The following is a 72,089-nucleotide window of genomic DNA, read 5'->3' as shown; positions in this document are numbered from 1 at the left end:
AAAACTGGCAACCAAGTATCCTGTTGCATGCATCATGGAGGCATTTCATGGATGGAGCATGGGTGTATTTTGACACAAACCCTGATATACCAAATCTGTAAACAGGGTTTTTTGCCAAAAGTGGTGTGTCTACACGAGGCTGGCAATAGGAGATGAAATATCCTTGTTTATCATCATTACTTCCTCTTAGCATGCAACCTGCATTTTGCAGCATGCATGTGAAGAGGACTAAGCCTCTAAGAGTAGGTTTTGTTCAGGAAGGTATCCCGTTCTTCAAAAAATACTCACTATACTGACATATTCACTTTACAACTGTGGTATGAATTAATTAAAAGCTGTGCCTATTAACTTTGTCAAGACTTTCAAATACAGGTAGAATACAGGCCCTTAAATATGAAAACATGTCGGTAATATCATGCCTTTTAATATATATATCCAAATTATCAATTTGGTTTTCAATATTAACATGTCATTTATATGGACCTTGCAAAGTCCTACAAAAGTATAGAGTACACAACAGTGAGCATTTCATTGACATTCTTATGATGACAGGTGTGAAATTGATCAGTCCAGTACATACAGCGACTTGTCTGTGATTAGTTGTAAAATTGCTCTCATTTCTCCATTAATCGCACAATCGTGAGTCATAATGAATGATTACAACAGCCTATGCTCTTGCTTTACCTCTGAGTCTTGATACACTCCTCATGAAGCTTACCTTCTGTCCTTCTCCTTGACTCTACAATATTGTTTCTGTTTTACAATCGACAGGCCTTCTCTTATCCTGAACTAAAGCCGAAAGCTCCATAACACCCCTGCTTACCTAACTGGACCACGACAGCCAGGCACCCAAAACAGGCATTCCGAGAGAAAAGCAGATGAACCGCCCAATACAGTATAATTTTCTTTTAACAATCATAATTTTTTTAACTGTGTGTATTCACGCCTCCATAATTTGTATTTTTAAAACCTAGATGACAAAACATTTAGATCTATAATAGCTTGGGTTCTGGAGCTGAAGGACTGTTTGCAATGCATTAAATTGGACGGTCAGTCCCTCATTTCTTTCCACAACAGATTTGATGATGATGATGTGCTGCTCATTGCGTTGATGAATATTGTTGTTGTTGTGTAGTGTTTGTCTTTGATACACCTTTCCTCAACTCCCCTTTCCCATCCATTCATCATACCCCTAACGTTTTTTCACCAGGCTGTATGATTTATTGAGGTGTGACTTAATTTGCACCATAAATGGACCACACTCTTGGTAGAGTGGCTGTGGTGAAAGCGACAATAACTCACTTCAAGATCCTCTATTAACTGAGCAATAGCCCACACCAGCCCCACCTACTCGCATAAAAGGGATCCATAATTTCATCACTCAGGCCTTGTGTTGCGCAAATGCTTAACCTTGTCCACTCCTGAGTGCACTTTGCCTGACTAGAAGATTTCATAAGTTTAGTTTTAATTAAATACTAGCTCCTCATTGTTCAGAAGTTGTTACTTTTGCTAGTTTTTATTATAATATCAGGTCTTTGTGTCAAGGTGGTAGTCTGGTCTCAGTCTTTGTAAAGTTATGGCATGAATAAATAACCCACTAAATCTATGTTTTCTTTCAATCTAGTTGCCTGTGATGGAGTTCACCTAGGTGGGAGTGGGACCTCACTTGTAATGTCTGCCTTGTTAGTGTGCTAGCCTGCTACTACTGCTACTAGCACCATTAAGAAAGTACCTTGGGAAACCCTGCAGTGAGGTTTTGGAAGATAGAGAGAGACAGCAGCCATCACTTCATCTATTCAATTAAGGGAACTATGGATTGAAATGAACTAGCTTAGTTAGTAACTAACTTTTACTGGAGATTAAGATGATGTTTATCTAGGTTGTTGTAGGCAATATAGACAATGGCATACCCCTTAAGGGTCAATATAGTTACAGAGGTTAGTATGACAAGGGTATAACTAATTGGTATACACTTTGATAAGCAGATAAAAGGCAGAAGTGCAAATTATAACACAAAGAAATATTTCAGGCATAAAGTAACACAATAATGTCCCTTTAATTTTTGTTAACAATTATAAAACCTCACCCTCTCCATTCACAATAGGCCCATCTGTACCCCAACCAATATCCAAAAAATGTCCAAAGCACAGTCCAACTTCCCGTTCCCTTCTAAATTCCCACCCTCTCTACCTAGAACAAAAGTCCCTGCCACCAAAGCAAAAAAAATTTAAAAGGGCATCATCACTGCAGGTGTGAAGACTTGTCACCTCCTAGTGAAGCAGCGCCAGCTCGCAAATCACAGGGCGTGGGAAGCGGTCTAGGTGGGGGGCAGCAGTGGTAAATCGTGAGGATCCCAGCTGCCAGCAGCACTATCGATGTTGCAGCCAGGATGAAGTTGCTGCTGGAGGAACAGGGGCCCAGGACAGAGGCAGATGCTTCCGACTTCTCTTCCTCTAGAGCAACCAGCTGACGATATTTTGTTTGGATGGACTCCATTTGGTGCCACTGAAGTTTGGCTGCTCTCTCCTGCTGAGATGGTTGACCAGCAGCAGCTGTAGCAAGAAACAAACAAAAATTAGACAAATTGTAAACAAATTCTTTGCAAACACTTGTTTATATAGTGGCATAGTAGCATTACATTGCTGGTCCCTTAGGGGATTTTTGAAGGAATAAGTCAGAGGACCATGTTTTCCTGACATATGACTCACATAAAAGTACTGACTGGTTGCAAGGAATTAAGCCAGAATACCATCAGATTAAAACTATGGCCCTTGTTTGGTTTTGCGATCTTCACAGTTGAGGACAGAAATCTGAATAGGACACTTTACATAGCATATATTTGCAACCCATGCGATTACAACAAGGTCATTACAAGGACCGCGTTGTTACATCGCAGTACATTACAACGTAAGTCGTTTCATCGACTTGCTGTAGGCGGCGCGCTGGACGTAGGAATACTATAATTTACTATTCTAACGCCAGTGTGCGCAACAGTAGGAAAGGTGTTGGAATAGTAAATTATACTATTCCTTATGTTAGCGCCCCCTATGGCTAGTCGACTCAATGACTTGCGTTGTAATGTACTGTGTTGTAATCTCATGCGTTGTAACGCCTGCGATGTAATGGGTGTTTCCCCAAAAATCTATTCTCTTCGTTTTACAGCACCATAAGATATGTAAGGGGAGAGAGCAAGCTTACTAACAAAGCTGAAAAAAGCTGCAGGCTAGAAGGGGGTCAGCTACAGAAATATGAAAGGTATTCAGATAAAATATTGAAAACAAAAAATATGGGGGAGCAGAAATATCAGGTTTCAAATATTGTGATGCAGCTCTATCATGTGCAAAAATATTGTTGACAAGAATATTGATTTTAAGGCAAGTAATATCGAGGTTAAACATATCTATGTTGTTAATATCGATGTTAAAAATATCTATGTTTTTAATATTGTTTACAAAAATATCATTGTTAATAATATCATTTTCATTTATTATTTTTATGTAATTTAGTATATATTTTAATTGTATACATTATAAATTGTTTGTATAATTATTGTTAATGTTTTTTAATATAGTTTGTTAATTTTTAGGGTCTTATTATGAGTTTATTGGTCTGATGGACTGCCAAACCCATGGTGGCAGTGCGAAAAAGAGCGCACTGACAGTCTGACCGCCCTGTTATGAGTTTGACGTCCAGACTGCCATTGGACTGCCAAAATCATCAGGGATTCATGGTCCCTCGGCAGTGGGACCATGAATCCTTGACCATGAGGCTCGCAATATGCTGGTGGTACCCTTGCGGCACCGGCAATCATATAATGAGTTTCCTCACTGCCACAGTTTTAATGGCGGCGATCTCACCATGAAGTGTGACGGTGAGGCCCCCTATTGCCTAAAGGCTTGGGGATGCATGCCCCCTGTGTGAATGCACCCCCTGTTCCTGCAAGGCATGCACTTCATAGTCCAAGCCATGCAGGAACGGGCTTTGGCGCTCCAACAGTACTCACTTGCTAAGGCTCACTTATGAGCCTTAGCACGGCGCTGCTGTGAGGCAGCCAAAAGACCGCGTGCCAAAACAGGGGAAAACTCCTAATCTGGCGAGCAGTCTGCGGTCGAGTTTGGTGTGGTGGGAGCAGAGCGGTGGTGTGGCGGCCCACTTCTACACCCCCAAACTTGTAATCAGGCCCTAAGCTGTTTTTAAATTTAATGTAATAGTTTATTTGTATTTTTAGTTCCGTGGCGGGCTGTGGGGTTCTATAGGAGTACAGGGTGGGAAGTAACTTAATTATAATTACTAATTCATTATTGATTAATATTAATTATTTAATTGATAATTAATTATGTTAATTATGTAATTACATTTTTTAATTATGTTACAATTAAGTGCGGATTCTGGAATTTGTTGGGGTATAGTGTGAGAAGTATTTTAATTATAATTATTAAATAATTATGTATTTTTAATAATTATTTAATCGATAATTAGTTGTGTAAATTGTGCAATTAGTTTCATTTTTTATTGATATGTTTGGTGTATTTTGTGGTTTTTGAAGGGGTAAAGGATGTGAAGGAAATACATTATAATAATTAATGTTAATTGTTAATAATTATTTAATTGATAATTAATGTTGTACATTGTGTAATTAAGAAGTTATATCTGAGGTGCAGGGTATTGTGTTTGCAGGAGTAAAGGGTGGGAAGTTAAATATAATTTATTTATTATGAATTAATTGTCATTCATTGTTTAATTGATAATTAATTATGTAAATAATGTCATTAAGATTTTGTTTTAAATGTATGTTAGGAACACGTTGTTGGTTTTGTAGGGCTAAAGGGTGGGAAGTTAATTAAATATGATTATTTATTTGTTGGTTAATTACTATTAATTGTTTAATTGATAATTAATTATGTAAAATGTGAAAATAATAACATTTTAAGTTATATTTTATGTGTGTTTCTCTGTAGAGGCATAGGGTAAGAAGTTATTTAAGTAATAATAAAATATTAAACATACAAATATTTATTGTGTCAAAAATGTGTTAATTATTATCTTATGCTTTTTAATTGTCAAAAATAACATTATATTTGATGGGTGTTATAAATGTGAAAATATAGTGTTTTCTTTTAATCAAAAGTAATGAATATGTAATTTTGTTTCATTTAAATATAAATATATATATATATATATATATTCTTTCCAAATTGCTCCTTCTGTCTCCCCTCGCCCAAGGCAGGCAGGTCGTTCGGTGTCGGCGGAGCGCGCCGACATTTAGATTCCCAAATTTATTAAGTGTAACGACCACCACCGAGCTTTTCATTCACCAGGTCTTTTTATTTTGGTAACGCGTTTCGCCTGACACAGCAGGCTTGATCACACAAAGAGTTGTGGGATGTATACACGTATATACTTTCAGGGAATCAAAACAGAAAATGGACTGCAAACAAACTAGTATCAACCGTGTATGTCAGTTTGGCGGCCATTTTAAGCTAGTCAAAGATAGTAACAACAGCATATGTTCAGTTTAGTGCTGTATAGGTCCTTATACGTGTTATTCTTAATATCTGAACTATTGAATTCATAGTTCCAGTCAGACCTATTATTGGTCCTCAGTGTTACACATGTTAATTCATATTCATTATGCATAGTAACAATAACGATAACCTGTATTCAGTCTAGTGCTGTATAGGTCCTTGTACATGTTATTCTCAGTATCTAAACTGTTAGATTCATTTCAACCTATTTTTCTCAATATATACTACACATATTAGTTCATTATTCATTAAGCATAGTGCTCTTTGATAAACATACACATGAAGCAATATACTGTTATGCACATAATATTTAGTTAAGCTAAGCGAGTTCATGACACAGTGTCAGTATTATTGTCCGCTGTATAATCATTCTCCTTCAATACGTGACATAATTTTATCCCCACTCAAACAAAAGATCCACACCCAAATCAACAAAATTAGAATTCTGTGCTACCTTTACCCTATATAGTCTATACATTACAGAAAAGAACTAAAACATATCATTAGGAATATAAAGGTTCTCTTATCTGTCATGTGATTCAATTTTCATGTTCTGGAAGAAAAGGGTAGGGGTATGTTACGATTCCCTTCCGGAGTCGGCCCCTTCCTTTCCTCCTAAAATTAAAACAAATTACAAAGATATTAGATTACACTATTGCAAATTAAAATTGTACTAAATTACCTCTTAATACACAAACATACAGATCACTTAGATATACAGAATACACCATCAGATGAATGTTATTCTCGTAAATGCACACTCAATTCTTCGTCCTGATTTAATCCTCCTGGATATTTACTTTGTAAGTTAATGATGTGCCAAGACTCCCTCTGTCTCAATTGTAGTTCTCTGTTACCACCCCTTCTATTGTACTCTATCTGTTCGATTGCAAAGAAAGATAAGAGTGAGTTGTTGGATAGGTGGTACTTGGCAAAATGTCTTGCCACAGGGTAGTGTGGATCTTTGTTCTTGATAGCTCGCATATGTTCCAACACTCTCTTTGTTACTGCCAGAGTGGTACTTCCCACATATCTTAAGTGGCAAGGACATTCGAGAACATAAATGACAAATGTGGTTCCACATGTAAGGAATTGTTCGATGTTCTTTTCACCTACAGGTGTACTGTATTTTTTCCGCATGTGACTGCTGCGGCACGCTCTACAGTGACCACACGGAAAAAATCCTTTCAAATTAATGCGTGTGCTTTTTTGGGGTTGGGAAATATCGCCTTTCATCAGAATATCTTTCAGATTTCTGCTTTTCCTATAGGTGATTAATGGACGTGTAGGTAAATCCTTTACCAAGCTGGGTTCAGTTTGCAGCGTATTCCAGTTCCTATTCAGAATTTTGGCAATATTTTTGGATTCTGCATTGAATGTGAGGATAACCCTAGGTTGGTTTGCCCCTTCTTTCTCTTCCTCGGGTTTTTCTAGCAGAGTTGTTTCTCTCGAGATGTTCTTCACTTTTTCTACCGCTCTGTCTAGCACCCATTTGGGATATCCCCTCTCTCTAAATCTTTCCAGCATCACATTTTGTTCTATGCAGAAATCTTCAATGGTACTGCAGTTCCTTCTTGCCCTCAGCAGTTCTCCAAATGGAATGCTCCATTTCAAGGTTTCAGGGTGGCTGCTCAGGGCATGAAGAAGACTGTTCCCTGCTGTTTCTTTTCTATGTAATTTGGTGCAGATTTTGTTCTGGCGGATTTCCACAGTAACATCTAGAAATTCAATGGCTACCTTGCTCATATTATATGTCAATCTCAAGTTGTAATCATTAACATTCAAGTTGTTTATGAATGCAATAGCTGATTGTTCATCCCCCTTCCATATAATAAAGAGGTTGTCGATGTACCTAAGCCATTTAATTATTTTCTCTCCTGCCTCTGTTTGGGTAATGCTTCTCTGTACTTCTTCTTCCCATACCCCAAGAAAAAGATTTGCAAAACTCGGGGCAAAACAAGTCCCCATAGCAGTACCGAGGACTTGTTTAAACATTTGACCGTCGAACATAAAAATGTTATGTGTTAGACAGAATCTTATCATTTCTAGCAATGTCATGGTGTGGTCCAAAAAACAAATTTTTCTTTTTTTCAAATAGTGGAAACAACATTTTAACCCCAATTCATGGTCAATTATGGAATAGAGTGAATTTACATCCATTGTAATCAGTTGATAATCCTCTTCCCACACAATATCATTTATTTTGCCAAGAAAATCCTTGGTGTCTTTAATGTATGAAGGAAGAGTTACAACGTATTCTCGTAGAAAATAATCTACATATTTAGAAATATGTTCTGAAACACACCCAATCGATGATACTATGGGTCTCCCTGGCGGTAAAGTGGCATTTTTATGGATTTTAGGCAATAGGTAGAAACTTGGTAACTTGGGATAATCTTTTTTCAAGTAGCAGAATTCTTCCCATTGTATGAGGCCTTGGTCTTTCCATGCCGTTAACATTGCCCAAATTTTTATTATGCTGTCATTATATTCTTCCATATTACTTGTCACATAATAGTTATTATCATTCAATTGCTTGAGTGCTTCTTTAATGTACAGACTGCGATCCCATAAGACGATATTACCGCCCTTGTCTGCTGGACGAATTATTATGTTGTCGTCTTCTGCTAGTGATTTTACAAATTCCCATTGGTTTTTAGTGAAATTCTTTTTGGGTTGCTTGTAAGAGGGTTTCTTAGTTTGCATGCGGAAAGTAACTAGATCTTTCATTACCGTTTCGTGGAAAGCATCTATGTTGTCGTGCGGTGTCGTGGGATAGAAAATTGATTTAGGTTTAAATCCTGTTTTAGCTGGACAATCAGTAACAATTTCTTCCTCTACATTTGTCATACACTCAGGATCATCATACAGATCCACTAACGTTGTCAAAGTGTTAAGGTCTCCTATGTTGGTATGAGGTATATCATCTATTCCCATAGTGCTATTATTACTTTCATTAGGTGGTCTTACCCATCTGTTGTTGTGCCATTTTTTTAACTTCAGCTTGCGTATAAATTTAAAAATGTCAATTCTAGTTTCTGGGTAGTTAAAGTTACATGTGGGACAAAATGAGAGACCAAGGCATAGTGTTCTTTTTTCTTCCATGCTGAGTGGTCTATATGATAAATTCACAATAGTTTTGTTTACCATTGTATCTTTCATTGTTTCTGTTGTGTTTGACCACTCTTCTTGTTTCCCATTGGTCTGTATCCACGTCCTCGCCCTCTTCTTGATTCTCTGTCGGATTCGCTGTCTTCTTTGCCAGGTTCTTCCTTGTTTCTTCCTCTTCCTCTTGTTTGGAGTCCTCGACCTCTCCCTCTCGTTTTCGGTGGTTGTACTGTTCTCGGAATCTGCCTCCCTGTTCTCATGAGGCGATATTCCTCTAAAAAAATTAGTCTGTTGTCTTATTACAGTTGTTGATTCATTGGTACTTCCTTCCTGTGCATCTCCTTCTGGATCACTGATAGTTATAGAACTAGTGGCACTTGGGATTCTGGCTACCTCCTCAATTGTTACTCCTTGTGCAAGTTTTTCGTACCTGTGGTCGTATTTGTGACTATACGTTAGGATTCTCCCACTCTCATAGTCACAGCAATCTCGATGTAGCTTCCGTTGTTTTCTTGCCTTTATATCTTCTTCATGTCGTTTTAATCTTCCTTTAAGATCTGTCATGAATTTACTCACGGCTTCCTGTTCTTTATGTTTCATTATTTCTTCTTCTAAAGTTTTCAATTCATTCATTATTGCCTCTCTGTCTTCCCAGGCATATTTAATTAGGATCATCGACATGCGTTTAGAGCTTGAAGCGGAGTTTTCTGCCCATTCCTGGAGCATTGAAGGATTAGGGGATTCATGGCTGGGTGTAATATATATTCGAAGACCCCTAGGTACCATCTCTTTTTCTACGTAATCTTCCAATGATATGACCTCCCACCATTTTGAAGTCTCAGACTTTTTTAATTTTTCAAATCGTTTCAGTTTATCTTGCAGAGAACTGTCTTTGGCATTTATTTCTTTATTAACATTTTTATTTTTGTTAGGGGCTCTTGCAAATAGATTTTGCGCAGCACTTCTCCTTTCAGTTTCTTCATCCATTGCTGATATCATCCGTATAGCCAAATGATCTGTTTGTGTAAACAAGGCAGCAACTTGTGTTTACCGAAATTAATTGTTGGGGTGAGAAGAAAAGCACAGGTCTTTTCCAATTACTGTAGGAAAAAATCCTGCTGCAGGTCAAGCTCTATGCGTGCCTATATATATCCACTGACACGATCTCTTCGACTTAATTGTGGAGCTCCACATATGAATTTAGGAGGGGAAAGCGCTTCTTTCGTAATAAGTTTAAACAGAGATCATCAATAAGGAAAAAGAAATAGAAGTGCAGAGAATAGTATCGGTCCCGTGCACTTTCTTGTTAATCTGTTATGCTAGTAGCCATGTAGTTAGCAGGCAGTACGAGCGAAAAATCAATAATAGATGGCACAATAACCAGTTCACTGTCAAAGTTATCGATCTAATACCATCTTATTCTTTTCAGGACATATGGACAGTTCGTTTCCCATCCGGATGAATATGCTCAAGGAAACACAGTAGCGTGTGCGGTAGGAAAGGAGACAGGCGCGTTTCCTCCAACCCGCTCCACTCCCCTGACCCCCCCGTCCACACCACGCGCCAGAGCACTCACCTCTCGGGAGGAACGTTGTTTGGTCTGTCCACAATTTTCCCCGATATCCTCCGGTGCACTGCTACGCTTTTCAGTCCGGAGCTGGAAACCAATGCCAGTATGTTGTCGCTGGTTTTTTAAGCGCCAAGTTTGAATATCGTCGTCTCGTTTTCGCCATGTACTCGTACCCAGCCGCTATTAGCAGTTTTCTGTTTCTCCGATCTCACGAATATAGTAGTCGATGTGCATTCCATCTCCCAAAATCCTAATAGTGTTGAGCTTTTCACCGCCGGCCTCGGGAGACTCCATTAATCATTCTTTCCAAATTGCTCCTTCTGTCTCCCCTCGCCCAAGGCAGGCAGGTCGTTCGGTGTCGGCGGAGCACGCCGACTTTTAGATTCACAAATTTATTAAGTGTAACGACCACCACCGAGCTTTTCATTCACCAGGTCTTTTTATTTTGGTAACGCGTTTCGCCTGACACAGCAGGCTTGATCACACAAAGAGTTGTGGGATGTATACACGTATATACTTTCAGGGAATCAAAACAGAAAACGAACTGCAAACAAACTAGTATCAACCGTGTATGTCACTTTGGCGGCCATTTTAAGCTAGTCAAAGATAGTAACAACAGCATATGTTCAGTCTAGTGCTGTATAGGTCCTTATACGTGTTATTCTTAATATCTGAACTATTGAATTCACAGTTCCAGTCAGACCTATTATTGGTCCTCAGTGTTACACATGTTAATTCATATTCATTATGCATAGTAACAATAACGATAACCTGTATTCAGTCTAGTTTGTTTGCAGTCCGTTTTCTGTTTTGATTCCCTGAAAGTATATACGTGTATACATCCCACAACTCTTTGTGTGATCAAGCCTGCTGTGTCAGGCGAAACGCGTTACCAAAATAAAAAGACCTGGTGAATGAAAAGTTCGGTGGTGGTTGTTACACTTAATAAATTTGGGAATATATATATATATATATAAATATTTATTTTTTTAGATTTAAATTTTTATATTTGTTGGATTTAATGTAATTGTTAAAATACTGCATTTTTTCGAAGTGAACTACTCTCTCCCTCTACTCCTGCACAGACTAGAGTGGAAATAGCAAATTTTCCTTCTATACAAAGCTTTCTCTATGGTTGCACAGACTGGAGTGAGAATAGTAAATGTTACCCCTCCTGTGTCCAACCCTTTCCCTACTGTTGCACAGACCGAAGAGGGAGTAGTACATTTTACCCCTCCTGTGTCCAACGCTTTCCCTACTGTTGCACAAACTGGAGTGGGAATAGTACATTTTACCCCTCCACAATCCAACACTTGTCCTATTGTTGCACCAACAGGAGTGGGAATAGTGAATTTTGTACCTCCTGAGTTCAACGCTTTCACTACTGTTGCACTGATTGGAATGGGAATAGTAAATTGTTACCTCTCCTCAGTCCAACATTTTCCCTACTGCTGCACCGGCTGGAGTGGGGATAGTACATTTTAACCCTCCATAATCCAACACTTTCTTCACTATTGAAGCAACTGGAGTGGGAATAGTAATTTGTACCCCTCCTGAGTCCAACGCTTTCCCTACTGCTCCACTGGCTGTAGTAGGAATAGTAAATGTTATCCCTGTGCAATCTTACACTACTGTTGCAGTGACTGGAGTGGGAATAGTAAATGATACCCCTCCTGAGCCCACCACTTTCCCTACTGTTGCACTGACTGGAGTGGGAATATTACATTGTGCTCCTCCTGAATCCAATAATTTCCCTACTATTGCAGAGATTGGAGTAGGTATAGTATAAGTATTATTCCTACAATTTTATAGTTGTGCTTATATTGTTCATATGTATATTATTTTTCCGGTCTGAGTTATTCAATTTTGAGAGCCTTTTCGGTGTCCAGTACGCTCTATGAAGAGTAAATAAGTGGTTCCTCCTTAGGGCAGCAGATTTTATAACACCCCAGCATTTCCCCATAGATACTTGCCATGAACTCTAAGTCCATTGTCGGCAGTGCATTCCTCCAGATCTTCTCTGGTATCTTGGGATTGTCCTCTCCTGACTCTATAAGGGCCCAATACCATAGGGAAATTCCTTTCTTTTGAGTTCCGATGATTAGCATTTTATGTTCCAGATCTCTATCTCCTTCATATGTTTCCGTCTCCGCCTTTATCCAACTAGATAGTTGGTAGTATTTAAATTTAGATAGGGAGCCTCCCATAATATTGTCAAGAAGCGACCAGGTTATAATATGGTCCTGCTTTATGAGTTGCCTCCATCTAGTAATCCCGGCTAGGATTAAGGGGGTTGAAAGACTATTTTGGAGACATTCCGGTGTGCCCGGAGATTCCCAAATCGGGGCACAATCGCTGTAATACGGGATTTTGATTGTTTTTCTTATCTGGGTCCAGAGTTTAGCTGCTGAAAAGAGAACCTTTAGTTTGATTTTTTTGTAGAATTTCGGGTGACCGAATTTATATAAAAAGTTTCCCACTGGTCTTGCTGAAGCTTGGAGGTGAGGTGGATAAAGTTCATAGTCTTTTAATAAAACTCTTGCGTATTTGAACTGAAAAGCCCTACAGTACTGTAACAAATCTGGGCTCGCTATACCCCCTTGCTCTTTCTTCATTCTTAGCTTGTTCCAAGCAATTCGGGGGCTTTTACCAGCCCATATAAAAGAATTTAATTCCTGTTTTGTCGAACTCTAGGGGGATCGTACTAAAGATATAGGTAAATTTAGGTCAAATCATCATTTTAATGATATTTGGCCTCCCCATAAAGGTTAGGGGTAACCCACTCCACGTTTTTAGGAGTTTTCTAGTTTCACTTAGTAGTCTTTTAAAGTTAACTTCCGCGATTTTATTTATATCCTTAATTATGTCTAGGCCCAGGTATCGTATTTTCCTTTTTATCAAGGGGTGATTACTGGAACAATTCCACTCCATAATTTCAGATTTGGCCTGATTAATCATATATCCGGAGATAGCACCAAACTGATTTATTGAAACCTCGATATCATGGTTGGATTTTAAAAAGTTATCAGTGAAGATCATCAGGTCATCCGCGAAGAGGGCAACTTTTTTCGTCCAACCATTATAGAGGAATGGCGATATTTTAGGGTTATTCATTAATTTAATTGCTAGAGGTTCAATGTACAGATTAAAAAGAAGTGGCGACAGGGGGCATACCTGTCTAGTTCCTCTCATAATCTGTAACTTATCTGAAAGATTGTTATTAACTAGGACTCTTGCTGATGGATTTCTATAGATTGATTTAATTGAGTCTTGAAAGTTGTCTCCTAACTCATATCTACTCAGGACTGCGTTCAAATATAGCCAGTTAACCCTATCGAACGCTTTAGCTGCGTCCAAGGTGATAATAGCTAAGGTTAATTTTTCCTGAGTTGCTAGGTCTATAGCTGTGATAAGTTCTTGAGTCAGTTCTTGTATCTGTCGACCCTTCATCAAGCCTTTCTGGTTATTGCTAATTAAGGGATTAACTACTTTAGTCAGTCTTTTTGTTAGAATTTGTGTGTAGATCTTATAATCACAATTTAAAAGGGATATGGGCCTATATGATTCACATTGATCTGGGTTTTTACCAGACTTCAGTATAATACTAATAATCGCTTCATTCCATGAAGTCGGGAGATCTATTTTATTGATGAAGATGTCATTCATTAGTTCTGTGGGGGTTAAAGCTTTGCTTAATGACTGATATAGTTGATGATATAGTTCATTCGGTAAGGCGTCTGGGCCGGGTGCTTTTCCTCTCTTAAGACTTTTAATAACTACTTCGACTTCTTCTTCATCTATTTTTTTTTATTAAGCTCTATTCTCTCTTCGTTAATGATAGAAGGAACGTCTATGGTTTCCAGATATTTTTGGAGCTGGGCTTCAGTCGGGAAACATTCTTCTTTATATAGACCACTGAAGAAATTTTGAAATTCTTCTCTGACTTCTGCATCTTCTGATGTTAATACACTCGAATGGACCTTACATATCCTGGATATCTTATTCCTGGTTTGTTCTGTCTTAGTTTTCCATGCTAATAACTTCCCACAGCCTTCTCCATATTCGTGGTGTGAAAGTTTGCTCGTCTCCCATTTCTCTCTTAGTCTCATCTCTAGATGGTCAGCCAAGTTTTCCTTTTTTTGTGTTCTTTCAGTTATCAATTGTGCTCTATTTAAATCTGATAACTCTCCTTCCAGTTTATTGTCGAGGGTTCTTATCTCTTCCTCCTTAAGTCTGATCTTGGATTTATTCATTTTTGCTTTCCAGGCTGCTATGTTGAGGATTTTACCTCTCATTACTGCTTTGTAAGTGTCCCAGACCACTTGTAAGGGCATCCCTTCTTTATTTACCCTAAAGAATTCTACTGTCTCCGTCATGAGTAGATCTATATACTGGTTATCTAGGAAAATCGTGCGATCTACTGTCCAGCGCCCCGGGACGTTATTTTTTTCCACCTGGAGGGCCAAGACTAATGCTGAGTGGTCTGATAAGTGCGCCGGAGTGTGTTCTACGCTGGTAATATTTGGCGCTAGACTAGAGTCTAAGAGAAAAAAGTCAATTCGGGAAGAGTGGCCCAGTCTTTTATTTTGAAAGGTATATCCCTTATTTCCAGGTTTTTTTTTTCTCCAGATGTCTACCAATCCAAAATCTTTTATACTCAGTGAGATCCATTGTCTCATTTTTGGTAAGTTCATTTTCCTAGGGGGTTGTCTATCAAGCTTTGGATCTAGTATTATATTGAAATCACCTCCCCAAATTTTAGGGGAAGACGTTGTTAATAACTGAGTATAAAGGTTTTGCAGGGGCTCAGGGTCGTCACAATTAGGGCCGTAATAACCAACTATGGTAAATGGTTTACCTTGTATTTTTATGTTCGCAATGGCCCATCTCCCTTTGTTGTCAACTGTGCTTGCCACTACAGAAACTATTGCGTTTTTTTAAAATAAAATAATTACTCCCTTGGTATTACAGTTCTGATTAGTACAGACATGTGAATCTACCCATCTGAGATTTTTTATAGTACTTTCCCACTCTTCCTTCAACAAATGAGTCTCCTGAAGAATCAAAATACCACAATCAGATGATTTCAGGTATTCTAGGATCAACCTCCTTCGGTTTTTAATCCTGAGACCATTAACATTCCATGATAAAATCTTTATTATTAATGGGTCATCCATGGGGTAAACTGTTTCTCAAAGTTAGGGGGTAATTCATTTACCCTTAGATCCCTTTCGACTTTCGTATTTTTATTTTGAGAACATTTTTTGATTTTTTCCCTATTTTGCTCCCCACCCTTTTAGTGCACTTGTTTTCTTGTTTGATTTACAATACATCTAAAAACCCTCCCTGGGGAAGCCTCCCTTGTTCCTTCCATTGGCAAATCGATTTGCCCATTTGAGCTCTCTACCTACCAGGCTCAAAGCTTAAACTCTTATTGTTGTTCCTTCATCTGTATCAACAACTGCTCAACCTCTTTTGGGTCTCTAATGTTGTGCATTTTGTTTTTCCACATAATCTTCAAGGAAGCTGGAAATCTCATCTGCACTGTCGCCCCAAGAGCTCTTACGTCAGTCATAAATTGTCCAAGTTGCCACTGCCTATCTTGCGTAACCTTGGCAACATCAGATCTAATTCTAAAAGACCAATCATCATTATTGTATACTCCCTTTTTTAATGCTTTGCCCAATATTTTTTACTTGAGGGAATAGGTTTTGAAATTAATAAGGATTTTTCTTGGATTTTTCTTAAATTTATCTTTCCCGAATGGATCTCGATGTACTCTTTGTATATCGTCTTCCAAGACTGTAGGGTCTGACCAGGGGAAGTTCTCATTTAACAGAGTTATTACAAATCTTTTTATGTCTCCACCCTCTCTGCCCTCCGGTACGTTCAAAATTTTTATATTGTTTCTTCTAGACTGGTTCTCAATAGATTCCAACTTGTCTTGAAGAGCAGCTTCATTGGACTTTAAAACACTGATTTCTTTTTGCGAAAATTCTACTTCTTTACTAAGAAGTCCCACTGTTGTTTCCAGTACTTTAACTCTCTCGTCCAAAGCATTTAGCTTGGTGTCAAAAGCCTCACATGTCTCTTGGATTTTCATTTGGTTCTTCTCCGAGATAGCAAAGTTATTTCTCATTTCTAGCAGTACGGTTTCGAGAAGACTGCTCGATGCAGTCGATCTCTGTTGATCAATCATACTTGTGGCTATAACTATAGCCTCGTTTGGATCAGCCGCCCTCAAAGCAGAATCAGATTCAAACTCTGATGCAGAGTCAATCATGGTCTCTGTTTCTGTTCTGGCCGGTTTGGTCCTAGCCTCAGTTCCACTGTTTATAGAGTCAATCTTTGTTGCAGTGGTGATGTTTGTTGAGTTATTAGCTCGATCTAAAGTGGCACTATCAGAAATAGGTTCCAAAGTCATTTCTGAGTTTTGTTCACTCCTTTGTTTCTCCTCTTGAATTTGGATTTAGATAAAAGATCTAAGGGAAGGTGTAACCTTCGGCTTAAGGCCTGTATCCAGAAAAGGTTGTTTAGGCCTGTCCTGTTTGTTTTTGATCTTGGGGTAGGGAGCTGATGAAGTTTTTGCGGTTAGGCCAGGTCTTTTACCCCATGTTTTCTTAGTTCTGGCAGGGGTAATCTGGGAAACGCTTGAGTTAGGGGTAGTCGGAGGGCAGTCTGCCAGAAATTGCCTATTCCTAAGGCAATAGCTGGTTCCACTATTAATTCCACTTCCACTACCGATTTTGCCGATTTTACCGGTCTCCCCTATATTCCCCGAGGTCAGGTTACAACCTGCTGGTATCTTTAAGGAATGCAGGTTTAACGTACAGTTTTCGTTTGAGCTACTATTCTCCGTCGACTTGGCAATTGTGGGAGGGACTATTATATTTATAACTTTTGCGGGGGGAACTCCCTCTATTTTCTTTGCCCTCCTCATATGACCCTCACTCTTACCTTTTCCTCATGTTTCTCCTCCCTTATGTCCAGTTTCTCCCCTCTCAAGCATGGGCTCTGGGGCTCTGAGTATTATTCCTACAATTTTATAGTTGTGCTTATATTGTTCAGATGTATAATATTATGATGTTTCTGTGTATTTAACATTATATTATTTGTAGTTATTAAAGTTTGTAAAATGTAATATATTTTTAGTAAAATAAAATTGTAAATTGTGTTATAAATTATAATTATTTTTTAATAATAGTTTTAAACTATAACATATAATTATTTATATACATATGTATATATATATATATATGAGTTTTATTAATAGCTATAAAATTGATATATAATTTTTAATTATTTTAATATATTTAATTTACATTGCATTACTGTTTAATGTTAATATATTTAAGGTTTACTATATTTAACTATATTTATATTATAATATGATAGTTTTGTGTTTGATATTAGTGTATAGCGATATATTTTTAAAAATTATTTTTGTAAATTACATTATAAGTATAGGATTCCTATATTTTGTGCTCAATATTTTTGACACAATATTTATGTCCCACGATATTTGTGGTTTCTATATTTTGTCAGTGAACCAACATGAAATATAAGAAATAAGGATAATGCAGAGACGGCAAAAATTTAACAAACATTAGGAAGGGAAGTTGGAAAAAAGGAGACGGTATTAAAAAATAAACACAATTTTTTTAAATTATTCTAATCGTGGGGAGAGGTAAAGGTTAGGGAAATAATAATAATAACAGGACTTACTGGGAACAACAGAATCATTGGCCACAGTGCTAGTGGTGGTTCCACCCACCGAGTCGTTGGCAGTGGCAGCCTCACCTTCACGAGCCTTAGATACCCTCTTGCCCTTGGGTAATAATTTAACAAATAAAGAAGATTAAAAAAATAGAATAGTGGTATAGTTAATCTCCAAAAAATCATTATGACAGGCAAACGCAGTAGCATTATACTTTTCTAAATCAGATCACCCATTGTATTAGTAGTATTGGGGTGACCTATTCTTAATTTCCTAATCCCAAGCCCTATTGCTAATTTCCTAACCTAAACTATATTTGAAACTACTAATGCACTGCAACTAATGATGTTTGCTTTTTAACTCCCTTTGATGGGCCAACTCAGTCTCCTGTTTCAATGTATAGATGCATGCTCCACATCACTAGGAGATTGGGACTGTATGAGGTACATAAATAAAGGCATAGTGAGTGCTAAGTCACTGATATTACTACCGCTATATTAGTGACAGGACAGAGGAGTCTGCAAGACTTCTTAACTAATCAGCCCAAGTGAGCGCCAATGAGTATGATTAGGTAGGGCTGAGCACCTGGCTACCTCAAGCAGGATCGCACAATATTCGTAATGTAAATTTAACATACCTCTGAGTGTGTGTAGCATGCTATTTGAAAAACGTATCATATAAGAAAAAAAAAACACTCACCGAGCCCCACAACCTCAACACCAAGCAGGTGGAGCAGCTTATGTTCCCTGTCCAGCAGGACGGGCCAGTATTGCAGAGTTGAGTAAATAAATAAATAAATAAAACAATTTACATTGCGCGCGCAGCAACGCCTACTCAGCGATGCAGCACGCGCAATGTAAATGGTTTTATTTATTTACTTAACTCTGTTCCGCTGTATGCCAGAGTTTCCCATCCCCCCACCCTGCCCCGCCACTCCACAGCACACTCTCGGCGAGCCGCCACTGTCGTGCAGTAGGTACAGAGGGTGCATACAAGACAAGCATCATTGTCATCGCTGGCTGACTTTAACCACCTTCTCTAAAGGCTCAATGTGCCGGCACATCCATTGTTCCCTGTATCCGGTTCACAGCAAAATACGCTAATGAATTCATACCCGAGCTCCTAAAATGACACACAGAACAACTGAAATTGCAGGGGAAATTAAATGAGGAACGAAAGGAGGGAGCCAAAATGGCCATTAAAAACTATTGCTTCCAGAGCAGTCACCTCCACGATAGAGACTTCAGCAACATAATGTGTGCATTAAAGGAATTGGAGCCAAATTGATTATAATTACAGTATTCTAACCATCACTGTATTGCCAATAAGCTAGAAAGGTGGCGAGATGAACCCCTGAGAGCACGCACTGCATTTATTTGTCAATAAAAATGTATAGTGTCAGTAACACTCAATCATATTGTTTTAACATGTTAATATTTTATGGCACTGCGTCCCTGTGTGGTTTGCATTTACAATCTAATGGCGTTATGGAATTGACTAATGGGAAAGGCTATTAGCCGTGCTGATGTAGTTTGAAAACAGCAATCCATTTTTTATGGACCAGAAAGAAACAAAACCTGCATCAGAGAACGGAAGGCGGGGATAATGCACATGCGACACTATTAACAGCTCTTTTATGGACAATTTTCACAAATGGATCACTCAGGTGGATAGATTTGTCATGGTTGAAATTTAAATAAGTTTAGGGTACCGCCTTAAAAGCATTTAGATTCTTATTGTGATTCTGTGAGGCAGTTCCTCATTATGAAAAAGACCACAACTAATATGTATACATTCCAAATAATGTAATGTTTCACTTCACATAGATATTTCAGTGAAATTAAAAAATAAAATAAAAATAAACAAAAATAGGCAGTATCTTTTTTGGCTAACGGGCAATATTGCTATAAAAGTGAATGCAATTAATTATCATGCGTTTATCACATGTTCATGTTGCCAAAAGACTGCAATTCAAAAGTGCAACATGGCGTGAACTTGCTCCGAATCCAGAAGACGGATATGGCATTCTACTTGACCTGAAAACATTTAGCAAGGTATTCAGCGAGCGCATCATTAAACAAAAGGTGACTTTATAAAAGCACGATGAATAGATGTTTTTAACTTTCAGGATGACATGTATGTATAGAAATGTGATTGACATATTAGCAGGTGACTGTTACAACCTGTCATCAAATGTCACGTCGCCCATCACTTTCTGCCATGTGCTTTTTAATATATATTTTTAAAGACTAGTGCAACCTTTTCAATTATTCATAAAATGAGGTTTCTTAATACAAGTTTACATTTTGTTCCTGAACAAATATGCTGTTTTGTTCTGGTAAATTTATAAAGGTCGTAAATCAAGAATCTTTAACTACATAACTAGCCTCGCACTAGCTGAGCTTAAGCCCTTTTTTCAAAACGACGAAGGAAGTGTTAAGGCAAAGAAGGTACAGTTTTCTCCAATTGTGCATTCTGTATTACCAGAACTTCGACACAATCAATTGTCAATAAAAGAGCAAAGTTAAGGTAAATGATAATATGGCCATTTGGGAAAAAGCAATAATTTGTTAAACAGCAAAGGTTTTGTTCAACTCTAAGCTCAGGTTTCATATGACTTGCTTAAATATGGGGTATTTGAAATTCGTTACATTTCCTTATGTGTATTTATGTGTTAAGTGTAATTGCACAAAATTTCTGAAAAATTTAGCAAAATTATGCGAAGTGGAAATCTATCATTTAGTGCTATATTTTAGTCCGAAAAACGCTCTCACAACGATTTTGGATGCAAGGATGCATCTCCACACACTACAGTCTCTACACCCCGAAATGCACTCCGAATCGCTTTGTTCTATAAAGACAAGTTGTAAAGCCATGATTTTTTTTTAACAATCATTGAGAAGACTTTGATTTGTGACAATGCAACGAATTGTTGCTGATTACAAGACTGTATAGAAATTAATTGATGATGGTTAATCTATCATTAAAGATGTTTGGGATGAATTCTATGTTGAACTGTTTATTTTGTTTGAGCCCGCGGGTGCTTCAACAGTCAGTGCATCTTGGGACTGATTTGCAGAGACTTGCAATTGGCAACGTTTTCGGCATTTGGTTGACACCCCAGTGTCAAATCCTGGTTGAAAGGTATGTTGAGCCACATGTAACACTTTGGCACACTTGAGAGGGAGCAAACAGAATGCCAGGACAATTACTGTGTATCCCCTGTTGCTGAAGGAGTCTTACAGATTACTGCCTATTTGACTTGATGTTGGTATAGTCCCTGTTTCATTTTGGATTTTAGTGTTAGATGTGGGAGGACTCTACCGATTAACAAGGTACACTTCCTTACACACCGACAACACTCACAGCCCAAGTTAAGTCTGGCTGAAGACTTTTGCCATCTATCTTGAAAATTCGAATGCGTCATTTTTAACCTGTTTGCAGTAAGGCAAACAAGAACAACTGAAAAGTATGTGTGTGGGGTTGCCCCCGAGAACCTTTACCCCATTGCTCAGGGAGTGCCAAGGAGTCACCTCCACCCAATAGGTGGCATAAAGGAGGTATTTCAAGGCACCTGACAGAATGCTTTTTGGACTTGCAGAAGAACAAAGGCTGACTGGACCTAGTGTCTGTGACTGAGAGGAGCCCTGACTGACTAGACCTGCTCCCCTTTGAACCCAGTACAAAGAAATTGACTTAAGGGTCTGGTGGCTTACCTTCCGTGTGACTACAGGGACACAACAAGCTGCAAGAGCCCTTTTCTCGAAGTGTTCTGCTACCAGTGCCTACTGTCCCTGGACTGGACCCTGTTGTTGGCTTCTACCTGACAACCTGTGAGTGTCTCAGTGTGTCACCTGAGGTCATTGAGCCTTAGAAGTGCACTCCTGTGGTGTTGCAGGGATTCTGCACAAACACAGAACTATGCGCAGGGTTATAGGCCTTGTGGTATAGGGACTAGGCCTGGGCGGCAAATTCCGTTCCGCACACGGAATTTGCGTAATTTGCGTAATTTCGCGTTCCGCGGAGAACGCGAAATTGCTCAAAAGTCTGCTTTCCGCGATTTCGCGAAATTTTTGCTTGTCCGCGTTCTCAAAATGCATGTTCGCGAGATATTTCTCCTCGAGCACGCAAACAGCAATTGCGAACAGGAAAAAAGCATTGCGAACAAGCAATTCCGCGTGTTCGCGGAATTTCTGCGTGTTCGCGGAGATTTTTTACCGTTTCGCGGAGATTTGCGTAACGCAATTACGCAAATTCCGCCCACCCCTAATAGGGACTGGGTCATCCTACCACCTTATTACCCACAAGTCCAGGACCGACTAGCTATACTGTCTTACTTGCCCTCCTACTCACTCACAGAGAAACAAATGATTAGACACCCCAGAACACAACACTCCCAGATCTCTCAGATATCGCAGTAACAAGACACCCCCTTTCGCTCTCACTCTTGTACTTGTCCACAATAAGATCTGACAGAGATACGAAACAGTTTAAAATATTTATTTTAACTAACGTGCCCTAGCATGCAGTATATGTGCCACAACAAGCAGAAAAATGCATAGTACAAATACAGTCAGCATAGCAGCTAGTCCATATATCATGAAGTGAGATGTCATCATGAATAGAGAATAGAGCCTAACCTCCCTCCCATTTCTAAGAAGCAGTATTATTATATAGTAGAAGATCTCTGGGCTTTGTCAGCAGACCCCATACCTCAGCCTATAGATGGTAAATCTACATCATAGGTCATGTCTTGCTTTTCTCCTTGCAAAGGTCCCTCTCCAACTGTGTGCTACCTATTCATGTATACTAATAAAACCAAAGTATGTTGTCCAAACAACAGCTGCATCAGTATGTTTTGTCTAAGGGCTATGGCCTGGCCGGAACAAAATAACAAGGGGCATTGTTGTTCGACCTTGCTTACAATATCCAGTCAAAATCCCTGGAACTTGCAGAGAGTGAACACAGCGACAAGTTCTCTTGTGAAAACAACCATAGAAATTATTGCGAAAATAAAGTCATGTAGTAACGTGTGCAAAGCAGCAGGCAAGCTGCAGCGTGCTCATGCTAACGTAGAGAAAATGTCAAAGTCCCTATGGGCCACGTGTCAGTGGTTGTTTGGGCACTAGAAGAACATTTGGAAACTTTTGAAAACATTTCCTCCACACCAGTCAGACTTAGAAACCTTTTTCAAACATTTTGACTATCAGACTTTGACTACCAGACTTTTACTGTAACCAATCCACTACGTGTATTTGACCTTGGCTTCATCACAGTAACTCTGAAATATGACCTGGGTCTCTGTCTACAATGACCATTGACAATCATTGATGCTTTTCTTTTGCTTGGTGCTATTTTTCTACTTAAATCTTTAAAAGTTCATATCTCTGGTTCCCCTACTGGATTTTTTTTATTTTACTGTTATTTTGTTTATTATAGTCTTATCTAGTTTTCTAATTTAGTTTGGTATTTTCATTTGTATTTGACTTTATTACAGTTTTGGGACTGCATAAACGTTTTGCACATTGCCCTACATTAAGTCTGTGTGCTCTGCGTCATATCTACCATGAGATTTAGCTCAGGATAATTTCGTGACTTTAAGGATTCTTCCAGACAAGAGTTGTAAATATTCCTTGAAGTGGGCAGTCACCAACCCCAAATATTAATCCAATCTTCTACAGAAACTATGGGACATATTAGCAAGGGCTGGCAATATAATTATTGCCGCTTTAGCGTCCGTTTTTGGGCGAAAAGCGCCGATAATTATATTGCAATATCATCAAGGACACGCTAGCGCATGTTTCCTTGATGTAGAGCCCGTTTTTTCACAGCCTCGCCTCGCATCGCTAATGAGATGCAAAGAAGGCGTGGCTGTGAAAACAACACATGTTAATATTGTGAAGGCAGCTTCGAGATATTAACAAGGAGGTGCAGCGATAAAAAAAATCACGCTACCTCAGCCTTAACTCAGGAATTTAACGTCTGGTAAATTCCTGACTAAGGCATACTTTTAATGGGAGATGGATTATGCTGATACGACCACAGGGTCGTATCAGCAATGTTATCGCTGTTTTCAATGGAACATCGCTGGAAAACCAGCGATGTTCCATTAAAAACACCGCTATCGCTGAAATATTATCGCCATAGTGCTATGCTTTGTAAATATAGCGTTATCATGGCGATAATATTCAGTGATAGCCGGCGATAATATCTCTATCGCTATGTACGGCCAGCGATAATTATCGCTGCCCGTTGATAATATGCCCCCAAATGAACAGAAGGTCCATGGGCTGGAACTTCACACATCACAAGACAGTATTTCGAATTTTGAACTTGTGAAAGGATTCTCTTTCAGTAAATTCAGAGGAGAGTTGATGCAACGTCTAAATCTAATTTATCAAAGTTTGTTCCCCTCAAGTCAAGATGAGAAGAGAGAATTCCATTCACTCGCAAGAATAAAGAGAGGTCACAAATATTTAAAAGACCAATGAATGAGTGAATGAAGATTATTTATATAGTGCTTGGGTACTTCAGGAGTGTCCCGGTGCTCGGCATCGGAGGCACGTACAGGGGAACATAACCTAGCCATCAACCCAATACCCTAAAGACTTAGGGGCTTATTTATGAGCCCTTGCGTCACTTTTGCCCCACCGGTGCGTCACTTTTTGTGACGCACCAGCGGCGTAAAAAATGAGCCTTGTTGCACCATATTTACAAAGTGATGCATCTAGGTAGATGCGTCACTTTGTAAACCCCTGTGCCACATTATACCTGCACCATGTATCATGTTTGCGGGGGGGGGGGGCGTTCTGCAAGAAAGGGTCGTAGAAGTGACGCAGTGAAATCTATAAGATTTCACTGCGCCACTTTTAGGACGCAAATGCATCAATATCTTACGCCTACCTCATGGCAGGCGTAAGACTGATGCAGGCACATTTCACATGGGACTTGCCCATGTGTAATGACCCATTGCTTGAGCTGCGTCACTTCTGTGACACACTCCAGCAATGCGTCATTTTTGCGCCTACAGATGCATCATTGGTGTTGCAAGGAGGATGTAATGAAAAGTGACGCATTGCTGTTTTCACGCAGCGATGCGTCACTTTTCATAAATTAGGCCCTAAAGAGGTACATTTTCAGAGCTTTTTTAAAACTTCCTCTGTCATTAATCTCAAATGGCTAAGCAGCTGTTTGCCCATGCCTGCGGTCAATAGTGTGAAGGACGGGCCCCCACTCCGATGCCTTTTAAAGCTGGGTACTTTTAGCAGCCAGTAGCATGATGAAACGTAGCAATCTCCCTGGTCTGTTTTCATTGATCCTCTCATTCCAATAAGAGGGACTCTTATTGTGGAGGGCTTGGTGAGTTGAATCTTTAAACATTATTCGCTTGTGCACTGGGAGTCAATGGAGCTTTTTGTGGAGGAGCGATACTGGCGAGACCTTTGGTAGCTTTTATAATAGGCAAACTGCCATATTTTGTACGACCTGTAAACGCTGGATTAACTACTCTGGGATACCCAGGTACAAGACATTGACATAATCCAGCCTCAATAGTATCAACGCCCTAACCAATGAATTCTAGAAGTGCTGTCTCCATGCTATGTTGGGCTAGAAAGCCGGACTTGGATGGATGTAGCTGCTTGTTTTTGGTCAAAGATGTAGTGAGCTGGTGGTGTGCCGCTTTTAAAAACATTTTGGCAGCTGCTGGCAATAATGCGACTGGGCAAAATTAGCTAGTACTTCTGGGTCTGCATTGGCCTTTTTAAGAAGAGGGAAAATGTTTGCTTGCTTCAAGAATCAGGTATGACACCCGACTGGAGTAAAACAGAGAATAGTTCCTGATACATTGGATCATGGGTGGAAACACTTCTTTCCTGAGAGCCAGAGTATGGCAAGGAAAATGGGAGCAAGAATTGGTCAGACCAACACACCTGTACCAGGCTTTCCCAGTAAACTGATACATTTGACAGGATGCCATCAGTGGCATGACCTACTTTGTGTATGGGGTCCTTGTCTACAAGTGTTAGATTCCAGAAAGCGGAGAGACAAGGGTTTCTTTACCATGTCCAGAGATATAATGAAATCACCTAAAATCATACAATTTGCATAATTATTGCATATTAGGCTAGGACCTGGTCAAGGGATGCTAGGAAATCTCTAGCATAACCTGGGGGCGATAAGCCAGCACACCTGCGAAAGAGTGTTTGGCACTGGGTGTTTCTGCACCTTCCAGCTCCTCCATCCTCAATGTCTGGCCCTTGAAGGCCTTTCTAAAAATAATAGCAACTTCTCCCCTTGCCCACACTGTCTGTGTGCACACAAACATAGTTGCCGGGAAGAGCTTACTGCAGTTTAGGAAAGGAACCATCTCTCATCCATGTCTCTGTCACAAAGAGGGCATCCAATTCACTCTCTTCCAGGAAACTGAATATATATAAAGCATGTTTATGGAATGAACTAGGATTTATCAGGTTGGCCTTAAAACCAGGTAGGTTTAGTGTCTGTATGGTTGTGCTTAAAGTCTTTCCGTTGATGGGGAAAAGTCCACATCTACAATGGACTCAAGAAATATGGCCCACACAATCTGGGAGGAATGAAGACAGGCTTTAGGCAACTCCTCCCTCATACCTTTCAGTGTGAATGCCGTGTTGAAAACTCTATAGCGTCCACTAATGGTTGAACCAGCATGGTGTTGGGGATGGCCGCAGAGGGGTCGCAGACAGGTGCATACAAGCTTGCCTTAGGTGCATCTTTGACACGTCAGTGGTATGCCTGCTGCACGCATCTGCTGCATGTCGGCACTGCGGCCATGCAAATATAGGAGTGGAAGACTCCTCCTCCAGCAGAAACAAATCTGGCACTCTTTTTACCGCCTACAACAGAGGACCTGAAGAAGTAGTCTGCTATCTGCAAATCAGGATCTCCTGAAGATCCATTTCCACCTCATATACTGGTGGCTGAAGCTGATAACTTTGCTACCATCTATCAGGAAATATTCTCTGTTTCACTCCATTTAGGTGCTGTCCTTGATTCTTGAAGAGAGCAAACATTGTCCCTCTTCTTAAAAAGGCCAATGCAGACCTGGAAGTACTAGTTAATTTACGCCCTGTCTCCGTATTGCCTGTGACCACCAAGATTTTAGAAAAAGTAGTAAGCTGCAAACTAATCCTAGTTTTACAATGTCATCCATGATCAGACTCATGCTCCTTGTGAACTTTTTGCAGAAGAACAAAGGCTGACTGGACCTAGTGTCTGTGACTGAGAGGAGCCCTGACTGACTAGACCTGCTCCCCTTTGAACCCAGTGCAAAGAAATTGACTTAAGGGTCTGGTGGCTTACCTTCCGTGTGACTACAGGGACACAACAAGCTGCAAGAGCCCTTTTCTCGAAGTGTTCTGCTACCAGTGCCTACTGTCCCTGGACTGGACCCTGTTGTTGGCTTCTACCTGACAACCTGTGAGTGTCTCAGTGTGTCACCTGAGGTCATTGAGCCTTAGAAGTGCACTCCTGTGGTGTTGCAGGGATTCTGCACAAACACAGAACTATGCGCAGGGTTATAGGCCTTGTGGTATAGGGACTGGGTCATCCTACCACCTTATTACCCACAAGTACAGGACCGACTAGCTATACTGTCTTACTTGCCCTCCTACTCACTCACAGAGAAACAAATGATTAGACACCCCAGAACACAACACTCCCAGATCTCTCAGATATCGCAGTAACAAGACACCCCCTTTCGCTCTCACTCTTGTACTTGTCCACAATAAGATCTGACAGAGATACGAAACAGTTTAAAATATTTATTTTAACTAACGTGCCCTAGCATGCAGTATATGTGCCACAACAAGCAGAAAAATGCATAGTACAAATACAGTCAGCATAGCAGCTAGTCCATATATCATGAAGTGAGATGTCATCATGAATAGAGAATAGAGCCTAACCTCCCTCCCATTTCTAAGAAGCAGTATTATTATATAGTAGAAGATCTCTGGGCTTTGTCAGCAGACCCCATACCTCAGCCTATAGATGGTAAATCTACATCATAGGTCATGTCTTGCTTTTCTCCTTGCAAAGGTCCCTCTCCAACTGTGTGCTACCTATTCATGTATACTAATAAAACCAAAGTATGTTGTCCAAACAACAGCTGCATCAGTATGTTTTGTCTAAGGGCTATGGCCTGGCCGGAACAAAATAACAAGGGGCATTGTTGTTCGACCTTGCTTACAATATCCAGTCAAAATCCCTGGAACTTGCAGAGAGTGAACACAGCGACAAGTTCTCTTGTGAAAACAACCATAGAAATTATTGCGAAAATAAAGTCATGTAGTAACGTGTGCAAAGCAGCAGGCAAGCTGCAGCGTGCTCATGCTAACGTAGAGAAAATGTCAAAGTCCCTATGGGCCACGTGTCAGTGGTTGTTTGGGCACTAGAAGAACATTTGGAAACTTTTGAACACATTTCCTCCACACCAGTCAGACTTAGAAACCTTTTTCAAACATTTTGACTAACAGACTTTGACTACCAGACTTTTACTGTAACCAATCCACTACGTGTATTTGACCTTGGCTTCATCACAGTAACTCTGAAATATGACCTGGGTCTCTGTCTACAATGACCATTGACAATCATTGATGCTTTTCTTTTGCTTGGTGCTATTTTTCTACTTAAATCTTTAAAAGTTCATATCTCTGGTTCCCCTACTGGATTTTTTTTATTTTACTGTTATTTTGTTTATTATAGTCTTATCTAGTTTTCTAATTTAGTTTGGTATTTTCATTTTAATCCTAGTTTTACAATGTCATCCATGATAAGACTCATGCTCCTTGTGAACTTTTTTATACATTGAACCATCTACTCTGTCCATCATTTCCTGATCCCTCTCAAGATTAGTCCTTTTCTCCAGATGATCTTGATCTTACTCTATATTTTTCAGAAAAATCCCATATTCTTGTTTCTTTCACCTCTAAGTTTTCTCTTGACCTCTAGCTGCCTTTGTAAAGATGTTTTCTTCATCCTCTTTTTCCTCTTTCCATTCGGTTTCTGGTGCCTTAGTCCTGACCCTGCTTCATAGGGACGAGACCACTGCCTCTCCTTTTGTCACTTTGTTTCCATCTTCAATCATGTAACCCGTCTTTTGACAACTTCTGTCTTATTTGATTACACTCTTGAATCTTCCATTGCCCTCAGGTTGCGTTCTGTCATCCTGTAAAGTAGTTACAGTCATTGTTCACTACATAATAAACCTGCACTTAATCCACAGATTCTTTCTAATTTCTAACCTATTTCTTTGTTTCCCACTCTTTGTAAGATCATAGTGTACATTGTTTCTTTTTAAATTTCTCTCTTTCTTCAAACTCTTAATTTAATGTTTCCTGCTTGGTGTCCTTCACGGTTCTCTTTTAGTTTCATAACCCTTTTCTTTATATGCCATTCCTTTATTTTCTACTATTTCTGCTCTTGACACTAATTCACATTTTTATGTTTAGGATTTCATTTATTTTCTTTCTCTACATTTTCTGCTGTAGAACATCAGCATGTCTCTGCTGCTCTTTTTGTTATTGAATCCTGAATGGCTTCTCACTGTTTCACACTTAACACAAATTAAATGTATGTTTTGTTGTTTTGGCTAAAACATCTTCTCCTTTTCATACAGCTATTATTTTTCATTGTGTTCAGTTTCCTTTCTATTCTACTGGCAGAACCTTTTGTGTTCTAATCGACTCCTCTCCTAACTTTGCACAGACAGATTGCCTCTGTGCTTAAGACCAGCGGTTTTCTTCGATATTATTTGCATAAATGTAAACCATTTCTCCTCATTCCCACCTTAAAATTACTTTAGCAACCTATGGCCTTACCCTAACTTAACGGATGCTCTTCATTGAATGTTGATTTATCAAAACACCTCTCTGATTCATTTCAGGCCACTCAAAAAGCATGTATTCGTCTTTTGTTTATGGTATGTTCTCATTCTTGTCTCTTCCCCATCGCTCTTATTTGCTTATCAATCTTTCGTCAATGTATGTTTGTTTTCTTTGTATTGTCTACAAATGTAGTCATTCCAAAGCCCCACCATATCTCTTCATATAATTCTTCTACTACTCTATGTTCTGCTTTTCTGTGTCTTAGTGTGCCCCGTCTCCACTGTGCTTCCTTTCATCTCTGCTCCTTCTTCATACTGCCAATTAAGCAGTGGAACATAGTATCTTTCCTATAAGACTATGTGCTTTACCTTTGGCTTTTATATTTAAAAAAAAATAATAATTCTTGTTCATATCATCTTGTAAGCAGCTGTGATCATGAACTGTTACTAAATGTATTTTATGTCTCTTTGATCCAAGTTTTATTTCTTTTATAAAGCGCTTTGTGGGAAGCACTATAACAGCACTAACAGAAATTGAATACAAATGTGAAGGTGGTGTGTCGGTACCCTTTCTAGGAATATATCCACTTATCCCATGTGCAAGTCTTTGCATTTGTTATAATTACACAGGGGGAGGACTGACTTACTATTAAAACCAGATATGAGTTCAGAAACTGGTGACATTAAAAATAAACACACTATGGTTTTCAGTTTTAGAATAATATTTATTAGATTATTCCTTGCTAATATAAAGAAAATGTGTCAACCTGTGGTACATTCAGTGACTGTCATAGTCTATGAAGTGTCAGTGTGATGTATGACAATAAGCTTGAAAAAGCTGAAACATTTCTCATGAAAAACATCTTTACTTCTCATAGGTGCTAGGTACAGAGATATTTATGTTCATCTTTATTAAATAGAAGGTACTCAAACATTAATTCTAGGTTAAACTTAAGAAGATGTAGCTGAGGTATGAAAATGGGAATTTGAGAATATAAATATGTGGGGGTTTGGACAAATGTTATGTATTTCCAATAAATGAAGTGTTTGCAATTAATATTAGGTGCCTAACTACCAGATAGAGCAATCACCTTCCTAAGAAAGGGAATGTTCAATGTTATGCATTGCTCTTATACAGCACACTTATGCTCTGAAAAGTTTCAAGGCACTTGATGCTTAGTAATAGACTGCAAACTAAACATTGCATTACATTAATACTCATATCACTTAGCAAAGAGACAAGTTTACAATGCTGTTTAAATATAAGATGATTGGAGGGGATATACAACTGAATAGGGAGGTCATTTTAACAAGAACAAAGCCGTGAACCAAAAGGGCCAACCCAATTTACAACTTTTCTTAAATAATGGGACAGTCAGACATGATCAGTTGGTACAAGATAGACAGCACATGGAGAGACTGTCCCTTAAGTATATGTGGTCCTTTCTGTATCAAGTAGAATAGACCATGCATGTTAAAGCACCTGGGGTAAATCTGGGAAGTGAAGTTAGTTTCATTCTAGATCATTAGAGGCAGGATAACAATCCATTTGTGTGTCCAAGTTAAAGTGCGTTTCCATAGCCCATTCTGGATTCTGTTTTATAAGTCAGGGCAAAATTGTGCTTGGCTCTTTGAAGTGAAAGAACCAGTTATCTAGCCCTGTAGTTTGTGTCTGGGTCCATGCTTCAGTTACTCGCAGGAGTGCCTGGAAAATTGGTTAATTATACCACTGCCTCCAGGGTCCCTTTATCAGTGATTTCTAAGCATGAGAGGAACACTAAGAATTACCACTGATGAACAAGGCTTCTTAGGTGTCTTTCATTAAAGTGACCAGTCAAAGCTGGATGGGCATTATTCGAACAATCATTCCATGAACCTATGGTTTCTCTAATGTTCATGGTTGGAAGCGTTTTAGAGTCAATCAGAATATCTTCTTTCCTAGTAGAATGGTCCCACCTGTGACTGAGAACCTCAGTGTCCTCGGCGCCAATAAATCTTAACATCAGAGTTAAAGCAGCCCTTTCCAAGATATAAACCTCTGAATTTTGTAAGTTACTCTTGAGTTTCAGCTGTTTTATTAGAAGCCACCTCACATCATTGTTGGTATCTAGAATATCAACAGTGACCAGCTTCTATCACCCAGAGGACACCCTAGAAAAACATTATATGTAGGCCTGGGCTAAATTTCCGTTCCGCTCGCGGAAATTGCGATAATTTGACATTTTCGCGTTCCGCGGAGAGCGCGAAAATGTCAAAATTTCCGCATTCCGCAGCTTAGCGATAATTTGTTTCTTGCTCGTGCTGTAAAATAATACATTCTCGCGCGCGCGCGATCGCCTTACCTGAAATCCGCGTTCGCCGACAAGTTTTCCCGATCCGGTCGCGTTCTCCACGAGATGTTGGATTGTTGGTAGCCATTTGCGCTGTCTCGCGACAGTTCGCGCCCGCAGTAATGTCATTGGTCGCGCAATCACGTCTTTCTTCTCGCGATCATGCACCGCGAGAAGAGTGAAAACAAGATGGCTTAGCTTTTGATCTAATACCAATACCAGGTGGGGAAACCAGATAAAGACAGAACTAGATAAGAAATGTAAAGATACATTTTTTGTGGTAAGACTGAGCTTCTCTAACAATATTTACTGATTTGGGACAACAGTCATATTCAAGTACATAATATCCAATACCATCCTAAACCAAAATTATTAGCAACACTTTAAGGTGAAGCCTCATCTCTCTGTCAGGGATATGTATGTGTCTGACCTATAACCAGTTGACCTGGTCAGTTCAAACTGTATCAGAGACATCTGACTTCTTACACACCATCATGAGTACAAAGGCAAGGAGGCACAAGTGACAGTAAAGGGCTCAGAGAAAGTGACTACACTCGTGTTGGCATTTTGGCAGCCTAGTTCAAACGCAGACCTACTTGCACTATGGTGCACGGGTGCCTAGATGTCTGCAGGATTGTTTTTGTGCAGGAAGATGCACCTCCCGACACAAAGCAATCCTAAGAGGTGATTTCCTCTTTCTATGTGTGCTGGAGAATACAGCACACATAGAAAGAGGAAAAAACGAGGAGAGATAAGGATATTTCTCCTTGTTACACCTCCCCTCGGGAGGCGTAAGGATTTGGCACTTTCCCAGGTTTATATGATCTTGTAAATCTGGGTCAGCATCAAAATCAATGGGTGTTGCTTTGGAAAACCCACCGCAACGCTCATGGAAAGCCTCCCTCGCGCAGCTGGCAACTGAGCATTTTGCTCTGCCTTGCCTTACTCCATATCTATGAGGCCATTCAAAACCACGCATAGTCGCTTTGCGTGGACTCATAGATATGAATTTGTCATTTGCATCACCGGAGCTTCACAAAAAATTACGCTCCAGCAGTGCAAGGGGCTTGTAAATATGCCCCTTATTGTTAACTAGTAAATTGCAAGTATTCCAGCTCTGTACACCTGAAAAGGCACTTTTTCTATTTCTTGCAGTAAAATTCACTTTTGTATTTTAAGACTTTGGTAATTGTATGGTTTAATATGTGTTTAGGCTAGGTGATAACAGCCTACTATTGCAGGCCTTGAGTCACAGACTGAATGTCGCCAACAGCTGTGCAATTGTATATTTTGTTGAAATGTTTAAACATTTTCACCATATAGCATGTGGACATTTGCTTCTGTGATAGTGAGGTTTAGTCTATGCCCACCAACAGAAATGATATAATTATCTTTTTTTAATGATAACATCCTTTGCTATAAATCCAGAAAGTGCTTTCTTTCCATGCACATGCGCGGCAACATTCTTTCACTTCTTTCACTTCACACCAGTATGTTTGTGAGTTTAGACCTCTATGCAGGTAAGTGAGAACTAGGGGAATTATCACCGTCACACTTTTTTGACTTTTAAAATGCATGATTACCAGATGCACAGAAGGGCTCTGTAAGCTGTGAAAAACATTTGTAAACAAAGTGTATGCATGCTTGAGTGATAAGATTGCAGTTGGGGTACAGAAATGCTAAAGTAAAGCAAACAGCACACCACAATTACAGTAATACAGCACAATAACTAAAAAAACAACAATAAATTCATAACATAGCTACACACCTACTAGCAAAACACAAGACAACACAAAATACCTACACAGCAGCAGCTTCTCCATTAGGCCATAAGAGTGTGGCCCCCTCCTGCCAGCGCTACAAAGGGGAAAAATAAAATGGTAATAAAATTAATTTTATTACATCACAACCTCAAGCACACGCAAAACTGTATAACTATTATGAAAGCTAATATCCAACACAACACTTGTTCTTTTCTTGTGTTCTTTTATTCTTAGACAGCTGGGTGGAGAGCAAGGATGGGCACCAGTGCCTGCGGAAACATCAAAACCGCCCGCTCAAGCCAATCCTGGCTCTGCTCTCATGCTGCTTAACATTATCAGCAGCAGGAAAACAGTATCTAGATTGGTGTGGCGAATTCAATTGCTGTAAAGACCAGAGTGGAAGGACTGAAGTACGAGGATTGGAGGAGGCAAGTCAGTGGCTGGAGTAAATATATTTTTATTTTACGTTTATTTTTTTAATGTCAGTCCCACTGACAAGCACTGCTTTCAGCCTTAACACCAGAGCTCTCAGTTGTGGTTCATTATTAACACTGTTTATAATGAGCCATAACTGACAGTTTTGGCATTCACCTTAAGGGCATGCTGGTTAGTGGTTGGTTGCCCCACCAAAGCATAGGGCACCAGATACCACTGCACATACATAGAAATAAACCCTCACTATAACACAACACATTAATTCATCAATCAAACCACACAAAAGGTCAACACTGAAATTGTGTTATAAGTTGTGTTGTGTTTTGTGTCATGGAGTTTTGTTGTTGTGCTATTATTGTTCTATGTTGTGCTTCCATTTTGATTTGTTGTTTTGTTGTCCAATGTTGTGCTGTAGCATTATAGGTTTTGTTTTTACAGATGTGTGTTTTTGTCCTATTGTGGCTCATTATGATGGTGTATTTCTTTTGTTGTAGAGTTTGGTTTTGTTGTTATTCTGTTGTAATATTTGATGCATTATTTTTTATTGTGGCTAAGTATCACTGTCTTGTCCCCTGTTTTTGTTATATTGTTGTATTTGCAAGTTACTGTGCTGTTGTGGGATGTTTTTGTTTTATGGATTTGGGTAGCATTTGGCCATGTTGCTACTTTGCAGTGTTGTTTTTTGCTGTTGTATGGCTTGTGTGATTTCCGTATTGTAGTGCAATACTGAGTCTTTATGGTCTTGCGCTGTGGTTGTAATGTTGTTGTGATGCATACTTCTGTGGTAGTTCATAAACAGACACTGCTGTCAAAAACAAGATCCCTTTGGGTTCTTTTTAAGCATCCATCAACACAATCCTATGCTTTATATACACCACTTACACACATAGACTATTCAGCTTGCCAACACCAAGTAGAAACCAAAACAACAATATAAAAAATATACAATATATTTTATTGTTCACACTCCTAAAAGGATTCAATTCCTAAAAACATTTTTTTCTTTGAAAAACATTAAAAAGAACATACACTTTAATAATGACAATTCAAATGGTCACATTGATTTAAAATATTTCATAAAAATAATAATCTGGGAGCAGATATCAAGACAATGGAGACATTAAAGACTTTTAAAGTCAAACCGGCAAACTAAGTCCATATCCTTTGCATTTGCTAGCCAGGGTTGAACACTTGATCATGTTACTATTCTAATCAAAACCCGGCAGGACTTGGGTGCTCAATCGACATAGAGCGACACGTTTCGGTGGTCTGATATGGTTCACCACAGGCTCATATTTTATAGTTCAGTGTCTCCCAACGTAATCTAAAAACACATTACCCGAAGGAATTACTATTTAATTAACATCCTTTGTTCATAAACACATTCCACATAGTATATCATCATTTACATTTAAAAAAAACTTTTGTTAAAATATGTACAAGACAGTTCATTGTTAATTTCCATGAGTACTTCCTATATTACAATTTTGGTTCCACCACTGGTGTTGAAAATGGCAGGCTATCCCTACATTCACTCTCTTAACATCCATAACCACACAAAGTATTTCTAAATATAGATCGAGGATATTACCCACCCGAAGGAACAGAGCATCTATTTATGTAGGGGAAACTATCTCCTCCTTGTGTATCGGTAGCTGCCTTTTTTCTTTCACATTAGGCCCCGCAGTCTAAGGGAAATGGGCGTAGATGTGTCCTCCCTAAGTAACAACAATAATGGCATTAAGGTGATGCACTAGCAATAAATTATTTTTCCATATACACAGTGAATACATATAAGGAATCTTTTACCCATCCTTAGTGATAGAACATTGATATCTGTGAGGGAAGCTATCTTCTCCTCTGCTTGCGGTGGGTGCTTATTCTTTCAAGGCCCCGCAATTGAAGGTGTAGTTCATAAACAACCATTATCACAGTTACTGATGGTAGCTTATAACCATTCTAGGGGCATATAACATAAAGTGTGCTAAGTTAAGGCATCGTCTCTTTTTTTAGACTGAAGAACTAGAGCCGAGATGTGTTACAACCTTAGACAGTTGCAAACAGTTGCTTGTCACTGGAAATTCACTTAAATGTATTGCTTCAGGCTGTAACTGCAGCAGCATTTCTTCATGTCTCTAAAGTAACTATAGAGCACAACACAACAACGCACAATAATATTGAACAAAAAAACAAATGAAATGCAACAAAATATTATAAACAACACAACCAAAATGTTAAAGAAAGACACTACAACAAAATGCAAATTAGTCAACACAAAAATACAATAAAAACCAGGCATCAGCACAATAAAAAAAAAATCAACACCATAGCACAAAATGCAACAACGTAACAAAACACACAACACAAAAACACATCACAAATAACAATACAATTCTGGGAAAAAACTAAAAAATTACACAATATAACATGATAACACAATCGCAATTTTTTAAAACCAAACAACAATGTGCCACAAAGCAATACAACACATCAAAACAGAAAAAGCACAATGTAGCATTACACCACATCACAAAACCAGATTACAAAAATACACACACCTTAAGACAATGTAAATATGTTTTTTATTGTGTTAGTTTGTGGTGTTGTGTTATATTAGCATGCTCTGGTGGTTTGCTGTGCAGGTGTATTTTGAGATGTGATTTTTTTTTGCAGCATAGGTATGTTGCATTATTATTGCATTGCTATGTTGTCACACATTACCAGCTTCACAAATCCGTTATCATTCCAATGTGATAAAATGTGTTTGCAGAGAGTACTGTCTTAACACCAAGTGCATTAAATATCACAAGCAAAACATGTTTTAAAATCAGCATCAACTTTTTCATTATTTGAGGCACAATGAGACTATACCCTAAATTAACACTTACATTTCTCACTTAATGTCATCTGCTCTAAGCGTCTGTCAGAGTCTGTCTGTCAAAAGAGAACCAAAACAAATCCAGAATTGAAAACTCACATTGATTTTGTTATACGAGGACCTAGAAAACAGATCCCGGAGGGATAACATTAGGCTGTGGGACCTGGAGCAGGGAGTTGAGAGACCCGACCAAAAGGCATTTGTGGCAGGTCTCTTTGCAGGACTACTAGGTCCAATGAGAACAAAAGTCAAGCTAGACAGAGTCCACAGAGTGGGGCCCTGGGACAGAACACCAAGGGGCGACTATACTGGCCAAACTTCACTCCTCCAAAGTGAAAGAGTCAATTTTGTAGCCTGGCCACTTGGCAGGTGAGGTCTCTTTTCGAAGATCTACCTGCACTCTTTACAAGGACATTGTTCCCGCCACCCTGGCACCCCGACAAAAGTTTCACCCCATCACAGAGAAGCTTCAAAGAGACAATGTTAAATACAGGAGGACATATCCTATTGGCCTAGCATTTACCCTTCAAAATGAAAGCCACAACTTCCCTGACCTCACCGATGCGGCGCAAGTGTTGGGCCTAGAGCTCCTCAGCCCACACTCGACGAAAGAGGATGAGTGAGGCAACCAGGACCCACGAAGAAAGGGAGAAGAGGAAAAGCAGTGGAAAACACAGGGTAGAAATTGCCAATGCTGCAAGTAAAGTGAACAGACTATCTAACTCTCACGCGCTGGACCCCTGGGATTCAAGGTTCTGTACTTGAGGACCACATCACATGACAGTCAAACCAGAGGCTAGGGACACCTATATGCCTTGTCTGCACACCCCAGAGTTACCCTGCCCATCTCCATGATCTGTGAAGTAATGGGAAGAGGATCTCTTCCACTGCATGTTCCACCAACTGATAGTAGTATTGATGGAAAATCCAGTTTACATTTGGAATGTATTTTCTTAAGTTAGTAACTACATCCACCTTGCATTAGCAGGCATTGACCTAGACGTCCCCTATGAAAAGTTTCTCAAGCATTATTAGGTTTTTTAGGGGAATCTCTCCCCATTTGTTAACTTTGTTTTTTTTGTTGGGGAATGTACTTAACTGGGTTTTGGTGCGAGGGATGGGTCTTACACACAAGCTATGGAGGGTGGGAGGGGGTGTGGTGCCCTGGGGGGGCATCTGGGAAGGCATGCAGCGAGGAGGGAAAACTGACCAAGAACTATAAGCAGGTAATAGAGAGAGTGAGTAACTACCTAAGTGACCCACAATGGTAATCACTACCCTCACATGGAATGTTAAGGACCTCAAAGATGCTAGATTCAATGTGGTGGCACTCCAAGAGACCCACCTGAAAAAGATGAAAGATCACAGGCTGAGGCATAGAGCATATCCAGTCATGTACAAGTCCTCGTCCTCTATCAAACACAATGGGGTGGCACTCCTCTCTGGGGTTCCAACCTGGGCTGTAATTCAGACAGAAAGGGTGGGTCATTATGGTTAACGCAAGGCTCCATGGACGCCAATGCACCTCTGTATCTATATATGCCCCCAACATAAACCAGGGATGTTTTCTCTCTTCCATGTTAGCAACGCTGGGAGGATTTGCTGAGGCAGACATCTTCCTGATGGGAGATAGCTCATCTATCCAAAGAGCAGCTATGGGCTCCTTACCTTGAGTCTTAAAAAAAGCATTTGGCGCCCTCGAGCTCTTTGACGCATGGCGGGCGACTCATCCCAATGACCGCGACTACACCTTTTTTTTACATTCCCATTCCTCTTACTCTAGAATTGATTACGTATTCTTTAGTTAAGCCCTGGCATCTGCACTACAAACTGTTATAACCCACTAGATCACTATCTCTGATCACGTGCCTGCCTTGCTGACCTTCAGATGGGAACCGGGACTGCCAAAGTGCAGAGGCTGGTTCTATCTGCACTCATTAATACAAGATACTAAGATGAGGGATTAACTCAGGATAGCTATACAGGAGTACTTCTCATTTAATTATCCACATGACACAAATCACACTAATTCCTGGTACTCTTTCAAGGCCACACTGAGGGGCAAATGCATTGAACTGTTGTCTGTCCGCTACAAAGAAAGAACCATAGATAGGATTGCCCTAGGGACTGAACCCCTCCAGAAGGAGCAGGTGCACAAGGCACACCGACGCTTCCTCTGCAGAGGAAGGTCACGGCCCTTAGAGTGCAAGCTTTCTGCCATATATATTCAGTCTTCTATGACTCAAACGCACCACATACAAACAAGGCAATAAAGTGGGAACCCATTTGGCACGGCATTTATGTGTAAAGAGGGAAAAAGAATATATTGGGCCCATAAAACTAGACTTGAGGAGATTGGTCACGGAGAATAGGGAGAAGGCGCAAACCTTTAGGGTCCTTTTATAAAACATTATATATGTCAGAACTCTACAACGAGACTGACCAGAGAGCATATATGGTAAGAATTTCCCTCCCCCAAGTATCAACGATCAAAATGAACTACTACAACAGCCAATTGCCGAGGGTGAAGTATGTGCAGCCCTTAAAGAACTTTAGCTTCATCAGTCACCGGGACCGGAAGGCTTAATAGCTCAATTCTACAGAACCTTTGGGCCGGACCTTATCCCGCACCTAGTCACTATCTTTAACACCATGGCAGATTCTGGGGCAGTTACCCATTCAATGGATGAAGCACTGATATCAGTGATCCACAAACAATGTAAAGACCCGCAGCAATATGGCTGTTATGGGCCGATAGCATTACTTAACTTAGACGCCAATCTATACACGAAGATACTAGCCACTAGAATAGAAATGATCTTCCCCGAGCTGATCCACCCAGATCATTCGGGCTTCATTTATGGCAGGCAAACTCATGATAATCTTCAAAGAGCCATATACTTAGTTGAGAAGGCGGTTAAGAAATCGGTCATGTCACTCCTACTCGCACTGGATGCAGAGAAGGCATTCGACTGAAGGTACTGGCAATTCCTGTACTCCATGTTGCATAGTTTTGGATTCAGTCAAAAATTAATCACTATGCTTAAAGCCAACTATGCACAACCTTGTGCGCAAGTCCTTGTAAATTGCTTGTGTTCAGAACCCACCCACCTGGAGAGGGGGACACGCCATTTCTGCCCCTTCTCGTCCTTACTATTCGCTCTCAGCATCGAGCCCTATGCAATGAGAGTCCACGAGAATCCCCTCATCCAGGGAATACCCTTTGGTCCCGACAATCGCAAACTCTCACTGTTTGCTGACGACGTCTTAATAACATTGACAGCACCTAGGACCTCCCTCGTTGCAGTACAGTCAAAACTACAGGCTTTCGAGCGAGTATCCCGTTTTCGTATCGACCTATCCCAATCTTCTCTCCTTAACCTAACTGTGAGACGTGAGGAGATGGAGCAAGTGGTTGCATCTACACCGTTCTGTGAAGCCAGCAAAGGTATACTATGCATGGGCGTCAGGATCATGCCCAGGACCACAGATCTCTTTAAGGCCAATTTCCCCATCTTTTCCAACGTCTTAAAGAGGTCTCCTGCAGATGGACACCGATGTATATATCCTGGTTGGGGCGCATCCAAGTAATTAAAATGAATGTTTTTCAAAGGCTGCTGTACCTTATCCAGGGACTCACGATTGAAGTAGACAGAGGCTTCCTCTCAGCACTACGATCCATCATCAGACGCTTTATCTGGCAGGGAAAATGGCCCGACTCCCCTACAAACAGCTGTGACTACCAAAAAATAATGGAGGACTTGCACTCCCAGACTTTAATCTCTACAACCAAGCATCCCAATTGAGAGTTATAATGGAATGGTTCACACAGGAATCTGATAAAGATTTGCTTCATATGGACCGAGCGACAGCAGGTAGATGCATGTGGGACCTACTCTGGAAGCCCAAAGTAGATCGTGCACCCAACGTATACCTCAGTACACCCACTAGAACTACACTATGGGTATGGTATGGAATCCCTACACGATTGGGATGGACAACCTTTCCCTCTCCCTATACCCCGATACCTTTCAACCCAGCATTTCTGGCCCTACAGGCAGGCCCTTTTAATGCATGGAGACAGGGAGAATATCTTACGATCTTTAACCTCTTCCATAACTGGGATATAAGAACATTTGAGAACTGCCAAAGAGACTTCCACTTGCCAGAAACAGTATACTATACCCAACTCCGGCACTGGGTTCTTCACTCTGAAATTCGAGAGGCCGCCACTAGAGACCTTTGGCCCATAGAACAATTTTCCAGAAAAGGAGGAGAAACAAAGGGATGTGTCTCCTTCCTGTACTCTCCCCTGCTCACTTCTACCACCCTCATGCACTGACGATACAAAGCTTTCTGGGAGAACATACTAGAATCCCCAATCACAGACAAGCAGTGTGAGGGGCTTTGGAGAGATATATCACTGTTCAATCATTTATGGAAATTAGGGAAGCGCACAACGAGTTTGCATGTGACTGGTACCTTTACCCCACCAAGCTCCGGAATATATTTCCAGACACTTCAGATCTGTGCTGGCGGGGTTGTGGACTGCAGGGAGATTTCAGACATATTTGATGGGACTGAAGGGTTATGCACCTGACATGAGCAGAAATATTGGCCCAGATTAAAGACCTTTGGGATATCCTATACTGGAAACTGTAGGGTTTACACTACTATGACTCAGGGATGAATCTCCTAAGTACCAAACTATTTGAAATAGATCCATTCTAGGCTCTGTCTTGGGGCGGTGAAGATTACAATAGCGCTGGCTTGAATAAAGAAATCCTTAACTGAATGGCACACTAGGTTATGGCAAGCACACATAATGGAGCAAATGGCAGGCATCTTTACAGATAACTTAAAAAATTTCTAACACATCTGGGGGCCGCTGGTTGCCTACCTCTCCAGAGGACTGCCTCTCAAAGCATGCCCAACACGTAAAAGGGCGCTCCACCTCTTGCCGTACTAGGAGCACCAACACAGAGGAATCCTAAACCTTGTGAAGCTAGCCGTCCTTACACCACATGACCACACCTAGACTAGATCCCCACACCACACTAATTTAATGTTTGCCAGCTGCTCATCCCATGCACCAACTGTTTATGGTTTTGTTTGTTGTTTTTTGGGGAGGGGGAGGGAATCTCGAAGAAACAAAGATGTGTATGTCGCAGTCACCACATTGTGAAGTACTGGAGCATTCACCGAGACCCGTAGAAACTGTATGAGTAAATTGCAGTTTGTTACCATATGAGTGGGGCTATACTTGACTATGCTGTGACAATATATCCGTGGAAAACTAATGAAAACAAGTTTGACAAAAAAAAAAGTCAAAAAGGGGGATGGACTTCTTTGAACAAACATTGCATAATCTAAAAGGAATGCTAAATGTGTTTAAAAGTAGTACACTACACCATCTAAAAACTTAGGGGGTGATTCAGCAAGCTAACTTGCACTTCTGAGTAAATTACACTCATGAGTAATATACTAAAAAAAAATTCTTTTCACAAAATTTGAGCAACAGTGTAAGTTACATTTTTCCACCTACTGCAAAAGGGGATGAATCCAAAATTACAAAGGGAAATTACTACTTTCAAAGTAGTGTAAGTGCCGCAACGCACATGGCCAACCACTGGTACTGCAACACGAACCACCTCTAAAAAATGAAATTTATATTTCTAAATATGTGTTATGCTTTGAATAAACTTTACCATATTATCATATACTTTACCATACGTAGATCTCTCCCTGGTTGCCAGTGGTTGGCCTTGTGTTGTACTTGACTACTTTTGACTCAGAAAAAAAGAAACAAAAACAGTAGTAAGTCCAGCATCACACATGACCAACAATTGGTACTGCAACACCCTACTATAGAAAATAATTGATTAAAATAAAAACCCATATACATATATGTATGTGTGTGTGTGTGTGTGTATATATATATATATATATATATATATATCTTTATAATAATATATGCATACATATATATATATATATATATATATTCATCCACAAAGTTACTCCTTCTGAAGTTCAAGCCCCTATGGGAGGGGTGGCGCGGACCGGCGGAGACAACCGGCAATTTTATCAACACAGATTGGAGTCCCAAACGCGCTCTCGGAGTCATGAAATCACCAGGGAACAAGAGGTCACTTAGACACAGGTAGGTTTATTAACGTCATAAACCTGCTTTATGACGTTAATAAACCTACCTGTGTCTAAGTGACCTCTTGTTCCCTGGTGATTTCATGACTCCGAGAGCGCGTTTGGGACTCCAATCTGTGTTGATATATATATATATATATATATACCATATATTACCTAATGGCCGTCACCAGTAGGTAGTTATAGTTAGGACCTATTTTCCATAGGAAATCCGCAACATTCTATTCCCAATAACTTTGGCGCCGGTTGACGAATCTTCGTGAAATTTTCAAAACTTTTGGCCAGCTCCGGTCTGCTCCTATCCTGAAAGTCTCAGGGTGATTCGTCAAGCGGGGCCAAGAAAAAAGGGGGGTCCCAAAATGTGTTTTCCCCATGCAATTTGCCATAGGAACCTTTAGTCGCAGCTACAGCCCAACTGCTGAACAGAATTACACCAAATTTGGCAAAAAGATAGCCCTTGGTTCAGAGTCATGCCTTTTGGTTAAATGGTGTAATGGTGTAAATTCGTTCAGTAGTTCCTGAGAAAATCAAAAGTAAAATCACATGTATGTCTATGGGCGTGGTGGATCCGTGCACCCTGAGCACACCCTGCGTGCACCCTCCCGATCACGAGCTGCATGTTAATTGGCTGTCAACTTGCTGTCAACACTCCAAACCAGGAAGTGTGGGCAGCCATCTTGTGCCTCGGTAGAACCGAGGCACAAGAAATCCTTGAAAAAAGTGTGCAAGACGCAAAAAGGGGGCAGGGTAGAAACACCCTGACCCCCTAAGCCTGCTTAGGGGGTCCCACAAGGACCCCCTGGGCCCAAAACATATATATATTTTTTTAAATGGGAAGATGCGCGCAGGGTGCGCGGATCCTGCCGATTAAAAAAAATAAAAAATGAAGCACGGGCTCGCCGCGTTTTGTTGGTAATTAGCCCCCAGGGGCAATATTATTATGTGAATGGGGGGCCCAGATGGGCCCCCCAACCCTGGGTACCACCACCCCCGGGGCTTTATAATATATGTATATGTACGGGGGCTCACAGCCCCCCCCCAGCCCCGGGGACCGCCACCACCGGGGCTTCTTTAGAATATATGCGGGGAGCTCAGGGCCCTCCCGCAGCCCCGGGGCTTTTCACGCGCAAGCGCGCGTGCGTCTCGTAAAGTAATACGTATGTGTCGCGTATGCCACTGGAGTCGCGTACCGGTCGCATAGCGATCACGCACGAAAATACGCACCCATCGCACATCCTATCCGGATCCTGCACAACAATCCTAAAATGGTGGCTAGGATCCGCGCAGTGATCGAGAAAGGTACGCTTTGGGTGCACGACTCCCCCCAAATTTTTTTTAAAAAAACAATAAAGAAAATATTATAAATATATTAAAAAATATATATAAAACAAAAAAAACATTAGAGTTTCAATATTTAAAAAAAAATCATTTATATTAAAAATATATAATGTAATTTAAAAAATAAAATATGTAAACATAAATAGTTTTAAAAAATGTAGAAAATCAGTATCAAAAAAATAAATATAACTATTATTACATTAAAAAATTGTCATTTAAGAAACCTTTGAAATTCACTGAAAAAACCATAGGTTTCAGACATGTTATAGTTAGCAACTAGCATTTAAAAAACCTTTGAAATTCACTGAAAAAACCATAGGTTTCAGACATGTTATAGTTAGGAATTAGCATTTAAAAAACCATAGAAATTCACTGAAATAACCATAGGTTTCAGGGGTGTTATAGTTAGCTGGACATTTCACTCGTAAAAAACCATTGAAATTCCTTTGTTATAGTTAGTTCTACTAACTATAACTTGTGCACCCGCAATCCACTGCTGATGATGTCACATATTACCTCATTCATGACATGGTCTGTGACATCACTAACTACGAGCACCATTTTTTTTACAATAAACATAGAGAAAGGACGAATGTGCAACATCTCCATACACCTTAGCTGATCCAAACTGGCGCCATTTTGTAACATGTGTGATTGCTTTTTTCTGGATACAAAGTGGCTTTTTCATTCAAGTTTTCGATCCTGTCCAGTAGTAAAAATTTCATTAATAATCCATTTTTTCAACTCCATAAATGTTTCAGGTTGGACAAAAAACGAATTAGTTAGAATTATAACCACTGTAATCAAATTTACTCAATGGGACAGTTCTCTGAAAAAAACCTCCTCAATATTAACCCTTTCGCTGCGGCGGGAATTCCGCCGCAGCGCTGGGGGGGGTTTGGGGGCAGCGCGGTGGCGCTGTGCTCATGACGGAGCCACTCTGTCATGAGCCACGGTTGAGCTGTGCTCATGACGGAGTGGTTCCGTCATGACCCCGCCCACTGCGCTAATCGCCCGCACAGGCGGGGAATCAGCGCAGCGTAGGAGGAGTGGCCGCCAATGGCCGCGGCATGACGGAACCATTCCGTCATGAGCACACGGCGACCGTGGCTCATGACGGAGCGGTTCCGTCATGAGCAGGGGAGGGGTTAAAAGAAAAAAATAGGCATGTTATTTTTTCTCTTGGCTAGTGCCTTTTATAGTGTATTTCATGATGTTCTCAATACAATTACCAAAACCATTGTAAAGTGCATTATACATAAAGAGCATATATTCTATACATACATATTCCACATAATGGGATGAAGGTAGCCCGAGGCCCAGATAGCCAGATTCCCACCAAGGTCAAAACAATAAGGGAGGACCTCGATAGAGACAACACTTTTGATAGGCTAAAAGAACCTTTCCTAGCCTTGTCCAAAATAATGCAAATAAGGAAACAATATGATGCAGAACCCCCTTCTGCAACCTCCAGTGACCAGTTTGCCACTGATCCCATACAGAACCCTTTTTCCCCCAGGATGGCCATGATGGAGGAGTGCATGCCCTTGGGGACTTAGATGATGATGTGGATTCTGGCAAGCCTTAGTGCCCATCTTCTGACTCAAAAGGGCAGGAAAATGAGTAACAGCGCCAGCATACTCAGGCACTGACACATTTGATGGACCAGGAGTATTTTTATTATACAAGATTGTCAGCTTGGACATTTGCAGACAAGGTTGAACAATATGTGGCCAGCTATACCAGAAAACCCATAGATCATGAGGTTATGGCTAGATTGAAAGGCAGGTGCAACTTCTGAGATTGACAGTAAATGTAAATTTGATACTTGTATAGCGCACTACTCACCACAAGGGTCTCAAGGCGCTTGTACGAATACCGCTGTGGAACCCATCCTGGCTTTCCCTGTGAGGCGTCCACTCCTGGGAACCCCCAAGGTGGAGGCCAGGCATCCTTAGCGTTGTGGGGGCCGTTGTGGAGATTAAGCAAGCTATTGCCCAGAGTTGCAGAGTGGGACTCCATGATTGGAATAGGCACCAAGGCGAGAATTATCAGGTCCGTGGAATTTTTGAGCCCAAGACCCGCCGAGGCGGGGAATTGAACCCTGGTCCCGGGCTAGACCTCTGCATCAGGGTCTGCCGCTCTAATCATTGAGCCACACTTCTCTCTTAAATTGCTACATTTGCAAAAGATCCCACAAAAAGGTATTAACTGGTGGGTTTGCCCAAATACACTTTTAGATGTGACAGGCCACCTTACAAATATCTTAGACATGGCAGAGGAGGTGAGAGACTCTGGTTGTCTTATCTTGCCTGAGATGCTGTCAGGCTGAGCACACTGTGCAGTCATTCTTTTGGGTAACTGCTCTCTCTCCTTCAAGATGTTGGGCTTTACTCATCAAGGTGAATTTGAAGCTTGGGGACCTTGTCACGTTGGAAGCAGGCCCAATAACAGAGAGTGTCCTCTCCGGTGGCCCTTTCTTGAAGGAACTGGACAAGTATATGTCCACTTTCAACTCCTTTGACAAGGCTCAGGCCTCCACAAAGAAAACATTTGGTCAAAATGTTTTTGGAGTGTTTAGCTGAGGAAGATGGCATTTAGCTCACTATTTCGTATTCCAAGGCTCTCAACGAAGTCAACCACACCACAATGGACAATGGCAAGCATACCCAATTTGGAGGCTTCTTCCTGTCCTGAGGAGCAAATGCAGGACATGGCTTCAGATCTCTTTCAGAGGCAAATGTCATCCCTTCTACATTGTATCGGTAGAGGGAAGGCTTGAGCTGTTTTTATGAAAATGGCAGTGGTTAACCAGCGATGTCTAAGTACTCTAGAGTATCGGAGGCTTTTAGTTGAAGTTCAAAGTAGTAGACGAAGTAGCGGTCCATCTTATTTTGAGAAGCACAATCCAGAGTTACAGACCAGGAAATAGCTTTAGAATAGGAACGTTGTTCAGATGATTCCTTACCCCTGAAGCTTCATCAGCAACAATTTCTTAGTCCAAAAAAAACACATGGGTTTCTGCCAGCTACGTAAATGCCAACACTTCAACAATAGTATGATCATCTGATGTTTCAAAATGGAAAGAGTTGATCTACTCAGGGATATGCAGACTAGGAGATTAGATGGCACCATTGAACCTGAAAGACGCGCACCTGACAATACCACTTTCTCAACAACATTGCAGATTCTGCTAGTTTCAATCGAGAACAGAGAATGCATGAGTTCAAATTTGTACCTTCAACCTTTTGTCAGCACCATGATGCTTCACGAAGTCCCTGAGACCAGTAATGAAATTCCTCCAATTGTGAATACATCTTTATCAAGTGAAATTGGAGCTCACCCTACATGGCTGCTTCAATTTCTAGAGGATCAGAGCAATACAGTGTCCCAAGGACACATGCCAAACAAGAGGTTTGAGCTATTTGCCATCAGTGGAACTAATAGACAGTGCCTAAGAGGGATTCCACTGGGGGCTTTTTAAAAGCATGGAATGACAGGGCTGTCTATTGTTCTCCTCCAGATCTGATCATCATTTGGATGCCAGCAGGTCAGGCTGGGGAACAAGATGTGGAAACTGATCTGGTCTACAGATGGAGAATGGTCAGAAGAGGAACTAGGTTTACACATAAACTGCTTGTAACTTCTGGCAGGATCTATTGCTTTCTAAATCACCTGATGAGAACTCATTTTCGTCTCTTCATGGAACTGGGCAAAGATTTTTGGCACAAATTTAATAATTTCTTGGATGTCATAAAATGACAGGAGATGAGCAATCATCTCATTTTCAGGATGCACGCTCATGGTAGTTACACACAGGAGTGTTTAGGATACTCATGGATGCCTGCAGTCCATGTCACACAGACTTATTTATAGGCCTGGGCAGCAAATTCCGTTCCGCTCGCGGAATTTGCGTAATTTCGCGTTCCGCGGAGAACGCGAAATTGCTCAAAAGTCTGCTTTCCGCGATTTCGCGAAATTTTTGCTTGTTCGCGTTCTCAAAATGCATGTTCGCGAGATATTTCTCCTCGAGCACACAAACAGCAATTGCGAACAGGAAAAAAGCATCGCGAACAAGCAATTCCGCGTGTTCGCGGAATTTCTGCGTGTTCGCGGAGATTTTTTACCGTTTCGCGGAGATTTGCGTAACACAATTACGCAAATTCCGCCCACCCCTACTTATTTACCTTCAGGCTGGATCACCAGCTTCTGAGGTGTTTCAGTTGGAAGCTGGAAACGGAGGCACTAGAAATGGATGCTTTCCATTAGGTCTGGACACCGGAGACCAACTAGACCTTTTCCCTATTTGACTTAATTTTACAGGTGGAAGGCCAGGACACGAAGTGTACTTGATTTTGATTACCATTATCTGAATGTCACAATTATGGCTCCCAGTTCTGATGGAACTTTCTTCAGATTCACTTATCAATGGCCCCCACCTGCAGAACATTCTGTTGAATCTGGGAGAAGAGTGCCATTGCTTAGTCGGGGAATGCTCATTTAAACGTTTGGCATCCAGATTACAGGGAATGTTGGACACTCCAATGCGTGTCTGAATGCACTCACCTTTTCATGTAGAAACCTGGCCGGATAGCACAGCCAAGCAATACAAGTTGGCTTGGGGGGATGGCTATGTTGGTGTATGGAACAAGGTGTGGATCCCGCAGGGTTGGAATTTGCTCTTGTAATGGACAACCAATCTTACAGGTCTGCATATTATTTTCAACCAGCCATTTCAGATGTCTACGTGTGCATAGATTGGATGACTGTAGGAGAACATCCCTTGGAATGCAGGCTACTCAGAGCAGTGGGACTATAAGTATCCCCCCGCCCATAGGCAAAAGTACTGTAATTTGTAGGATGTCAACCAAACTCTGAATTTTTTCATTTCTAGCAAAATACCTAACATTTACCCAGAAAGTAGTTATTAGGTAATTTGATTATGCGTTTTTGTTTAATTTCATGTATGAGAGTGTCAAATGTTAGGATGCTAGACCTCTTAGGGAAAATGGTCATTCCACATGGATTTCCTTTTCAATTACCAGGAGAACAAAGTTGTGTGCTCAAATGATTTCATATCCTGAATTGAAGGAATCTCCCATGTCATGTTTGTTCAATTGTATTAAGACTTACGAAGCCCTGACAAACAATGTCAGGTCTCCAGGAGTTCGTCAACTGCTCATTGCCTTAAAAACCTTTCAAAGTTGTATCCTCTACTATAAGGGCCAAAAGGCATAAATTAGTATTTCAGGAAGTTGGGGTAGACACATCCAAGTTTAGAAAACATTCTTCTAGAAGTGCTAAGGCATACAACTCACTCTCATTGGATGCTCTTTTGGAGAATATCAGGAAGGTGGCACACTGTTCATTTCATTCTGTTTCTAACAATTATACTTTAAACCAGTGGGAGAAGTAGCTTAATTAGTAAAAAAAAAGACATTTTAAACTAACATAAAAATTACCCTCAGTTCTGACACATAATTTAAAAATTCCTAGCTAATGTAAAGAAAAGTTTTTAATTCTATTAAGGACATCAAGGTGAGGCTCTCTCACCCAACAGATACTATAAGTGGTGTAATGCAGTGAAAACACAATCCAATTTAGAAAAAAGGAAAATATTTTAATAAATGAAATGACAACAAAACTGCATAAATATAATAACTCTAATAAATAGAACCAGGGATATGAAGTTTCTAAAGGTTGAAATTAAAATAACACTAAAAAGCACAAAGTGCAAACCTAGATAATCTGATCACACTAGACTGGATCAAAGTAAAAAGTTAATGCTGACTGTGATAGATTGCAATTCAAATATAGGGACTAGGTTCATCCCAATAGAAAGTATACCTTTGGACTTAGAAATGTTATGGAGAAAAAGCTGTCATTGACAAGCTGACAGTGGGGCAAGCTACATCCAAAGTTAGGCTCAATGATGGGGGGTTGCTGAAGTGCAGTGTCCCAGTGTGGTTGTCGAGAAAGGTGGGAAAGCTCTGAGCGGGTGAAGTCCAGAGGCTGTGCCCGGAAGGGCTTGACTTTGGTGGGTTTCTGATTGGCGTCAATCACAATGAAGCACTCTATGCTTAGACTTCAACAGGGTAAACTAGCAAGCTGAGGCCAAGTGGTGATTCAACATCTCTGTAGGATCTCCAGGCAGAAATTTGGCAAACAGTTTCTAAGTCACTGATCTTGCAATTTGGAGAGAGGAGGCATACACTCTAACACCCACCAAGGGTCCAGGACCTGGTAGACACCATTTGGGTTATAGGACGCACTCCACCAGAGGCCAGCAGCACTGTCCAGGGCAGGTCCGGTTTGTACTGGTCAGTTGAAGGACACGGTCATCTAAAAGCTTGTTGTGTCCCTGTACTTCACACCAGAGGCCAGACAACTAATCCTTGGAGTCACTTCTGGGGTCCGGGCTCAAGGAAAGCAAGGTCCAGTCTGCCTTCAGGTTCGTCAGACAGCAGGGCAGTCCTTCTTCTGATTATTTGCAGATTCAAGAGTGTTCTGAGGAGAGATCAATGGTATGCATTTTTATACTGAGTGTCATGCTGTAGGTGGAGGGCATGCCTTTATCCACCCCTAAATCAGTTCTGGTCAGTTCCTTAACCCCCCACCCGGGTTTGGTTCCATCCTGACTAGAGAGACAAAGGGAAGGCAGGACTAGATGGGAGTTTCATCTGCCGATGACAAGGTTGGTATCTTTTGAAGCTCAGGAAGGGGCTGGGCAAAACCTCACAGGAAATCCTGTCAAGAGAAGAGTCTTCCCCTCCCCACTGCCAGGGCTCTCTTTCCACTGTCTGGGAAAAATATACATCTCACTACAAGAGAGCCATCATATGTCAGGTGACAGCTGGACACTGATGTGAAAGCCTTTTGGTTTTAGGCAGGACAATACCAACGTTCCAAAAGTGCAATTTCCAAAATAGTAATATAAAATCCAACTCAATCATTAAGTTGAACATTATATTGAAATTAAGGTGAGTCATTGAGACAGTTTTCTAGTTACTCCCAATAAGAATTTTTCACTTAATAAATGTAATAGTGTAAACCAGTATTAACCTATTGGAGAGCAGGGCGGGCTCTAGGGCGGTGCAATCAGTGCGACCGTAATGGGTGTTGACTTGGGGTGGGGGCGTTATTTTTTAAAATGTGTATCATTATTTTAAAAGCACCTGCTGTATCGTTCCTGGCCTCCAGCAACTTGCAGACATGAATTAAAATGTCAAGACAAGTCCCGTCAATAATCTTCTTCCTGGAAAGAGACCAGAGGTTTGTCTAGTGGAAATTGTGACTCATCTTAAGGTAGTGCAGATGGTTAAAATGCCTGCTGCTATGAAAGTGTACCATGCAGATAACGAAGTGCATATAATGTAAAAAGGTCAGTGGGTTACTGCTTCTGTAAGAGAGCTCTTTTTGTTACTTGTCATTCAAAATCCTAATATAGAATATTGAGCTATTAACTGTCACCCTAGAGCTGCTGCAAACTGCAAAGTATGTTAGAGATATATGTTTTTTTGCCCAGTCTTTCATTATCGTAATCTTGTGAAAAGGGTTCATTTGGGTAGAAAACAATTCTTATTATGAAAGAGAACCCTTAACAATGATGTTGCGTTTTAAATTCTAAATTTGTGCCTTTCCTGAATAAGAACTATATTGCCTACCAGTATCGATGACATGCCACTCCTACACCACACCTTGTAGTAGTGTCTGATGTAACATTTCCTATACACCGATTTACACACATATGATTGTCTCTGTGCAATGTGTGTGTGGTATAAAGTGCTCTGACACCTTACACTGGTATGAGTGGTGCTATAAAACTAAATGAACCTGAGAGACAGTGGTTATGGAGACTTGAGAGGCACTGTTAAAGGGTGGTAGTGAGGGAATCTGTGGCAGTGGTGGTCATTGGGGGGGCGTCAACAGACATTGTCACACAGGGCGCCACCAGCGCTAAAACCGGCCCTGTGGAGTCAACCTTGCCACAGTGAAAAATGACTTTGGAGGTTTTTCCCTCTCAGGACAAATGCAATACCAATATTACATGCCATACTTTTTAAATACTATATACCCTGCCCTATGGGTATTTAGGGCCTACCTTCAATATTAAAAAGGAAGGTTTAGGTCTGGCAGAAGCTTGTCTTGCCAGGTCGAAGTGGCAGTTTTAAAAACAAACTGCACACCCAAGCTACAGTGTGAGGCCTCGAGACTAGCTTATAAGGGCTATATAATGGGTGGCACAATGAGAGCTTCAGCCCACCAGCAGCATTTCATTTACTGGCCCTGTGTGAATGTAGTACCATATACTATGGACATATAATTAAATGAAATGTGCCAGTTAGGTATATGCCAATTCTTCCATGTTTACAAGGATGAGCACAAGCACTTTACCACTGGTTAGCAAGTGTAAAGTGCACAGAGTCCTATGTCCAACACAAATTGATTCAGCAAAAGGTGGCAAGAATCTGGGGGAATGCCATTTCCAACACTGACATTAAATTAAAAAAAGCATAGTTACATAGAATATTAATTCTTAGTTGCAGATCAGAGTCAAGAATAAGTGATCATTTTTAAAGAGAATACAAGAGCTGCGTTCCCGAGAAGAAACAGGATAGGAGCCTTAACAGGAAGGAATGTATACAGAGAGAAGGAATGCTTTTTACTGTTAACGACTACACTTTTACCCATGCATAATGCTAAATGTACTGAGCTATTCACAAAGGTAAGTTAAACATGTGAGTAATTTCACATGTAACTTAACTCTTAAACTTTTAGGAAACGTTACTACTTTAGGATATTCATGAACTTTGACTGTAAAGTTACTCAAAGGTTTAGATGTAGACATCTGAATCCGTGGCAAATAGGATGGGGACGAGGTTATGAGTGTAAGTTATCACTAATATAAGCATAAGTAAGTCCAGTACCACACATTTGCAACCACTGGTATGGCAAAGGATTTACATGTAAACCCCATAGGAAATAAAGATAATTTAAATTGAATTATTTAAAACGGATAACATATAAATGAGTAAGAACAATTTATTGTTAAAATATATACAAATAATACATATTGAACATAACCTATGTTAATAATTGTTTTTTAAGAAACAAATCAATGTAACAATCAATGTTCATAAAATATAATTTAGTTACTTTTAATTAATTTTATACATCAGTTTCAATAATTATTAATGCCTAATAAAAATTTCCTTTAAGTTCTAATTTAGTTTTTAATTGAAACTTCAGATAATTAAGGTTTAAATAATGTATTTAAATTAGGTTAACTTTTCATTCAAAATTAAGTTAACCGAGCAGCAGCATGTTTTTTTTCGAATTACATTAAAAATAAATATATAAAACTAATTTACAATAGTATTTAATGTACTTAATGCATTTAATGTTTTTTTATGCAGAGCATAGGGAGCTTTCCCCTATATTTTTTCAATTAAGCGATCTCGACCCTGACTGGTGATCTTCCTTTGTTAAAGTTAAGAAATGTTCTCCCTACATTTTACCATGTAGAAATCCTTCTCCGACTGTGAAGTGTCCCCATGGTAGAGTAGAGGGAAAAGTTTGATAGCTTCTAAAACATTGGAAAAGTTTGTACATATATTTTTATGATAAATATACATTTTAATCATTTATATATATTTGTTTTAAATGCAGAACTAAATGAGGAAATGTCACAGAACTAATACAATCATGTATAAATACATTTTAAATTATTGTAAATATATGAAATGTTATTCAAATTCTTTTTCTCAAGTTAAAACGAAAACATAAAGTGCAAAATAACATAACAAATTACGTTTTCTACATGCATTAATAATTATTAAAAGTTATGTCTAAAATGATGTAGAAGTAATTTAAGTACGTTTCATATTTATAGTTGCATTAATTTATAAACGAGTTAGTAAAATAGTTGTAATTAATTAATAAATATACATTATTTTAATATCTTGTAACATTAAGTTATCATTACTGATATTTTAACTATTTAAATTAATTTCATTTAACATTATTTTATATGTTTTTTAATGGGAGTGTGTTGTTTTGCCAGTGGGTGGCCATGTAGTGTGCTGAGCTCATTTCAGTTAGGAACTGGAGTAATTTACTACCAAATTCCTTTTTTTTTGGCTGTGGTAACTCCAAAAGTGCAGTCTGTAAATAGGAATGGGCTTACTGTTTTGGGTACATGTCCCTCCCTAAACCCCTTGCTAACCCTCCCTCAGGTCCTCCTTACACCTCCCTAGTTACCTCCCCTTTAATAGTAAGTATTCCCCATTTTCCAGCCTCTCCCTTATTTCCTTACCACATTTGGATTTAAACATGTAGTTACATTTGCATGGACTCTGCTCTCTGAGCACAGATTGCCCAACAGAAAAAAATTGCAGAGTCAGAAGGGTAAATTCCAGACGTAGGTTTGTGCATAGCATTTTGCAGTACGTTTTGTAGTACTGAAAAACATACATAATGAGGTTGATGATGTGTCAATTCATAGTAAATAAATTGAGGGAAGAGAAAGCATACACCTTGCGTCTGTGTCTTTAATAGAATTAAAAACTTTCCTTTACATTAGCTGGGAAATTCTACATTCACCCTCTACACTTCTGTAGTGTTAGGACTTGTCCTACCTTTATGTTGTATCATGGCACATGCTGGCCGCAACATGTTTATCTTTGTATGGGGCACGTCGTTCTGGGTTCTTTCTCCATTGTTTCAAACTCCGACTCAGCCAGTTGGAGTTGGGAACTCATGGAGAGAGGCTCATCAGGACCAGGGCTCATTTGGCTAAAAAAACATCCTGCTTAAAAGTGATTAACCTGCCTTGTTCCTCATGTGCGATCGGTGCACTTAACAGCTTCCACTGTAGCCCTTTTTAGTGCTATCCTAACTATCAAAGGTATTTATGATCATACACCATTCATTCTTAGTGGAACAATAATGATAACTTGTCTGAAGGAGCAATTTGCTTACTTCATATCTGCGAACACTGTGTTTTCTCCACTGGGGGTCTGTATCAGAGTGGCATTCCTTTAATTGTTATTACAATCATCTGGAAATTGTGTAGGAACCAGAAGCAAAGTTTAGATACTCTCTTGGCAGGGCCTCACAGGGACTGTTGGATCCATGAGACATAATCAAGTATCAAGCAGCAAGGAGTTTCACTAATACCCTGAACGAATGCACATGGCATCAATTCAACACCTTCACTAGCTCCCCATGAAGTTGGCTTTTATCTTCAAAGTTCTTGACTCATCGTGCTCTGAAGGCAGGTGCTCCAACTGTCTCAAAATGAAGATAAGGATTTGGAAACACTAAAGCAGGGGCGAGAAGGGATTTCTATCTGGGGCTGTATTACACAAGGTACCCTGGGGTGCAATGGGCATGTGCGCCCACTTTGTGCACTCCCATAGCACTTTGACATTACAGAAGGGACAGCAGATGTTTGTGCAGCCCCTTCTGCAATACTTATAGTGCCGGAGCACATGTTGTGCCAGCTCCATCTTGAGAGTTCATTCCCTCCTTTGCATGGGGGTGTGGCTAATGAGGGAATCTCTTTGCCTCTGCACTTTCGCCATATTATGAGCCTGGTTGTAAAGGGACAAGAAGCCATGAAGTGGCGCACTGACAGTGTGATATGAAAAGCTGGCACACTGTCAGTGCACCCCTGAGGGGCAGCCTGTTGGAGGGGACAAAGGTGGACCCCTCAGACATCCTCTGCAAGTGGGTGCAGTCACTCACTGCACACACCTGCAGGGGATCTCTCCTCTTTTCAGTACAGACAGGTGCCCCCTTCACATGAAAAACAGAGCAGTTGATTAAAGCAGCCGCTCCATATTTCACTGAATGCACCACCCTGAGGGCAGCCCCGAGTTTGTGGGTGCACTGAGGGCAGCACATTCATTGTAATCTGGTGCACCATTCATGTTTACGCCTGAGGCACCTGTTTAAAGGAGCATCGTGCTCCAAACATGAACAGTGCATCTGATACATAACACAAGCCCACACTGTCAAACTATGAACCAGTCTATTGAGTCCCATTAAGAAAATCGACAGTTTTCATGTCTTTAGAGAGCACATGAAGAACTACCTGTTCTAGTTTTGGTGCCAATTTATATTTTTTCTTTTTGTTCATTTCTTGGATTCCCATAAAGCGCTTAATAAATATGATTAGCCTGGATGTACACAAATATGATGTGTCTGCCACCAAAATCTAGTCCACATCATCAGGTCCCCCAGAGGACAGATGTCTGATGAATTTTTCTCGAAAATAAATAAGCATTGGATTTACATCGGGCATCTTCATCGAGGAGTCGACTAATAGTAGCAATGACAAGCCCATTACCCTAGGGTAAAAGTGGTAATGTATGTAGAAAAGGAACTCTCACTTCACTTTGCATCCTTAAAACAAAAACAAGCTTTTATACACCGGAGGGAAAAGATCCAGCGCAGGACCCTGAGGATCACCATCTGTCCTTAGACAAGAAGACACTGGCTACTTTTTGCACTCGCACAACACACTACTCTTCTCTCCAATCACACCTCGGACAAATGATAAAAATCAAAAGGAAACAATTTAACTAACTGTGTACTTGAAAGCATTATGTGCTTGGTAGACTAAAATGATTTAAATAACAATTGGACATAACATTAAAAACAGACTGCGAATAAATAGCATAACAAAACCATTTTCTGCAGTTATCATGCCTAGTGTACAATAATATTATATACAGATTATTATAATATTGTTTCAGTTCGCCACATGCAAGTCCCAAAAGTTTTCCCATTTAGTTAGTCGATTAAAAGAGATTTTGTATTGAATATAAGAAGTGTTTTGCCCTTTCATTAGAATCACAGAACGACTAAAACAAATTTACTGCCTTCTTTAAATGTTATGTGTTTATTGGTTAAATATATTTTGTAAAAGCGGAATATTATTCCCATGTTATTTCTCATAAGTAATAGCTCCGTCATGCTTAATTGGGCTGCTGGGTCCCTTTATGGGTAAATACACCAGTTTCAGTTAGTTAGTAGCCACACGAGAAATGAGCAAAATATTTTAGCCGTAAACGGATTCTAATTATTTAAATTTGGCATATTAATTTTAATTAGACTAGCCTGTGATGTCAGTTTTAGAAACATATTTATGATTATTTCTTCACTTGGAACAATTAGCCATCAATTCTGACACAGCAGACATGTATTTGCAGTCTACAGTCTCTGGAATTCACTTCACCCCAGATATTTAACCAGTGCAATTAATGCCTTCATACTTGCATGTGGCTTTGCCAGGTACTGCAAAACAGTGACAGGAAAACACAGCATTGCTGTTTCCTCAGCACTGAGAGATTCCAACACAATATACCAAAATATACTCTCAAAAACCTACCCCCACTCTCCTCATAAAAATATGGTGGATTAACCCCCTTCTCACACTGGTTGACAATATTAGTTCCATCACTCACATGCATCATTACATTTTATGAGCTTTAGTATATAGATCAAGGTAAATCTAATTACCCTAGTAAATGATTATTCCTGCTGTGTATCTTTTCCATTGGGACACATTAGCATTATTCTCCTTGGTACCAACGGCGAATGTAATGTCCCCATAGTTATTATTATGGACCACACACTAATGTAGTTTACACTAGTTAAGAGGAACTGATGTCAAACAATTTAATTTATTCTATATACATATATACATTCAACTCCTGAGTAGGTGTTATCACAATTAAGATAGCGTGTTAGCTTAAATTACACTTCAACTGATTTAATACTCCGATTTTATGATAATATATGGAATTTGGGATCCAATTATTCTTTGAATAGTCTATTTCCCATTGGAGTGATGGCCAGTACATGTTGAATAATCATAGAAATCTATGTTATACTCCTTCAAATTGATACTGCAATATTTGACTGAGAGAATGTTGAGATGGTTTGGGCTGCCTCCCCTAACAATGTGTACCATGTTCATGCAATGGGGATGCCTGAGAAGTTATTTTCTAGTTTTCTGGACTCCAAAGTAAGTGTGTCACTCAGCTGCCCAGGGAGGCAACTTTCCCTCCCTTCCTTGGTGGCCATTTGAAATTGAAGGATAGTCACCGCACATGTTTGCCTGTGTGCCCCCTTGGGATCTTTAGCCTGCTGTTTTTTAATTATCACTTTACTTTCATACTAGGTTATTTTAATCTACAACTTTGTTTTTTTTTGTTTTGGCATTTTACAACGAATGGCACAACATGTTATTCATATCATAAATTGTGTAATGGTTATGTTTTATGTTCTGCTTTGTTATAACTAAATTAAGTTGGTAACAGGAAATCTACCAGAATGGATTGCCTCGTCCCTCTTTATTCCTCATACTAAAACAGTAAGTTGAAGCCATTGAGAAACAGTTAAAAACAAAGCTCCTTGTTGCTAAACAAGATCAAACTTTAAACCTTTTGCCAGGCCATGCAATCTGTTTGCATGCAGACTGCTTGTCTCCACCTCCACTCTCTTACGTGCCCACTGAGCACAGTCATTGGCAGTCTAGCAGCATTTGGACACAGTATGTGCCCAAATTGACTATGTCTATACTATTTGCTGAAGGCTCAGTCACAGAGTGCACATGTGAGCTTCTTCTGCTCCCTATATTCATTCTTCACACTCAGCACAGCCTTTTCCCATGCCCATCTGAGACTGGGCAAAAGACATGACTTTTGACTTTCTCCACTGATCCGTATCCCTGTCCACTGTACTTTTTAGACACTGTTCAGGCCTGTCACCATGTTGTGTCCCTTTACTCTACCCTTAAGCACCTAATGGCCATTGACTACGGGCAGTCATTTTGCTTTTTGGCTTTCTAAGAATCCTCTATGAAATATTTGTTGCCCATTTGGTTTTGATATAATATGACCTGTGCGCTGTCCTTTATCATAAATTCAAGTCTCAGAGAAGTGGCTCAGAGATACACAAGAATGGAAGGAAAGTGTATCCTGTTGAGATAACATACTAGATGAACAAATCCTGAGAATATGCATTGGAGAGAGGAAAGACGGACGATAAATGCTTAATTCATTGAAGAAATCCAAGGAGAGCTATCTAATTCTGAGTGTAAATCTCTCCCTCTCCAGGGGCATGGCACCTTTGGAGGGAGCTGGCAGTAAATATCCCAAAAAGATGCATCATTGTTTCAATAGGCAAGGGTAAACAGCTTGTGGTGGCATCCCATTGGCACAGTGCAGTTCAGAGATTAATCAAAAGAGTCCAGACTTCTTCAGGTTATTCACATATCTAAGTTTACCTTTGTGATTGCGGCCTTATTTTATAGCTAGGTTAATTTGGTAAACTTTTTACCTAATGTGGCCAAATAGCGCCGTTGAAGTTTTAGTGTAAGTAAAGGAATTTGGGGGCATATAAATGAGGGAAACAAGTTGTTCAATTGCTTAAAAAGATGAGGCAGATAAATCAGCAAAGCCCTGAAAATATACAACAAATTGGGGAAGACTATTATTTTGATAATGTTAGCTCTTCCCACTATTGAAATAGGGACGGATTCCCATTTTTTGAGCATCTCTGGGATTCTTCTTAAACTGGCCTTTCTTAACCCTTTACATGTCTTGGTAACACTCACTCTTAAATATTTTAGGATAGTCACAGCATGTGCCTCAGGCCTATTCCTACAAGTAAGATATTGGTCTCATCTGGATAAAGTTTGTAACCAGTCACTTCTACCATCTGTCTGACAAAATTCTTGATTACGGGTTATCCCTGGATGGCTTGGTGTTGTAATCTATTGTCTATGGTGTAGTAATTTACCTACATGCATTAGATGCCAACATCTGCCGAACACTGAACTATTTGCTTATTGCATACTGGATTTTACTTACAGTTGTATACTAACACTTTGGAAAATAATTAAACTGAAACATGGTTGCTTGTTTGTTTTTGCTTTGAATTTTCCAATTAGGCATTCATTCTTCATCAGAATATCCCTGTGACTGATATAAGCAACATTGGATTCTAAATACCTGTCATTGGCTATTGAAGCTGAAATAAATATGTGTATTATATTATGATAAACACATTCCTTGTCAGGCTGAACCACAAAAGTCACTAAATAAACCTGTGCATAACCCTCTGGTAGCTTGGCACAAAAGCAGTCAGGCTTAACTTAGAGACAATGTGTAAAATATTTATGCAGCATTCAAACAGTACTAAAGTGAAAGCACAACACAAGAACAATCCCAATCCAATCTATATGAATAGAGTACAGTTTATTAAATGCAATGACACCAAAACCACAAAAATTCAATAAGTAGAATGGAGTTATACATTTTTACAGTTTTAGGTAACAATACTACAGGAAGGGCAAAACTCCAATCGTGATTATCTGGTCGTGCAATGGAGTGTGGCTCAAATACAGGGACCAGGATCATCCAGTTGGAAAGTTTACCTTCTAACTTAGTCCAATTTTCATGTGAGAAGCACTCATTGATGAGGTTGTCGGTAGTCGGGCTGCAGGCTGGAAGCAGAGAAAGGCACATTGATGACTGATTGTTAAAGTCTCAGACCCTGCTCAGAAATTTGCGTTGGCAGTGGGGTCATTGTTAGCATGAAGTGCTGGTTGATGATTGCAAATTCATGCAGGTGGAAAGTGCGGAACATTTGTTGTTGATGTGAGGAGGTTTTGATGGTAAAGGCTGGGGTCTGTATCCAGGACTTTGGCATCGGCAGTTGGATGCAGGTCCCACTCTGACCTCATTGAAGTCCGCTCATATTTGCAAGGAGACTGGAGACAATTGTATTCGACTGGAAGAGCCCAAAACCTTTGATTTGAAACCTGGAGTTCAGTTCTTGTAGTTTAAGGTTGGAGGAGCACACTCTAACACTTGCAAAGAGACCTGGACTTGGAGGGGCACTTTTTGGGGTTTAGAACACAGGCAAGCAGAGGCCAGCCGCAGGGTTCAGATATGTCTAGTTGGTGCTGCTCAGCTGGGCAGCTGTGGGAAAGACCTCTGGAAGCTTGTTGTGTCCCTGTAGCTCAATCAGGCCAGCCAACTGACTCTTTGAGTCATTCTAGAGTTCTTGGTTAAAAGCAAGAGGTCATGCTTCTGACCATTCTGAACACAAAAATAAACCTTGAGGATTTATTTGACTTATATTTTTCAATTAAATAGTCACCGTAGTGAACATCATTTCCAAGGAACTCAGACAAGACCACAATTCATTCTTTTGTGTTCTTTTTATATCTAAAATAATTCTTTTTAGAATGTTTCAACACATTTCATTGATTAAGTAAAGAAACGTAATTCAATTTGAACACTGGCAACCAAGACTACTGTCTTATTTCACAACTTAAGCAGTAGTTATTGACACTTTTACATCAATATGCACCTTACACAGTTGGTCATATGACATAAGATCAATTTACATAGTTGTAATATATGCAACACATCACATGAAAATTATTTATGTTGAAGAAGTGTCACAGCGTCGACGTTTCGGTCTCCTAAAGGTTAATCCCCGAGACCATCATCAGGACTCAAGTTGCACCACGTATCTATCATAAAAACACATACATAAATTACCAACAAATCCTACCATCTGAGCTCATCTATTAGTATTGTCACTTCAATGAAGGAAAACCGGTGTATCCCCTTTGAACCACCCGATATAGTGTGTCAGTCTACATCCCCATGGTGACACAAAACAGCCAAGGAAAAACAAGTCGGGTGTCAGACCCACGTAGCGAACACCCAAGTAACCATCACCAAAAATGTGCCATGGAAAGAACTATAATGTGAATAAACATCATTTCTGCAACCCATAATGTCTCATAAAGAGACGCCATAGTGTAACTATGCCTCCCTAAATCCAAAACAAAAACACTTACTCGTACTTTCATGTGAAACCTTTGGATCACGTATTCCAATTAATAGCGAGAGCACTAGATCAAAAACAGAACGGAAAGTCCTAAATCATATCGGAGGACCTCTTTCAGTGCGTGAGTCTGTTAACCATGTTGTCTGCCTATACTTACAAAAAAGCGGCAACCTTCGTCTGCGCTTACAAAATCTGAAATAAAGGACACCAGGTCAGACGAAACTCGTCAACTACTGTTAATTCGAGGCTGCAAAACCCTCCCAGGAATGAAGCTTACTTAATTTTCTCCAAGTCGGCTCTCTCCGCGCCACTCGACAAAAAAATCCGAGAAGCCACCTCCCACGAGTGCGGAAGTCATTTAAACCTTAGCGTCATCGAAATCCGCCTAGTTTGGAGGGAAACTAGTCGGCCATCTTTGAACGGAGCCTTCTAATACAACATAGCAATATACTATCTGATGCCCAGAGTCGAACAAAATCTTTGGACACATAAAGTATAACTCTCTAATTTCAACACACCAATGTTGTAAATAACAAAATTGTAAACATACCTATATATAGAAATGAATACAGACCACATTAAAAGCTATTACTATGGTGCGAACCATTAAAACTTCATAGTCTTAGTGTTCAGACAAAATGCCTGGTTGTTTTAGGCACCCAAATAGAATGTCAGCCATAATCATATTAGGATTTGCGACTCATATGTAGTGTCACCTGGACTAGTAAGCGTCATCGAATTACGCCTAGTTTGGAGGGAAACCACTCGTCCATCTTTGAACGGAGCCTTCTAATACGACATAGCAATATAATATAATATCTGATGCCCAGAGTCGAACAAAATCTTTGGACACATAAAGTATAGCTCTCTAATTTCAACTCACCAATGTTGTAAACAACAAAATATATAGAAATTAATACAGACCCCACTAAAAACTATTACTATGGTGCGAACCATTAAAACTTGATAGTCTTAGTGTTCAGACAAAATGCCTGGTTGTTTAAGGCACCCGGATGGAATATCAGCCATAATCATATTAGGATTCGCTACTCATATGTAGTGTACCCTGGACTAGTAAGCCACTTGCCGAAAGAATTTTTACGACCACAACATGAAATTCAAGTCCAGTATCTACCACAAGAATCTAAGTACAGGTACACTCGCTACTTAGCGGCAGACCCAGAGATCAAATGTATATCAAAACGAAACCTAAGGAAATCTGCATGAATCATAGGGTAGCCAAAGTTTGCCATTCAATGTAAGAATTCAATCCCCTCTCAACAGTTTTAGCTGACCAAATCCACCTGTTTTCCTTCAATGTAAGTAGACGATCCACATTTTGTCTACGTTTAGTGTTTTTCACAGTCTCTAACACAAACCACTTCATATCTAAAGGGGTGTGCTCTTTTTCCATGTACTGTTCCACCATGGGTGCTGTTACAATTTTGCATCTAATGCGTGATTGATGTTGGATTATTCGTTTTTTAACTTCCTGCGTTGTTTTGCCAATATAATAGAGGGCACAGGGGCATTCTATGCAGTAGATTACATTCTTAGTAAGACAGTTTGTGTGCTGTCGTAATGTCCATTCTTTTCCATTCAAAACACAGGATTTCACCACCGATGTTGTGGGGCAGGCTGTGCAATGTCCACAGGGATGGTGGCCGATTATGGGTGGGAGTCCCCATAAATTTGTCAAAGTAATAGGGGCTGGTTCTTTATATGCTTTAACAAGGGAATCCTTTAAATTTCTTGCCCTCTTAAATGCAAAGCGAGGTGTTCTCAACTGAGGTTCTACCTTTTGAATCAAATGCCAATTTTTGGTTATTATCTTCTTGATAGAATTGGATTCAGTTCCGAAAGTTCTGACACAGGTAATAACATCTTGTGTGGATGTCAAGTTAGTCTTAGTCTCCAAAAGCGCCTGCCGATCGTAATACCAGGCTCTTTTTAGAGAGCGTTTGACCAGTCTATATGGGTAGCCTCTCACCCCAGTTTGGTCTGTAGTATTTTGGCCTCTCTGAAATAATCCTCCCGTTTAGTGCAGTTCCGTTTAATACGGAAAAACTGCCCAAACGGAAGGTTATCTCGTAGGTTAAGTGGATGATGGCTGGAATATTTAAGCAATGTATTCCTTGCGGTTGGTTTAGTAAATAAACTAGTAGAAAGGTTGCCGTCATCATTCCAAATCCGCAAATCCAGGAAATTGATTGCTTGTACATCATAGTCCATAGTAAATTTTAGGTGGTCATTCTGTTGGTTGACCCAGACGTGAAAGTCGTGTAGTCTATCAACAGAACCCTCCCATATCAAAAATACATCATCGATGTATCGGAGATATTTTTTTATCTCATTCTCAAAAGAGTTGTTGTTGTAAATCACCTTTTCCTCAAATGCAGCTACATATAGGTTCGCTATATCAGGAGCAAAAATTGCGCCCATGGCGACTCCCTTCACTTGGCCATAGAAATCGCCATTGAAAAGGAAGTAGTTTTGTTCAAGTGCAATTCTTGCACATTTGATGATAAAATCTGATGGTACCTGATGTGGGCGGACTCTCTGTTCTAATGTAGTATTAATCACCTCTAGGGCCTCATTTTGGGGGATACTTGTATACAAGCTTTCTATATCCATTGTGACAAGGATATTTTGCTGTTTATCAAAAGCTTGTCCCTCTACCTCCACAATCACGTGTGTGCTGTCTCTGGTGTAAGATTTTGTCAACACTACAAATAGTTTCATGAAGAAATCTGTATATTCAGCCAGAGGTTGTAAAATGGATTGACAGCCAGCTACAATAGGTCTTCCCGGGGGTTTTCTGTCATTTTTATGTATTTTTGGCAGCGTATAAAACGCTGGTATGGAAAAGTCATTTTTGTTCAGGTAGTCAAATTCTTTTGGACTCAACCATAGGTTGTCCCGTCCACTCTTTGTCAAATCCAGGATCTCCTTTCTAATCCTGTCAGTAGGATCTCTTGCTAATTTAACATAATGGGTGGTGTTATTCAGTTGACTTAAAACTTCAGCATCGTAAGCAGTCTTGTCTTGTATAATGATACTGCCACCCTTGTCAGCAGGTTTGATAATAATATCATCCCTGCCAGCCAGGGTTTTCAGTGTAAGATGTTCATCTTCTGTAAAATTATATTTTACATATTGTCTGTCTTTGAACATTTGGTCAATTTCCATCAGTACCACATTTTCAAAAGTGACCAATTCTTTGGGAATCAAATTGGTAGGTGGATAGAAAGTCGAGGGACATCGTAGACCTGTGACACTATTCTGTGTGACAAAAGGAGTTTTACTAAACATGTACTTTAGGCGAATAGTCCTAAAAAACTTGTATAATTCAATCTGTGTTACAAACATATCATTTCGATTGGTAGGAACATACGACAGCCCATGACTCAGTAACTCAATCTCTTTCGTACAAAGTTCATGTTTTGATAGGTTAAATATGGGAACTACCTCTAAGTTCTGCATACTCATTGTCGGAGGACTTTCATTTACCACTGGCTCTACCATTCGTAATATGTATTCCTGGTCTGCCGGAATCCCGGGGTGTATTGATTCCTGAACCACCCTCTCCTGGTGTTGCGTGTTCTGCCTCTTTGTGGGTGTGTGCCCCTCCCTAAAAAAGTAGATGAAGTGGTCTGGTTCTGTCCTCTGCCGTATCTATAGTTGGGAGTACCTCCACGGCTGTTATTCTCTTCTGAACTAGAAGAACCAGTGTCAGACAACGTCGTGTGTTTAGGTACCCAATTAGATTGATTGGGATTCTGTTGAAAAAAATCTTTTTTCAAAAATCTAATTACCCTAGTAAATGATTATTCCTGCTGTGTATCTTTTCCATTGGGACACATTAGCATTATTCTCCTTGGTACCAACGGCGAATGTAATGTCCCCATAGTTATTATTATGGACCACACACTAATGTAGTTTACACTAGTTAAGAGGAACTGATGTCAAACAATTTAATTTATTCTATATACATTCAACTCCTGAGTAGGTGTTATCACAATTAAGATAGCGTGTTAGCTTAAATTACACTTCAACTGATTTAATACTCCGATTTTATGATAATATATGGAATTTGGGATCCAATTATTCTTTGAATAGTCTATTTCCCAATGGAGTGATGGTCAGTACATGTTGAATAATCATAGAAATCTATGTTATACTCCTTCAAATGAATACTGCAATATTTGACTGAGAGAATGTTGAGATGGCTTGGGCTGCCTCCCCTAACAATGTGTACCATGTTCATGCAATGGGGATGCCTGAGAAGTTATTTTCTAGTTTTCTGGACTCCAAAGTAAGTGTGTCACTCAGCTGCCCAGGGAGGCAACTTTCCCTCCCTTCCTTGGTGGCCATTTGAAATTGAAGGATAGTCACCGCACATGTTTGCCTGTGTGCCCCCTTGGGATCTTTAGCCTGCTGTTTTTTAATTATCACTTTACTTTCATATTAGGTTATTTTAATCTACAACTTTGTTTTTTTTCTTGTTTTGGCATTTTACTACGAATGGCACAACATGTTATTCATATCATAAATTGTGTAATGGTTATGTTTTATGTTCTGCTTTGTTATAACTAAATTAAGTTGGTAACAGGAAATCTACCAGAATGGATTGCCTCGTCCCTCTTTATTCCTCATACTAAAACAGTAAGTTGAAGCCATTGAGAAACAGTTAAAAACAAAGCTCCTTGTTGCTAAACAAGATCAAACTTTAAACCTTTTGCCAGGCCATGCAATCTGTTTGCATGCAGACTGCTTGTCTCCACCTCCGCTCTCTTACGTGCCCACTGAGCACAGTCATTGGCAGTCTAGCAGCATTTGGACACAGTATGTGCCCAAATTGACTATGTCTATACTATTTGCTGAAGGCTCAGTCACAGAGTGCACATGTGAGCTTCTTCTGCTCCCTATATTCATTCTTCACACTCAGCACAGCCTTTTCTCATGCCCATCTGAGACTGGGCAAAAAACATGACTTTTGACTTTCTCCACTGATCCGTATCCCTGTCCACTGTACTTTTTAGACACTGTTCAGGCCTGTCACCATGTTGTGTCCCTTTACTCTACCCTTAAGCACCTAATGGCCATTGACTACGGGCAGTCATTTTGCTTTTTGGCTTTCTAAGAATCCTCTATGAAATATTTGTTGCCCATTTGGTTTTGATATAATATGACCTGTGCGCTATCCTTTATCATAAATTCAAGTCTCAGAGAAGTGGCTCAGAGATACACAAGAATGGAAGGAAAGTGTATACTGTTGAGAGAACATACTAGGTGAACAAATCCTGAGAATATGCATTGGAGAGAGGAAAGACGGACGATAAATCCAAGGAGAGCTATCTAATTCTGAGTGTAAATCTCTCCCTCTCCAGGGGCATGGCACCTTTGGAGGGAGCTGGCAGTAAATATCCCAAAAAGATGCATCATTGTTTCAATAGGCAAGGGTAAACAGCTTGTGGTGGCATCCCATTGGCACAGTGCAGTTCAGAGATTAATCATAAGAGTCCAGACTTCTTCAGGTTATTCACATATCTAAGTTTACCTTTGTGATTGGGGCCTTATTTTATAGCTAGGTTAATTTGGTAAACTTTTTACCTAATGTGGCCAAATAGCGCCATTGAAGTTTTAGTGTAAGTAAAGGAATTTGGGGGCATATAAATGAGGGAAACAAGTTGTTCAATTGCTTAACCTCTTCGATGCCGAAGACGGAACGGTTCCGTCATGCACACCGGTTGGGCTGTGCTTATGACGGAACCGTTCCGTCATGGCCCCGCCCGCGCTCAGATTTTTCAGCAATGCGCGGGAATCCGCGCAGCGCTGAAGAGGTTAAAAAGATGAGGCAGATAAATCAGCAAAGCCCTGAAAATATACAACAAATTGGGGAAGACTATTATTTTGATAATGTTAGCTCTTCCCACTATTGAAATAGGGACGGATTCCCATTTTTTGAGCATCTCTGGGATTCTTCTCAAACTGGCCTTTCTTAACCCTTTACATGTCTTGGTAACACTCACTCTTAAATATTTTAGGATAGTCACAGCATGTGCCTCAGGCCTATTCCTACAAGTAAGATATTGGTCTCATCCGGATAAAGTTTGTAACCAGTCACTTCTACCATCTGTCTGACAAAATTCTTGATTACGGGTTATGCCTGGATGGCTTGGTGTTGTAATCTATTGTCTATGGTGTAGTAATTTACCTACATGCATTAGATGCCAACATCTGCCGAACACTGAACTATTTGCTTATTGCATACTGGATTTTACTTACAGTTGTATACTAACACTTTGGAAAATAATTAAACTGAAACATAGTTGCTTGTTTGTTTTTGCTTTGAATTTTCCAATTAGGCATTCATTCTTCATCAGAATATCCCTGTGACTGATATAAGCAACATTGGATTCTAGATACATGTCATTGGCTATTGAAGCTGAAATAAATGTGGGTATTATATTATGATAAACACATTCCTTGTCAGGCTGAACCACAAAAGTCACTAAATAAACCTGTGCATAACCCTCTGGTAGCTTGGCACGAAAGCAGTCAGACTTAACTTAGAGACAATGTGTAAAATATTTATGCAGCATTCAAACAGTACTAAAGTGAAAGCACAACGCAAGAACAATCCCAATCCAATCTATATGAATAGAGTACAGTTTATTAAATGAAATGACACCAAAACCACAAAAATTCAATAAGTAGAATGGAGTTATAAATTTTTACAGTTTTGGTAACAATACTGCAGGAAGGACAAAACTCCAATCGTGATTATCTGGTCGTGCAATGGAGTGTGGCTCAAATACAGGGACCAGGATCATCCAGTTGGAAAGTTTACCTTCTAACTTAGTCCAACTTTCATGTGAGAAGCACTCATTGACGAGGTTGTCGGTAGTCGGGCTGCAGGCTGGAAGCAGAGACGGGCACATTGACGACTGATTGTTAAAGTCTCAGACCCTGCTCAGAAATTTGCGTTGGCAGTGGGGTCATTGTTAGCATGAAGAGCTGGTTGATGATTGCAAATTCATGCAGGTGGAAAGTGCGGGACATTTGTTGTTGATGTGAGGAGGTTTTGGTGGTAAAGGCTGGGGTCTGTATCCAGGACAGTGGCATCGGCAGTTGGATGCAGGTCCCACTCTGACCTCATTGAAGTCCGCTCATATTTGCAAGGAGACTGGAGACAATTGTATTCAACTGGAAGAGCCCAAAATCTTTGATTTGAAACCTGGAGTTCAGTTCTTGTAGTTTAAGGTTGGAGGAGTACACTCTAACACTTGCCAAGAGACCTGAACTTGGAGGGGCACTTTTTGGGGTTCAGAACACAGACAAGCAGAGGCCAGCCGCAGGGTTCAGATATGTCTAGTTGGTGCTGCTCAGCTGGGCAGCTGTGGGAAAGACCTCTGGAAGCTTGTTGTGTCCCTGTAGCTCAATCAGGCCAGCCAACTGACTCTTTGAGTCATTCTAGAGTCCTTGGTTAAAAGCAAGAGGTTATGCTTCTGACCATTCTGATCATTAGCTCTCTCTAAATTGGGTCACTTGTGCATAGTGCTAGGCTTCTCTCATACTCATAGCAAACACCCGATATCCAATACCCAAACCACCCAAATAAATGTGATTGGGATTTTCACAAAATTGTTCACAAAGCATGCTCACTATGGAAGCAGTCTGAGATTTAGCAGCGGTAAGTCCTTTCAAGGATGAGAAAGTAATACTAAAACATCAAAAATGTATTATAGGTAAAAGGAGTTCTCCGTAAGAAAACATATACCCCCCATAAAAAATGTAAAAGTAGAGTAGTCAAGCAAAAGCATTTTCTCATATGCAATTGGACACCATCTTCTTTATCATTGAAAGAGGAATTCAAGGAGTTCTACCAAAATCACTGATGCATGTTCTTAAACCTTTAGGTCTAGGTTTATGAATGTTTTGAGACTCATGAAGATCTTGATTTACTAAGGTCTACAAAAGCTATAAGATTATCAAAGTACGCAAGGCCAATATTCCACCTAAACAAAAAGTCATAACATCAGATGTAATATTTGATGAACCTCTTTTGATAGATGGCCCGATCAATAATGTGGTGAGAGTCACAATCTACCAATTACAAACTTTCAAAGATTAAGGCTATTTCTAAATGATTCCATTGGAGGAAAGGTAGCCAAAACAACAATTATGGGCAAAGTTGGATTATGGTAATGTAAGTATAGTCTGCACATTAAAGCGTAATATATATAAAAATAGGAAAATTTGCTGTCACAGCAGTTGCAAACATTGTACCAAGGGGTCATGTCGACAAAGAAAGTATTGGCCTAACAGTCCTAGAAAGAATACAATGTAAAATGTTTCACCCCACAAACACACTCACGGCCTCATGAGTCAAATCACTTAAACGTATTAACATTTTGTAAAAACTTATCTTCTAAGTAGAGGCCTGAGTTACAGAGGCAAACACCTGTAGGCCCCTACAAGACTCTACAGAGAAAGGGGGGGGGCTTCTATGAACCTTTACCTGGCAGGGACACCGCCATGTGTGAGTCGGCAGAAAGGCTGTAATTGTTCCTTAACTTGTGCCAAGCTGATTGTGCCCATGTGTACCATCGCTGGTGCACATGTAAAGTACTCCAATACCTTTTGTTTGGGATCAGGCTGTGTCACACAGCTCACTCATTTTACACAACAACATACATCCGACCGGCTGGAACCACATTGTGGGTGAGTCCAGCAGTCAGCAATGTGGCCAGCAGTACATTCTGGCTCGGTTCCTGCGGCGATACGTACCGACATCATTACTCTTGCGCAGTGACACCACCAGCCCATGGAAAACTAGTAATACAGCAAGTGGGAAGGCCAGCTGCTCGGCGGAGTACTCTGTCCCGCTGTCATGGCAGGATGGCAGCAAGACCGCATAACTCGTAAACGGCCCCTTAGTCTTCAAGAGGTAAGGGCGACCCCTTCCAGATGCCACATTGCTGCTGACACTAGGTAGCGTCTAGCAGAAAGTGCCTTCGGAAAGGAGCCACAGTAGAAGGAAAATGTACTAAGGTAAAAATCTTCCAAGATGGCAGCAAGGATCCAGGGAAGCCCAGCAGTACTTGACTCAAGGCTCGAAGAAGCAGCCTGAAGAAGGAGCGGGCAAACTCGGCTGGAATCCAAAATCATCATCACTAATTGCAGAGTTGAACCTGAAAAGTGAAGGAGGAACCTGAAGGAAGGAAGGCTGAAGGTCAGGAGTCAGTTCAGACAAATATCCAGGGAAAACCCCAAAGAGAAACTTCTGGAGCGAATGAACATGATTAAATACTACTCAAAGGTTTGTGTGGCACAAAGAGAAAAGAAGATATCCTCCTATTATAGAACAGAAAAAAGGAAGTTGCATCAGGAAGACACTGCCCTTCCATTTCGGTTTTTGTAGATCTCCATAGGGAGCTGTATTGTGGGGGCAACTTGGATTAAGCTCAACATTATCCAGATATTGTAAATGAGGGACCTTGGGAAGAAGAGAAGC

The sequence above is a fragment of the Triturus cristatus genome, chromosome 9 (assembly GCF_964204655.1).
Source record: "Triturus cristatus chromosome 9, aTriCri1.1, whole genome shotgun sequence".
NCBI lineage: Eukaryota > Metazoa > Chordata > Amphibia > Caudata > Salamandridae > Triturus > Triturus cristatus.
The sequence above is the reverse complement of the archived record's forward strand: the minus strand, read 5'-3'. Positions refer to the sequence as shown.